General features: G+C 42.7%; 2 protein-coding genes across 6 annotated transcripts; both read right to left on the bottom strand.

Annotated features, from left to right (window-relative positions):
* Nucleotides 1–23,788: 23,788 nt before the first annotated feature.
* ZNF621 (zinc finger protein 621) lies at nt 23,789–38,271 on the bottom strand. Of its 4 annotated transcripts, none has more exons than XM_059162304.1 (5): nt 37,697–38,271; nt 37,333–37,418; nt 28,049–28,175; nt 27,376–27,480; nt 23,789–25,615 (listed from the first exon to the last, which is right to left on the bottom strand). In XM_059162304.1, the coding sequence occupies exons 1-5, from the start codon at nt 37,719–37,721 to the stop codon at nt 24,555–24,557; spliced, it is 1,404 nt and encodes a 467-aa protein (XP_059018287.1). In that variant the 5' UTR covers nt 37,722–38,271; the 3' UTR covers nt 23,789–24,554. The 4 variants fall into 4 exon arrangements, with proteins under 4 accessions (XP_059018287.1, XP_059018288.1, XP_059018290.1 ...); XM_059162305.1 differs by having other exon boundaries at nt 37,808–38,271; XM_059162307.1 differs by having other exon boundaries at nt 38,105–38,271.
* Nucleotides 38,272–43,776: 5,505 nt separating this feature from the next.
* On the bottom strand, nt 43,777–57,215 carry ZNF620 (zinc finger protein 620). 2 transcript variants are annotated; one of them, XM_059162309.1, is made up of 4 exons: nt 57,102–57,215; nt 49,210–49,336; nt 48,612–48,725; nt 43,777–46,347 (listed from the first exon to the last, which is right to left on the bottom strand). In XM_059162309.1, the coding sequence occupies exons 1-4, from the start codon at nt 57,123–57,125 to the stop codon at nt 45,353–45,355; spliced, it is 1,260 nt and encodes a 419-aa protein (XP_059018292.1). In that variant the 5' UTR covers nt 57,126–57,215; the 3' UTR covers nt 43,777–45,352. The 2 variants fall into 2 exon arrangements, with proteins under 2 accessions (XP_059018292.1, XP_059018293.1); XM_059162310.1 differs by lacking the exon at nt 57,102–57,215 and having other exon boundaries at nt 48,612–48,690.
* Between the last annotated feature and the right edge of the window lie 14,874 nt (nt 57,216–72,089).

Raw genomic sequence — 72,089 nt, 5'->3', positions numbered from 1 at the left:
TGGCTTGGGTCATGATCCCAGTGTCCTGGGATCGAGCCCCACGTCAGGCTTCCTGCTCCACAGGAAGCCTACTTCTTCCTCTCCCACTCCCTCTGCTGGTGTTCCCTCTCTCACTGTGTCTCTCTCTGTAAAATAAATATATAAAATCTTAAAAAAAAAAATTAAAACCCTAGAAAGTGTGATCCTGGGTTAGAAATAAAAATATCTGCAAACAACTCTAATGAAATAACTGGTGAAATTGGAAAGTAGAAAACAAATTAGAAAATAGTATTGGCTCAATGTTCGATTTCCTGAATTTGACAGCTATGTTGAGATTACATAAGAAAGTGTTTTTGTTCTTGGATATACCCATGCAAGTATTGAAGGGTGAAGGGATGTAATGTCTGCAACTTACTCTCAAATGTTTCAAGGAGAAAAAAAAACACTGTGGTTGTATATATGTATATATGTCTCTCTATTTAGAAAGAGAATAATCAAATATGGAAGCTGTTAACTGTTGAATCTGTATGCAACTCATTTCAAGCAGGGTAAAAATGAGGATGGAGATCTGAGCGAGAGTCAATCCCCTTTCTGAATGCTCACATACCAGAAAAGTCAGAGGACCTCACAGTTGATCCTGGAACAAACTGAACTATTTTGTGGTCTGTGTGTGTCCAGCGGGATGAACTGAGATGACTCAAATCATCTTTACTTTTTTCCCCTTTATTTCTATAACTAATGTTGTGCCCACTCACATGCCAATACCACTTTTTCTTAGAAATGTTGCTTGCTTAAAATCTGGGTGCAGATAAAATAAAGTTGTACAATGCCTAATATTGCCCTTGTTCCCACCAATAAAGAAAGAATAAACTCGGGGCACCTGGGTGACTCAGTTGGTTAAGATCAGACTCAGTCATGGCCTCAGGGTGATGAGATCGAGCCCCACATCAGGCTCTACACTGGGCATGGAGCCCGCTTAAAATGATTCTCTCTTTCCCTCTTCCCCTCCCCCCAATTCATGCCTTTGAACTCCCTCTCTTTCTCTCTCTCTCTCAAATAAATAAATAAATCTTTAAAAAAGTAAACCTGCTGCTTCTCACCCTGTTTATTTCCCCTGTGCTAATGACATTTGTCTACCAATATACATTTCCTTGATGCTTTAAGATAATTTTTACTCCATTTTCTGAAAGTAATCCTATCATTATGAGAATAGTTCATTCAATTTTAAAACAACTAGGCTCTGTAGATGTCATTTATTTGTATTTTAATATGTCGTGAGGCCTGTTTTATAATTTATAGCTCATGAATCTCTGTATATTTACTGCTTAGCCTTCTGGTGACATTAAGTTACAGCATGAATTATGATGAAGGCAATAACTATTTGTACAATGATGCTTTCATAATTTATTTATTCAAAAAGTACTTATTGAAAGCCTTCAACACGTCAGGCACTGTGTTATTTGGAATGAGAGAGCTGTATGAATTAGATATGTCAGATAATCATAGATTGTTTACTCTTTTCTTACACTAAAAACAGCAGTAACAAATACAAAAAAACATCATGATGACTACAAGTTCAAATGAAAACCAACAGTCAATGCCTCTTGGCCACTATCTTTTAGCACTAAAATCACAGGATCACTTACTCAGTTTAGGTTTCCACTCGAAGAGAGAGTTGGAAAGGCAGGTAAAAAGTCCAATAGCCCCACACCCATGAACTGGACTAAACGTATCAAAGCCCAACTTTGCACAATCCATGTTCAAGATAACACAAGACATCTAGTTCCCAGCTCTTGGTTTTTAAATACCTTTTCCCATACCAGGACTGCTTGGAAAAATAGTTGATGTCTGGGCTGGAACTGGAAAGATAAAGCATCTCCATGAAGTTTTTTGTTTTGTTGTTTTAAGTAAACTCTACACTACACACGGCGCTCAAGAGTCACATTCCCTACCAACTGAGACAGACATGTGCCCAGCATGAAGTGTTTTTATCAGAGATGTTACCAGAACCTAAGCAAACCTCTAGACAAACTTTAAGGATACAGGAAATACCGAGAAGGAAGGAAAAAGTTACCGTACAAATCAACACTGGGGGACAACCACCTTTTGGAGGGGAGCCATTAACTAAAATTTTATTAGCACAAAACAACATCTTTTGTGTTTTCACAATATATGTAAATAAAATCATCACACTGTACACCTTAAACTTATACAGTGATCTATCTCAATTTCTTCTTAAAACTGGAAAAAAATAAATTAAGTTTAAAAAATTAACAATAACAACAATTAAAAAAAAAAACACTAACCCAGCAACCTGAGGGCCTGAGAATAAATTAAGGCACTGTGCAGATAAGGGGTGATTTTCCAAGGCCCAGGTAATGAGTCAAGGGCCCATGTGCCCCAAATTTCCTGAGCAAACTTCCAAGGGGACTGGGGAATCAAAGGTCCTGGAAGATTTTCTAAGGATGAGGGAAATGGAGTGTGGTATGGTTCCTAGGAGCAACCCCTGCAGACACAAGTAGGCCACACTGTTTCAAGATGTTAATTGTAAAACCTAGGACAACCATATAAAAAAAAAATTCCAAAAAATCTGTTTTAAAAAACAAAGAAATGTAAACAGTACACTAAAAATATTTAAGTGACATAAAAGAAGTCAGAAAGGGAGGAACACATGAACAAAAAAGACATAAGACATATGGAAAACCAAGAGCAAATTAGCAGATATAAATTGTACCCATAACAGTAATTACACCAAATGAAAATAAACATTCCTATCATAAGGCAGAGTTAGCAGAATGGATTTTTTTAAATGACCAAACTACATGCTGCTTTAAGAGACACAATTTAGGTCCAGCGACACAAATGGACAGAAAGTAAAAGGATTGTAAGATGTGCTGTGGCAAACAGTAACCATACAGAGTTGAAGTAGCTATTGAATGTCAAAGAGGCTTCAAGATTTTAAAAAATGTAATTTGTGACAAAAAGATGTTTTATAATGATAAAAAGCTCAATTTAGCAGAAAAACAACAATTATACATAGATATGTACCTAACAACAGAGTCCCAAAATAAAAACTGACAGAATCAAAAGAGAAAGAGACAATTCAATCATTGGAAACTTCAATATTCCACCCTCAATAATCGATAGAAAACCAGAGAAAAAATAAGCAAGGACACAGAAGAACTGAACAACACTATGAACCAACTTGACCTAAAGACATCTATCCAACACTCCACTCAACAAGAGCATAATGCACATTCTTTTAAAGCACATATGGAATATTTAGTATGATAGGCCATATGCTAAGCCAATGTTTTACGATTATCTTAATGAATTTAAAGTATTTTAAATTATGCAGAGTTTGTTCTCCAACCATAATGGAGCTCAATGAGAAATCAATGACAAAAGAATTTTGGAAAAACAAAAATAGTTTGGAAATTAATGAACACATATTCTAACCCATGGTTTAAAGAAGAAATCACAAGTGAAATAAAAACACAACACATGGGGCGTCTAGGTGGCTCAGTGGGTTAAAGCCCCTGCTTTCAGCTCAGGTCATGATCCCAGGGTCCTAAGATCAAGCCCCACACTGGGCTCTCTGCTCCGCAGGGAGTCTGCTTCCCCCTCTCTCTCTGCCTGCCTCTCTGCCTACTTGTGATCTCTCTCTGTCAAATGAATAAATAAAATCTTTAAACACACACACACACAACATATAAAAATGTATGGGATCCAGCTAAAGTGGTGCTTAGAAAGAAATAGTTCTAAATGCCCATATTAGAAAAGAAAGAAAATGCCTGTATTAGAAAAGATCTCAAATCATTAATCTAATCTTTCATTTTAAAAATAAAGAAAAAAAGACACCTGGGTAGCTCAGTCAGTTGGGTGTCTCACTCTTGATTTTGGCTCTAGCTGTGATCTCGATGTTCTGGGATGGAGCTCTGTGTAAGGCTCCGCGCTCAGAGGGGAGTCTGCTTCTCCCTTTCCCTCTGCTCCTCCCTGTGCTCAAGCACATGCATGTTCTCATTCTGTCTCAAATAAATAAATAAATCTTTAAAATTAATTAATTGGTTAATTAATTAAACATCTAGAAAAAGAGCAAAAGAATGGAAGGTAAGCATAAGGAAGAAAGCAATAAATATTAGAGCAGAAATTAATTAAATAGAAAACAAAAAATAGAGAAAATTAATGAAACCAACACTGATTCTTTGAAAAGATCAATGAAATCAGAAATCTTTACCAATCTTTACCTGCATCGAGAAACTGAGATGATACAGATAACAAAAATTAGTAATGAAAGAGGGGGCATTTCTGCTGACCCCTCAGAAGTTAAAGGGAATACTACAAATGACTTAGTTAACTTAGGAGAAATTTGTCCGAATACCTAAGAAATTACAAAATACAAAAACTGACTCATGAAAAAAATAAAACATCTGAATAGTAAAGACAATGAATTAGCCACTCAAAATCTTTCCATGCACACAAAAAATTCCAAATGGCTTTCACTGATGAAATTCATACTTATATTCTACAAATTCAGAAAATAAAAGACAAGGGAACTTCCTAATTCATTCTATTGAGGCTAAGATCATTTTATACCAAAATCAAAGACATCACTAGAAAAGAAAACTATAAACCAGTGTCCCTCATGAATATGGGTGAATATGGATGTAAGTCAACAAAGATTAATAAGCTGAATCTAACAACATATGTGAAAATATATACCATGACCAAGTGGGATTTATCCCACAAATACAGGGTCCATTAGCATCCAAAAATCAATACTAATAACACCATATTATATGTCTTAATATTACATGTTATAATTAACACAATATTAATAAAACAAAAGACAAAAAAATAAGACATCTCAATAGACACAGAAAAAAATATTTGAAAAAATCAACCACCTATTCTCGATAAAAACTCTTAACAACCTAGGAAAGGAAAGGAACTTCCTCAACCTGATATAGAATATCTACGCAAAGCCTACATGGATTTCACTCAAATTAACTAAAACTGGACCAGTTACTTAAATGTAAGAGCTAGAGCAATAAAGCTTATAGAAGGAAACATAGTAGTAAATTTTCAAGATTAGGAAAAAATTAAGAATTAGGAAAAGATTTCATAGATAACAACACCAAAATCATAATCATATAGGAAAAAATGATAAATGTTTTAAAAGATTTTATTTATTTATTTGACAGACAAAGATCACAAATAGAGAGGCAGGCAAAAAGAGAGAGGGGGAAGCAGGCTCCCTGCTGTGCAGAGAACCTGATGTGGGGCTCGATTCCAGGACCCCAAGATCATGACCTGAGCCCAAGGCGAGGCTTAACCCACTGAGCCACCCACATGCCCCCCAAAATGATAAATTAAACCTCACCAAAATTCAAGGCTTTTGTACTTGAAAGGACACCATTAAGAAAGTGAAAGGACAAGCAACAAACAGGGAGAAAAAGATTTGCAAAACATGTATCCAATAAAAGACTTGTACCCAGAATACACAAAGAACTCCTATAACTCAATCAGACAAATGACCCAGTCCAAAAATGGGCAAAAAATATGAACAGACATTTCACCAAAATAGATATACATATGACCAATGAACACATGATAAGATGTTTAGCATCAGTCACTAGAGAAATAGAAATTAAACTCATATGAGATACCCTTCCCCACCTGCTACAATAACTAGAATGAAAAAGACAAATAACAGAAGTTGTCAAGCATATGGCAAAACAGGAGCCCCCAGACATTAGTGGTAGAAATGTTAGTTGGTGCAGCCACTTTGGGAAAGATCTTGGCAGCCTCTCAAAAATGTAAGTCTAAAACTAGCATCAGAACTAGCAATTCTACTCCTAGGGATTTATCCAAGAAAAATGTAAACATACATCCAAAGACTTACATATGAATATTCATAGCAGTTTTATTCATAATAGCCAAAAACTGGAAAGAACTCAAATGTCCATCAGCTAGCGAGTGGATAAAATTTGGTATATTCATACAATGGAATATTAATCCAACAATAAGAATGAATGAACTACTGACACATGCTGCATCATGGATAACGTTATGCTCAGTGGAAGTAGCCCAATATACAGGAAGTGTTCATAAAAAGCAAATTTACAGAGACAGAAAGTAGATTAGTGGTTGCTTGGGCATGAGGGGTCTTTTTGGCAGGAGGAAAGCATCGTCAAACTGATTAAAGTTCACGTTTTCAGCTCTCAGTGAAGTTTTGCAAAATCATTGAGCTGTAGAGTGAAATTGGTGAATTATGTAATGTGAAATAGACCTCAGTAAAGCAGTGTTTAAAAATCAGTATTTGTTGAATCACTGTATTGTACACCTGGAAATAATACAACATCGCATGTTAAATATACTGAAATCTAAAATAAAGTAAAAATTTAAAAAAAGTCAGTATCACTTTTTTTTTTTTTTTTAAGGAGAAGACAGTTCCAGAAGAGATATAGCCACCAAATCCATGCAAAAACCTAACTGGGTCCTGGATTGGAGGAAAAAAGAAAAAAAATCTTCAAAAACACATTTGGGAGAGGGGTGCCTGGCTGGCTTTGTCACTAGAGTGTGTGACTCTTGATCTCAGTGTTGTGAGTTCAAGCCCCATGTTGGCTATAGAGATTACTTAAAAGTTTTTTAAAAAAATTAAATTGTTTAAAGACAAACACACACTTGGGGGAAATTTTTCAATAGACTATAAAGTAGATGATACTACCAAATTGTTGGTAGATTTTGTTGGGTGTGAGAATGATATTGTGGTTTGGTAGAATGTCCTTAAATTCTAGGGAGATAAGCTGAAGAAGTCAGGAGTGAAACATGATGTCTACAACTTACTTTCAAATGACTTAGGAAAATAGATACATAGATATGTATGAAGATAGACAATATGAATGTGAAAAAAATGTTAACAATTATTGACTAGATGGATGGTATACAAGTATTCATTGTACCATTCTCTCAAATTTTCTAGAGCTTTAACAATTTTCAAAATAAAATGTGTGAGTAAAAATAATCCAGGCACCACACTTGTCTGCTTTAGGGTAGACCTTCAAAAAATATTTACTTAATAAGCAAGTTGGACTAGTAAAATGACTCTATAATTTGTGCTTCCTCCATCCCTCATGTATTACCCCAGTCACACTAGATTTCCTTCAGTATTTCAAATGAATTTGAATTTTTTTTAAGTTTTATATATTTAAGTAATCTTTGAACCCATCATGGGGCTCTAACTCACAACCCCAAGATCAAGTTCATGTTCTCTGACTAAGCCAGCCAGGGACCTCTCAAATGAATTTGAATTTCATGTGCCTTCCTAGCTCAGGTTCTCCTCTCCCCTGGCTTCTCTCACAATACCATGTACCTTTCCTTCAAATGCTTATCAAAATTATAATAATTTGTTCAATTATTTGTCCCATGATCTGTCTCCCACAAAGGATTATAACATTCAGGAGGGTGAGTACTTGTCCACATCATGTCTCCAGTCCTGTGCAGGGCTTTGTACATAGTAAGGACCCAAAAAATATTTTTAAGAGAATGTATGAATGAATTTAATAAATCTCCCAATGTGTCATTTCCTGTCAGGAATCTCACTAGTGTTAGGGAAGCAACACTGTATCTTAAAACAGGTCCGTCTCTCAGGAACCGTTATCGTTTTAGATCCAGTTCGGTTGTTATTCCCTGGAGGTCTCTGCCAACCTGTTTCTCACTATCTCGATAATGGACCTCCATTTGGGAGTAGGTAGAAAATCAAACAGACCAAGCGTACAGTCATTTGGGGGGGAAGTATGTTGTAAAGAACATGATAAATCAGTCAAGGACAAGGCAGGAAACATTACTCAAAGGCTCCTCCGATGACATATCAGAGTTTACTGCAGCATCTGGCGTGTCGCGGATGTGGCGGGCTGATTAAAAAAGTGGCTTGTGGGGGGAGGAGTCAAGATGGCGGAGAAGTAGCAAGCTGAGACTGCTTCAGCTAGCCGGAGATCAGCTAGATAGCTTATCTAAAGATTGCAAACACCTGAAAATCCATCGGCAGATTGAAGAGAAGAAGAACAGCAATTCTGGAAACAGAAAAACAACCACTTTCTGAAAGGTAGGACCGGCGGAGAAGTGAATCCAAAGCGACGGGAAGATAGACCCCGGGGGGAGGGGCCGGCTCCCGGCAAGCGGAGGAGCAACCGCGCACAAAATCAGGACTTTTAAAAGTCTGTTCCGCTGAGGGACATCGCTCCAGAGGCTAAACCGGGGCGAAGCCCACGCGGGGTCAGCGTGGCCTCAGGTCCCGCAGGGTCACAGAAGGATCGGGGGTGTCTGAGTGTCGCAGAGCTTGCGGGTATTGGAACGGGAAAGCCGGCTACAGAGACAGAGCCGACAGTAAGCTCGCAGCTCCGTGTTACCTTGAACCGGTCGCAGGCTCGGTGAGCTTGGAGCGCGGCCGGAGGTCAGGCAGACGGGAGTAACTGGGCGCTGTTCTCTGAGGGCGCACTGAGGAGTGGGGCCCTGGGCTCTCGGCTCCTCCGGGCCGGAGACCAGGAGGCCGCCATTTGTATTCCCGTCCTCTGGAACTCTACGGAAAGCGCTCAGGGAACAAAAGCTCCTGAAAGCAAACCCGAGCGGATTACTCACCCCGGCCCCGGGTAAGGGCGGTGTAATTCCGCCTGGGGCAAAGACACTTGAGAATCACTACACCAGGCCCCTCCCCCAGAAGATCAACAAGAAATCCAGCCGAGACCAAGTTCACCTACCAAGGAGTGCGGTTTCAATACCAAGGAGAGCAGCAGAATTCCAGAGGAGGAGAAAGCCAAGCACGGAACTCATGGCTTTTTTCCTGTGATTTTTGTTAGTCTTGCAGTTAATTTAATTTTTTCTTTTTCCTTTTTCATTTTTTTTTTTTTCTCGCCTTCGGGTAAAATTTTTTTTTTTAACTGTTACCTTTTTCTTTTTTAACGATTTTTTACTAGTTTATCTAATATATATATATATTTTTTTTTACATTTTTCTTAGGTGTTTTCTTTTTTTAAAAAAATTCTTTTCTTTTCTTTTCTTTTTTTTCTTTTTTTTTTTTTCTTTTTTCTTTCTTCCTTTTTGAACCTCTTTTTATCCCCTTTCTCCCCACTCACGATTTTGGATCTCTTCTAATTTGGCTAAAGCATATTTTCCTGGGGTTGTTGCCACCCTTTTAGTATTTTACTTGCCCCTTCATTTACTCTTATCTGGACAAAATGACAAGACGTAAAAATTCGCCACAAAAAAAAGAACAAGAGGCAGTACCGAAGGCTAGGGACCTAATCAATACAGACATCGGTAATATGTCAGATCTAGAGTTCAGAATGACAATTCTCAAGGTTCTAGCCGGGCTCGAAAAAGGCATGGAAGATATTAGAGAAACCCTCTCGAGAGATATAAAAGCCCTTTCTGGAGAAATAAAAGAACTAAAATCTAACCAAGTTGAAATCAAAAAAGCTATTAATGAGGTGCAATCAAAAATGGAGGCTCTCACTGCTAGGATAAATGAGGCAGAAGAAAGAATTAGTGATATAGAAGACCAAATGACAGAGAATAAAGAAGCTGATCAAAAGAGGGACAAACAGCTACTGGACCACGAGGGGAGAATTCGAGAAATAAGTGACACCATAAGACGAAACAACATTAGAATAATTGGGATTCCAGAAGAAGAAGAAAGTGAGAGGGGAGCAGAAGGTATACTGGAGAGAATTATTGGGGAGAATTTCCCCAATATGGCAAAGGGAACGAACATCAAAATTCAGGAGGTTCAGAGAATGCCCCTCAAAATCAATAAGAATAGGCCCACACCCCATCACCTAATAGTAAAATTTACAAGTCTCAATGACAAAGAGAAAATCCTGAAAGCAGCCCGGGAAAAGAAGTCTGTAACATACAATGGTAAAAATATTAGATTGGCAGCTGACTTATCCACAGAGACCTGGCAGGCCAGAAAGAGCTGGCATGATATTTTCAGAGCACTAAACGAGAAAAACATGCAGCCAAGAATACTATATCCAGCTAGGCTATCATTGAAAATAGAAGGAGAGATTAAAAGCTTCCAGGACAAACAACAACTGAAAGAATTTGCAAATACCAAACCAGCTCTACAGGAAATATTGAAAGGGGTCCTCTAAGCAAAGAGAGAGCCTACAAGTGGTAGATCAGAAAGGAACAGAGACCATATACAGTAACAGTCACCTTACAGGCAATACAATGGCACTAAATTCATATCTCTCAATAGTTACCCTGAATGTGAATGGGCTAAATGCCCCTGTCAAAAGACACAGGGTATCAGAATGGATAAAAAAACAAAACCCATCTATATGTTGCCTCCAAGAAACACATTTTAAGCCCGAAGACACCTCCAGATTTAAAGTGAGGGGGTGGAAAAGAATTTACCATGCTAATGGACATCAGAAGAAAGCAGGAGTGGCAATCCTTATATCAGATCAATTAGATTTTAAGCCAAAGACTATAATAAGAGATGAGGAAGGACACTATATCATACTCAAAGGGTCTGTCCAACAAGAAGATCTAACAATTTTAAATATCTATGCCCCCAACGTGGGAGCAGCCAACTATATAAACCAATTAATAACAAAATCAAAGAAACACATCAACAATAATACAATAATAGTAGGGGACTTTAACACTCCCCTCACTGAAATGGACAGGTCATCCAAGCAAAAGATCAGCAAGGAAATAAAGGCCTTAAACGACACACTGGACCAGATGGACATCACAGATATATTCAGAATATTTCATCCCAAAGCAACAGAATACACATTCTTCTCTAGTGCACATGGAACATTCTCCAGAATAGATCACATCCTCGGTCCTAAATCAGGACTCAACCGGTATCAAAAGATTGGGATCATTCCCTGCATATTTTCAGACCACAATGCTCTAAAGCTAGAACTCAACCACAAAAGGAAGTTTGGAAAGAACCCAAATACATGGAGACTAAACAGTATCCTTCTAAAGAATGAATGGGTCAACCGGGAAATTAAAGAAGAATTGAAAAAAATCATGGAAACAAATGATAATGAAAATACAACGGTTCAAAATCTGTGGGACACAACAAAGGCAGTCTTGAGAGGAAAATATATAGCGGTACAAGCCTTTCTCAAGAAACAAGAAAGGTCTCAGGTACACAACCTAACCCTACACCTAAAGGAGCTGGAGAAAGAACAAGAAAGAAACCCTAAGCCCAGCAGGAGAAGAGAAATCATAAAGATCAGAGCAGAAATCAATGAAATAGAAACCAAAAAAACAATAGAACAAATCAACGAAACTAGGAGCTGGTTCTTTGAAAGAATTAATAAAATTGATAAACCCCTGGCCCGACTTATCAAAAAGAAAAGAGAAAGGACCCAAATAAATAAAATCATGAATGAAAGAGGAGAGATCACAACTAACACCAAAGAAATACAAACTATTATAAGAACATACTATGAGCAACTCTACGCCAACAAATTTGACAATCTGGAAGAAATGGATGCATTCCTAGAAACATATAAACTACCACAACTGAGCCAGGAAGAAATAGAAAGCCTGAACAGACCCATAACCAGTAAGGAGATTGAAACAGTCATTAAAAATCTCCAAACAAACAAAAGCCCAGGGCCAGACGGCTTCCCGGGGGAATTCTACCAAACATTTAAAGAAGAACTAATTCCTATTCTCCTGAAACTGTTCCAAAAAATAGAAATGGAAGGAAAACTTCCAAACTCATTTTATGAGGCCAGCATCACCTTGATCCCAAAACCAGACAAGGATCCCACCAAAAAAGAGAGCTATAGACCGATATCCTTGATGAACACAGATGCGAAAATACTCAACAAAATACTAGCCAATAGGATTCAACAGTACATTAAAAGGATTATTCACCACGACCAAGTGGGATTTATTCCAGGGCTGCAAGGTTGGTTCAACATCCGCAAATCAGTCAATGTGATACAACACATCAATAAAAGTAAGAACAAGAACCATATGATACTCTCAATAGATGCTGAAAAAGCATTTGACAAAGTACAACATCCCTTCCTGATCAAAACTCTTCAAAGTGTAGGGATAGAGGGCACATACCTCAATATCATCAAAGCCATCTATGAAAAACCCACCGCAAATATCATTCTCAATGGAGAAAAACTGAAAGCTTTTCCGCTAAGGTCAGGAACACGGCAGGGATGTCCATTATCACCACTGCTATTCAACATCGTACTAGAGGTCCTAGCCTCAGCAATCAGACAACAAAAGGAAATTAAAGGCATCCAAATCGGCAAAGAAGAAGTCAAATTATCACTCTTCGCAGATGATATGATACTATATGTGGAAAACCCAAAAGACTCCACTCCAAAACTGCTAGAACTTATACAGGAATTCAGTAAAGTGTCAGGATATAAAATCAATGCACAGAAATCAGTTGCATTTCTCTACACCAACAGCAAGACAGAAGAAAGAGATATTAAGGAGTCAATCCCATTTACAATTGCATCCAAAACCATAAGATACCTAGGAATAAACCTAACCAAAGAGACACAGAATCTATACTCAGAAAACTATAACGTACTCATGAAAGAAATTGAGGAAGACACAAAGAAATGGAAAAATGTTCCATGCTCCTGGATTGGAAGAATAAATATTGTGAAAATGTCTATGCTACCTAAAGCAATCTACACATTTAATGCAATTCCTATCAAAGTACCATCCATCTTTTTCAAAGAAATGGAACAAATAATTCTAAAATTTATATGGAACCAGAAAAGACCTCGAATAGCCAAAGGGATATTGAAAAAGAAAGCCAACGTTGGTGGCATCACAATTCCGGACTTCAAGCTCTATTACAAAGCTGTCATCATCAAGACAGCATGGTACTGGCACAAAAACAGACACATAGATCAATGGAACAGAATAGAGAGCCCAGAAATAGACCCTCAACTCTATGGTCAACTAATCTTCGACAAAGCAGGAAAGAATGTCCAATGGAAAAAAGACAGCCTTTTCAATAAATGGTGCTGGGAAAATTGGACAGCCACATGCAGAAAAATGAAATTGGACCATTTCCTTACACCACACACAAAAATAGACTCAAAATGGATGAAGGACCTCAATGTACGAAAGGAATCCATCAAAATCCTTGAGGAGAACACGGGCAGCAACCTCTTCGACCTCTGCCGCAGCAACATCTTCCTAGGAACAACGCAAAAGGCAAGGGAAGCAAGGGAAAAAATGAACTACTGGGATTTCATCAAGATCAAAAGCTTTTGCACAGCAAAGGAAACAGTTAACAAAATCAAAAGACAACTGACAGAATGGGAGAAGATATTTGCAAACGACATATCAGATAAAGGACTAGTGTCCAGAATCTATAAAGAACTTAGCAAACTCAACACCCAAAGAACAAATAATCCAATCAAGAAATGGGCAGAAGACATGAACAGACATTTCTGCAAAGAAGACATCCAGATGGCGAACAGACACATGAAAAAGTGCTCCATATCACTCGGCATCAGGGAAATACAAATCAAAACCACAATGAGATATCACCTCACACCAGTCAGAATGGCTAAAATCAACAAGTCAGGAAATGACAGATGCTGGCGAGGATGCGGAGAAAGGGGAACCCTCCTACACTGTTGGTGGGAATGCAAGCTGGTGCAGCCACTCTGGAAAACAGCATGGAGGTTCCTCAAAATGTTGAAAATAGAACTGCCCTATGACCCAGCAATTGCACTATTGGGTATTTACCCTAAAGATACAAATGTAGTGATCCAAAGGGACACATGCACCCAAATGTTTATAGCAGCAATGTCCACAATAGCCAAACTATGGAAAGAACCTAGATGTCCATCAACAGATGAATGGATTAAGAAGATGTGGTATATATACACAATGGAATACTATGCAGCCATCAAAAGAAATGAAATCTTGCCATTTGCAACAACGTGGATGGAACTAGAGCGTATCATGCTTAGCGAAATAAGTCAAGCAGAGAAAGACAACTATCATATGATCTCCCTGATATGAGGAAGTGGTGATGCAACATGGAGGCTTAAATGGGTAGAAGAATAAATGAAACAAGATGGGATTGGGAGGGAGACAAACCATAAGTGACTCTTAATCTCACAAAACAAACTGAGGGTTGCCGGGGGGAGGGGGTTGGGGAGAAGGGGGTGGGATTATGGACATTGGGGAGGGTATGTGATTTGGTGAGTGCTGTGAAGTGTGTAAACCTGGTGATTCACAGACCTGGGGATAAAAATATATGTTTATAAAAAATATATGTTTATAAAAAATAAAAAATCAAAAAAAAAAAAAAAAGTGGCTTGTGATTTGTTTTCTCGGTTTTGCTGCTGTCAATCATCAAGGAGTCAACATTTTTTTCCTCTCCCAAGAGAGTAGCTAGGTATCTTGGTTACTAAAATCTGAATTTCCTCTCCCTGTAGGGGCAGTTAATAAGTGCTTATTTCTTTCAAAAAAAAGAAAAAAAAGATGCAGCAAATTGGAGTCTACTGCCACAGAAAACAATATCTTTGTTTAGCAGCAGGGATTTGCTATTAATTTTTTTAAAGATTTTCTCTATTTTTTTTGAGAGGAGAGCACAAGAAGAGGAGGGAAGAGAAGCAGATAGGGCTGAGCAGGGAGCCCTATGTGGGACTCAGTCCCAGGATGCTGGGATCATGACCCAAGATGAAGGCAGGCGCTTAACCAACTGAGCTATGCAGGCACCCAGAGATTTGCTATCAAAAGTATAAATATATTGATATAATTAACTAAACTGGGGAGAGGATGCAATGCAGGCTTTTTGTTTTTCTGGATGAAAGGGAAGGTTCTAGAATGAAGACAGCTGTTCCCCTATGAACAGGAAGAGAAGTGGGAGGGATAGGGATGTGAGTCATGCATATTCAGAGTGTCTGAGGTGACAGAACTCCAGATAACTTGTCCACCAGTGCTTTGGGAGACTGAGGCTTAACCCACTGAGCCACACAGGCACCTCTATGGGGTTGATTTTATATATTACATCTTGCCATTTCTAAGGACAGCACCTAATAATCTGTGTTTAAAAAGTCCTCCAGAGGGGCGCCTGGGGTGCTAGTGGGTTAAAGCCTCTGCCTTCAGCTCAGGTCATGATCCCAGGGTCCTGGGATCGAGCCCTGCATTGGGCTTCTGCTCAGCAGGGAACCTGCTCCCTCCACCCAACTCTCTGCCTGCCTCTCTGCCTACTTGTGATCTTTGTCTGTCAAATAAATAAATAAATCTTTAAAAAAAAAAAAAAAAGTCCTCCAGACCCAAAAATCAAATAATCCAATTAAAAAAGGGGCAGATGACCTGAGCAGACATCTCTCCAAAGAAGACATCTATATGGCCAACAGACATATAAAAAGATGCTCAACGTCACTCATTATTGGGGAAATGCAAATCAGAGCTACATTGAGGTATCACCTCATTTCTGTCAGAATGGCTGAAATCAACAACATAAGAAACAGCAGGTGAGGGGCACCTGAGTAGCTCAGTTAGTTGAGCGTCTTCCTTCGGCTCAGGTCATGATCTCAGGGTCCTGGGATGGAGCCCATCCTCAGTCTCCCTGCTCAGCACAGAGTCTGCTTCTCCCTCTGCTCCTCTTATCTTCCCCACTGCTCATTCTCTCTCTCAAATAACTAAATAAAATCTTAAACATACACACAGCTGGCATTAGCAAAGATGTGGAGAAAAAGGAAGTTCACGCACTCTTGGGAATGCAAGCTGGTACAGTCACTGTGGAAAACAGTATGGAGGTTCCTCAGAAAGTTAAGAATAGAACTACCTTATGATCTAGTAATCATACCACTGGGTATTTACTCAAAGAATACAAAAATACTAATTCAAAGGGATATATGTACCTCAATGCTTATAGCAGCAGCATCAACAATAGCCAAACTATGGAAAGAGCCCAAATGTTGCCCATTGATGGGTGAATGAATAAAGATGTGCACACACACACACACACACACACACACGCATGCCATGGAATATTATTCAGCCATAAAAACAATGAAATCTTGCCATTTTCAACAACATGGATGGAGCTAGAGTATAATGCTAAGTGAAATAAGTCAGAGAAAGATGAATAAATACCATATGATTTCACTCATATGTGCAGTTTAAGAACAAAACAAATGAGCAAAGTGGAAAAAAGAGAGAGATGAACCAAGAAACAGACTCTTAACTATAGACTGGTGGTTACCAGAGGGCAGCTGGGTGGGAGGATGGGTGAAATAGGTGATGGGAATGAAGGAGAGTGCTTAAAATAAGCACCAGGGGATTTTAAAAAGCCCTCCAGATAGGGGTGCCTGGGTGGCTCAGTGGGTTAAGCCTCTGCCTTCTGCTCAGGTCCTGATCTCAGGGTCTTGGGTTGGGAACTCTGCTCGGCAGGGAGCCTGCTTCCTCCTCTCTCTCTACCTGCCTCTCTGCTTATTTGTGATCTCTGTCAAATAAAAAAAAAAAGTCCTCCAGATAATTCTTAAGCACATTCGAGATTGGAGAAGTGCTGAGCTATAGTATGATTCCACTAGGAATTATAAAAAATTGTATATGTGTATGTGTACATACACATGCGTGCATATATTTTAAAATTATATACACAGAGAGAGACCTGAATAATGTACACTCTGTTCACAGTAATGTCTGGATGAAGAATTCAGATGTCAATGAGTAGTTTTCTATTTTTTAACCTTATATTATGTTAATTTTAACTTTAAAAATATTTCCAAAAGAAATATAAAGTGTAGTGTGGTCAGGACTCTACTTCTCTAGGACTCTCTGAGCTCAGCCCTGTCACCTTATCTGAATTCCCACTGGCTCAGGAGATGGCTATGGGAGTTCTGAATACCACAGCCAGACATGACAATACTTAAAGGCCACTTAGCTGTGTCTCTTTTCTAAGAGTAAAACTCCTTTTTGAATAGAATGTACTCTCAGCTTTAACTCATGCTTCCTTGTGGATTCAGCATATTCAATCCATGATAGAATACTCATAACAGAGAACATAATTTCCATTGACCCCTCATTAGTGGTGGTATTTTTTAAAAGATTTTATTTATTCATTTATGTATTTGAGAGAAAGAAAAAGAGAGAGCATGAGGTGGGGGGCAGGGGAGAGGGAGAAGTAGACTCTCTGCTGAGCAAGGAGCCAGCCAAAACACAGGGCTCATCCCAGGACCCTGGGATCATGACCTGAGCCAAAAGCAGACACCTAACCAACTGAGTCCCCAGGCACCCTTGTTGGTAGTAATTTTGATCATCCAGTCAAGGTGTTGTACAGTTTCTAGACTCTTCTGTGCTTTCTCTTGCAACTTATATTTCCATGGTTAAACATCTTAAGACTATACAAACATTCTAATCTCCATTATATCTCCCCACTGAAGATTCTTAACTGAACCTATCTTTATTATAATGATTGTAATAGGATTTTCCAACTTCACTTATTTTTTTAAGTAAGCTCTACACCCAACAAGTGGCTTAAACTTATGACTCCACGATCAAGAATTGCATGCTCTACCAACTGAGCCAGCCAGGTGCCCCCTATTAATTTACTTTTGATGAATAGTTTTGCTAAGAATGGAATTCTAGGTTGAACATAATTTTCTTCAAATTTAAACGAATTGCTCCACTATCTTGGATCGTCCCATATTGCTAATGCAGAATCTGATGTCCTCCTGATTCCAGTTCCTTGATGTATGGCATATTCCCCATCACTTCCCACCCCCAGAAGTCCAAAGGATCTTTTCTTTATCCTTGGCATTCTAACAGTGTATAAAGATGGGACTGGAATAAAGATTTTTTTTTTCCTTTTTTCCTGGAGGCCTCACAATTTTTCATCATCCTATTCAAATTTGAACTGGTTGGTGCCTAAGACCAATGTCTTCCCAGCCCTTCACTACTTTATGAATGTTGGCTCCTCCATTCCCTAGACTCTAAATATTTTTTTAGATTTTATGTATGTATGTATGTATTTAAAAAGAGAGAGGACACACAAGTGAGGAGAGAGACAGAGGGGAAGGGAGAGGGAGAGAAAGAATCTGAAGCAGACTTGTGCTAAGCAGGGAACCTGACATGGGGCTCAAATTCATGACGATGATATTATGACCTGAGCTGAAACCACAACTCAGATATTTAACTGACTGAGCCCCCATGGTGCCTCTAAATATTTCTTTCGGTTCACTCCCTCATTTTGCTGAACCACAGTCTTCTAGCAGTATCACTGAAGCATAATGTGAAGAGAAAAAAGGCAAGTTGCTGAGAGACTAACAACCCACCAAGACAAACAGAGGAGCATGTATGTAGTTGTACATTGCATAACTCTCTCTAGTGCCCCTGGGACACTGACACCTACATCAACTTTTTTAAATGTGTGAAAGATTGCCATTCATTATTCCTAGTTTAACTCTGGAGAAATAATAGAAGAGGCAAATAAGAAAGAGAAGAACAAAAGGGAGACCTACTTTATTGAAAATATTGCATTTATTGTCAAAAAGTCTGCAGAAATAAAAAGATAATGACTATAGCAACTATGTACGTACTAGATGTTCATCAAAGTATTTAAGAAATTCAAAATGGAATTATCTTACATGGTCAATAATAATAGGTTATGTAAAGAATACAAACCCATGTAATGGAATATTATGCAGCTAATACATATAATATTAATTGTTGACTAGGACAGCACATGATATTCTGCTAACTGAAAAAAGGAGTCTACGATAGAATGTGCATACTATAATTATGTATGCATACACGTGTGTGGGCATGATTGTGTAATCAGGTGCATATTTGTACGTATACCAAAGTATTAAAAGTGATGAAATTCAGGACGAGTTGCTTTTCTAGGTAAGATTTTGGCTTTAGTATGTACTTCTTCTATAACTAGAAAAACGGTGATTTTATTTTTAAGGACTGCTTTACATGCAGGGCACCTTGCTGGCTCAGTCAATGAGCACAGCATGTTACACTTGACCTCAGAGTCGTGAGTTCAAGCCTTATGTTGGATACAAGGCTTGCTTTTTAAAAAAAAAAAAGTGTTAAAAAAGGAGCTGCTTTACGTGATCAAGAAGTTAAAAGTGGACAATTTATACAAATGATGGAAACCCTCAGTGTTTGTAAAACAACTAGCCATCCTGTTAATGGAAAATAAGAAACCTAAGAAGTACAGGAAAACTGACCTGTTCCCAGATCATCACACCTGTAAAGAGAACCTCTCTTCTCAAGAACAGGTGCAATGTAGCTTCATATTTCTGCTGCCACAATGGCTGCAATTCATTATTTACACTTTGACAGTCTAATGGACATTGCTTCTGCAATTAATTAAGCGATCTGCTAGTAGTCACTGACAACAAACAAAAACTGAACTGAACTGCTGAGATGGCCCTACAAAACAAGGGCAAGAAAAAAACCTCTGCCCTGTAACAATCTCTCAGTAGACATAAAATCGCTATACTTGTGACGTTTCCTTCAAAAGTTAACATCAAGAACTGAAAGTGGGCATCAAAATATTTCACGTCTGTCCCCAACAACTATGACCTTGAGAAAGGTCCTTTACCATCTCTGGAGCTTCTTTTTATACAAACCTAAGACAGGAAATCTCACATGCAATGTACTGTGCTTAAATATTAAACAGTAAACCAGGAAAGTATCTATTTTTATCATTATTAAAATCCAAGGTGTCCTTGTAAAGGTAGCAAAAAGGAGTAGATTCGAACTTTTGGGCCAATTAAAATTTCCTCTAACATCATAAATTCACTGTAATTAGCAAGTAGATCAGCAGAAATAAAGTTATAACATTATTACCGATTCTGGGCCCAATTTGGCTCTACCTATCTTCTCCATGTGTCCCTCAGGCTTTCTGAAGCCTAACTGCTCTCCCAGCAGAGGGCAGAAATGATCATCTGCTGAGCCCGAGGACTGAGAAGGAGATGCCACAGAGTTGAGAAGAAAGAAGCTAGGAAACAGCAGTCTACGGGAGTGGGGGAGTGACATGGACCCTAGAAATGTAGTATGACTGTCGGGAAGCATCAAGGGCCCACTTGCAGTTACTAGTCATGAACACAATTGAGCACAGTAGTGTGTTTTCCTGATTGCTTTCGGTAGTGAAGGTGCAGGTCCTGAGAAGGCAAAGAACTGCGTTTAATCTGAGGTGGGGTTTTGCCAAGTCAACATGATGACAAAGGAGTTGAGGAAGACCTAAGGGGCTGTTACAGTAATTGAGCATGGAATTCGTGCTGGGCGAAGGAGAAGGGCACGCATGAAGGAAGTGAAGGACGGTTAGCTCAGGATTCTAAAGAGAATGAAAAGAGCTAAGAGGGCAGGATATGTAAAGTGCTGAGTCACAGAGGAGATGAGGTGCTTGGTAGCAACAAGATCTAGGGTCTGATCAGAGGAGAGGCTGGGGTAAGATGGAGGACCAGGAAGGAAACGAGAGGGCAAGGTACTGAAAGGATCAGGTATTGAAATTACCAAGAATCCTAACAAGAATAATGTTGAAGACAATGACAGCAGGCCAGGAACTAAAAGCTTCCAGAAATAGAGGGGTATGGCCCTGAAGCCCAGCAGTACAGCCTGATGACTTGAGATTCAAAGGTTGTTTTTTGGAAAAGGGAAGAGGGAGCAGAATGGTCTGGAAATGGCAACAAGAAACAAAGAGGACCCACGCTGTATGATATCCGCACTGTGTGAGAGAGGGGACTACCCTGTCAGAGGGCTCTAGGGTAGCAGTATCTTCAAGGGACAGACAGGTTCTGATTAGAGCACAAAGATAAAGGCAATGCTGAGAGGTTCGGCACACAGGCGACTTGCTACCAGTGGACTGGCCATTTCAGAGAGCAGAGGGAAGAAAAGCTTTCAGGAGCTGAAGAGGTAATAGATGAAGACAAAGGGGGAAAGCAGAGATGTGGAGGATTCAGTTGATTCAATCTGCAGGAGACGGGGACTATCCTGGGAGGTCAAGGCCCGGTGCATGCAGAGGCTGCCCTGAGGCTCCAGAGTAGAAGGCTGGGCAGGCTAAGTTTCAAGCACAGTAGGTTGGGGAATGGATCTGGAGTTCCTCTTTATTCCTGCCAGGAGGGACACAGAGGCCTGAAGTGGGGTAACTTTACTCCAAGTACTTAACACGTGCTCATGAAGGCCAAGAACCCTAGGCTTCCATTCTGGGAAATCGCCTGGCAGCATTTCTTTTGATGATTTGTTTCTCTGTTCCCCTCTAACGTCGGTTAGGTCACCTACACTACATCTCTTTTTGCTTTCACCTCTTTTTGCTATGCTTTCTAGGTGATTCCCTTGCTCACTCTAAGTCTCATTTCTGATACCAACTTTAAGTTTTCAAGAGTTTTTTTTTTTTTTTTTTTTTTTTTTTTTTTATTGTTGTTCTCTGAATTTTCCTTTTTTGGATCAGCCTTTGTTTCATAAATGTGAACCTCTTCTCTAACCTCAAAATAAATTCTTCCTGCCATAGTTTCTTTCAAGTGGGCTTTCTTTTTTCTTGTTCCAGCCTCCTGCGTATCCTTGGCTATTTGTTTATATCTCAGAATGGAGCATTAAAAGGCTGGCTAAGGGAGGGGCACCTGAGTGGCTCAGCCATCTGAAAATCCAACTCTTGATTTTGGGTCAGATGATGGTGTCCAGCCCCACATAGGGCCTGGCACTCAGCAGGGAATCTGCTTTGGATTCTCTCTCTCCCTCTTCCTCTGTCCCTCCCCCATCATTCACATGTTCTCACAAAATAAAAATCTTTTTAAAAAAAATTTTTAATTACAATAATAAAAGGCTGGCTAAAGTGAGGGGGGTGGTGGGGTGTGGCCTGGCTAAGAAGCTCTCTGTGCATAGTTGGAAGATTCCTGGAGAGCCATTTCACTGAGGAATCTGAGATGTATTATCTTTCTTTTCTCTTGATTCACCTGATCTCCCAAAGAAGTTCTTCTGACTTCTAGCTGAGAAGGCACACAAGTCTAGCTGGCAGCATTGTGGAACAGAAGTAGGGGCAGAAGGGTGAGAGAGAAGGACCTGATGTTCAGCATGGTACCCCTGACCTCCAAAACTTTTGTTTTACTACTCCAGTGAACAGAGTGCTAGGGGAGATGAACTGAGACTCTAAATGCTTTGAAAAAAACTAGCAAATTCTCTTATTTTAGCTCCACCAGCATCCTCTACATCCTCCACAGAAACCTACATCTTCAACTCCTAAGCCTCTGTGGGAAATCTGCCACATAGGCAGCTCAGCTTCCCCCAGGAGCTATTCAAAGTACTAACTCTTCACCCATCTTCCAGCTTCCAAGCTCTTCCCATCATATTTTCCTTGTCCTTGTAAATTGGTGCCTTTTAATTTTTAATCTTTTGCTGTTTTAGTGGGGTTTCAGGAGGGCATGAGTGCTAACATGTCCAACCACCATTTTCCCCAAACACTCCGTGGCAGTATCTTGTTTTTGCCAACTGTGTTTTCAATTTTTTCTGATGTTTGTTTTCTTTAGTTTGTGGTTAATTTGTTTCCCACAACTAGACACCATCCCTGACTTGCTGAACTGCAACGGTTAAGCTCATTTTTCTAAAGGATGCATCCAAGTTTGTCAATATTGCTCTGAGTACAGCATTTTGCCATTTTCCAGCCCATGCTGCATCCTGTTCTTACCGTTGTTCAGTTCTCGATCACCCACAGCATCCAAGCACCATATGTACTCACTTTAATCAAAGAGTTCCTTGGAGGGGTATTAACTAATACGAATATGTTTCTTCATTATTTTAGCCAGCAACCAAATAGCAAAAGGTAGCCAATGTCAACCCCCAAGCCACTGGCAGTGGAGAACTTTAGAACACCTCATGGCTACCTCAGACCTCTTTGCCCCTTTCTTTTGTTCTCTACTGCTATGTTTTCATTGCTTTTCTCTCTTCTTCGAAACCAACAGGATCCACCCTGCTCTTAGAGGTCTCTGCCTTGAAGACCCACCCTGCAGGAAGGCAGTCCCTCCCAAACCCTTATCAACACACATCTCCAACGGCCAACAGCACTTTGTGCTCAGGGCTGCTCTCTCACTGTATGTCTAGCCATCACCACAGATATCCAAAAACAGAAGTTCTGGGAGTTAGGCCAGAAAATTACTCTTCTCAGACCAGGTTATTCAGACCACACGGGAAAGTGTAAGAAAAGAACCACTAATTTAAAGGTTTTTCTGTGAACTGCCGTGGAGAAACATCGAGGTAGCAAAAGCAACTTAGGGGGCTCAGTGCCTTCGGCTTGGGTCATCATCCCAGGGTCCTGGGATTGAGCCCCGCATTGGGCTCTCTGCCCAGTGGAGAGCCTACTTCCTCCTCTCTCTGCCTGCCTCTCTGCCTGCTTGTGATCTCTGTCAAATAAATAAATAAAATCTTAAAAAAATAAAAAAGCAAGTTAGAAGAATAAAACGTATGGCCCCTTTCATCAATGTTTAAGGAGTTAATTTATATTAATGCCAATAATTCTTTTTCCAGAAATTGCTTCACATAGTCCTCCACGGAGCTGTAAAAGATCCCCATCAAGGTCAAAACCAAGAGAAATCCAAAATTCCACTTCACTGACCTAGCACAGAAGTTTAGCCACTCGCCCACCAGACAGCTCCCTCTGTTCCTAAAAAATACTTTAGGAGACTTATTCATATTTCCCCCAAGCTGGCTTAACACTGATGCTATTTCTTTCATAATTCACCAAATTCATGTTTGTAGTTCATGCTATCTGGAGAACATAAAACGCAGAAGCCAATGCTTGCCAAAAGAACGCCATGGAGAAAAATGTATACAACAGTGGAACAAAGATGAGTACTTTGGTGTGTATTTACTTAGAAAACCAAAGTTAAAGAGAAGTATCTAGACATTAAGAGCAAAACTAAAGAAAAAAAACACAAAACACACTTTGTGTTTACAGACATGATTGCTATCACTCACATAAATGACTGTGATCACTGCACACATTAGGTTTTCACTGGTCATTTCACATGATCTTTTGCATAGACATAGGAGATCCCTAGTGATCATGCCAAGGGCAACATGATTTCAATTGTGTTGACGGACCGACCGCCTTAGCCCACTGAACAAGCTGCATTAATTTCTGAGTCTGTGGCTTGAAGGGGATTTCAGTGCTTCCCCGCTCCCCCCATCCTGCCCTCAGTTCCTGTGCCCTCATCTGCTTCCCCCAAGCCAACTGGCTCTAACCACAATGGCCCAGCACAGGGGCGGCCTCACTCCCAGACACTCGAATGCAACCAAGTGTCCTGCCAGCACTTCCAACATCCCCGCCCCCACAGGGCAGATACAGCCTTTACTGTTCAAGCCTGAAAGAGACCAGTGCAAAAGTCAGGTAGTTTCACTTTCTACCTGGAAGAAAATACAGAAACACAGTCTTCCCATATAATACAGATTAAAATGGAGTTTATGCTGAAACAATTGTAATGCATGTAAAGTTAAAAAAAAAAAACACACACGCACACACATACAAATAAAACTCAAGTGAAGCTGAGGGTCTGCTGGGCCCAAGAGCCAGAAGAATGCTGAGATAAAGTTCATGAGGTGTGAGGGGAAGGGGCCAGAATAACTGGCAATGGCTTCACAGTGGAAGGAAGGCCCTGGAAGACATGCACTATTTGGACAGGTGAAGAAGGCATTCCAGGTGCAGGCAGTAGCATGAACAAAGGCCCGGAGGTAGGAATGAGCATAGCACATGGAAAGGTCAGTGAAGGCACGGCCACCATGGCAGCAGAGCATGGGCCCTGGACAGGAACAGCAGAGAAGGCTGAAGAGGCGCACGGGGGACTCATCAGGGATGGCCCAAGGACCTTGACAGGCTTCTTTTCCATAGGGTGCAATTTCTGGTGCTGAACGAAGCTGCCATACCATTTGAATGCTTTGCCACACACCTTGCACTCATAGGGCTTCTCGCCGGTGTGCACTCTCTGATGCTGGATGGAAGCTATCTTCTGAGTGAAGGCTTTGCCACACTCCTTGCACTGGTAGGGCTTCTCCCCTGTATGAATCCTCTGATGGACAATAAAAAGTGACCTACACCCAAAAGCTTTCCGACATTCCTTGCATTTATAGAGCTTCTCTCCCGTGTGCAGTCTCTGATGCTGAAGATAAGCTGCACTCCTTCGGAAGGCCTTCCCACACTCCTTACACTCGTATGGCTTCTCTCCAGTGTGGATCCTCTGGTGCTGAGTCAAGGCCGTGTTGGAACTCAAACCTTTGCCGCACTCCTTACATTCGTAGGGCCCTTCTCCAATGTGGTTCTTCTCGTGTACGATGCAGTCATAGCTGGACTTAAAAGCTTTACCACACTCCTTACATTTGAAGGGCTTCTCCCCAGTGTGACTCATCTGGTGCCGAAGCAGCTTTGAGTTGTATCTGAAGATTTTCCCACATTCTTTACATTCGTAAAACTTCATTCCACCCCGAAGTATCAGATTCGGATTCAGACTGAAAGTCTGCCATGTCGCCTTGCTTTTAAAGTCAAAGTGCTGGGAGACGTTTCTGAGCAGTCCTCCTCTGGGCATTCTGGACAATTCTGGCTGCTCAGAGGCTTCCTGCTTTACAGCTGGCTCCTCCTCCTTCATCCAGGACTCACCACCTGTCCAAAGAAACCAAAAGTGTTCGGAGTTACTGAGCTGGGAGGGCAAAAGGATCCAGGGCTCCTGTTTTCTCTTACAGAATCTGATTTTGAAAAACACACTCAGAAAGTGGCTACAGACATCCCTACAGGAGGGTAAGAGAGAGAAAGAAAAATGATAATCTACTATCTGGAGGGCAGATGGCACTGGAAACAGCGGGAAGTGCCTCCTATGAGGAAGGCTGGGAAGTGGACTAAGACAAGTGAAAGGAGCACAGTGAGACCTTCCAGAATGAAAAGGGGAAAAGGCAGGCAGGAAGGAAAAGACAAAAAAAGATGTGAGACCTAAGAGGATCAGCAAGAAATGGAAAATTTTTGAGAAAGAGAGAAAGAGACCCCAAAAAGGGAAGGAAATTCACGCTCTTGGGGAGAGTCGGAAAGCTCTCACATTAGCAGGGATCTTGCAAGCTGCAAACCAAACTCAAAAACACTTTATTTCAATGTCCCCACCTGCAAGCCAGAAAACCATCCTAAATTCCAAATAATGGCCCAATGATTTTATTCTTAAATATTCCACATGGGGCGCCTGGGTGGCACAGTCGGTTAAAAGTGTCCAACTCTTGATTTCTGCTCAGGTCTGATCTCTGGGTTGTGGGATCAAACACTGCCTCAGGCTCTGTGCTCATCATGGAGTCTGCTTAAGGATTGTCTCCCCATCTCATTCTCTCTCTCTCTCTAAAATAAATAAATCTTATTATTGTTTTTTTAAAGATTTTATTAATGACAGACACAATGAGAGAGGGAACACAACTATGGGGGAGCTGGATAGGGAGAAGCACGCTTCCCGCCGAGCAGGGAGCCCAATATTGGGCTCAATCCCAGGACGCTGGGATAATGACCTGAGCTGAAGGCAGATGCTCAACGACTGAAGCCACCCAGGCACCCCTCTAAAATAAACAAATCCTAAAATAAATAAATAAGTAACATTCCACATAATCTTCTAGGATAAAAGATTCAGGAAATCAGCTAGAATACAAATTGAACTGGAGAGCTGTAGACCACAGGCATATTTCTGCTAAAAGAACTAAAATTTACAAAATCACAGCATATATGGAAACTTTCTCCAAAAGGAAGAAAACCCAGGGAATCAAGAGCTCCGAGGACTGGTGAGCAGTCTCAGGGAAATTTTACGCTGTGTGCATGTGTGTTCATGTGTGCACGTGTGTGTGTGTGCATGCACATGTGTGTGTATGTGTTGGGGTCTGTGTGTGTGTGTTGGGCGCAGTGGTGGGACAACAGCCCCTGCCTCCCCTTCTACAACTGTATATAAGACAAATATAATATAGACCTAAGGATTCTGGCATATAGAACCTGTCGGTGACTTAAATAGTAAAAAGGCAAATTAAAGGCATTTATTTCATTGCTAAAGACCTAAAAACAACATTCATAGCTGTGGCACAAATAACTCAGTCTGACCCACGGAATCATACTTTCCTCAAAGTACAGCTGAAACCCACCCCTTTGCATAAAGCTGGTTTAAAATTAAGTATTTCCACTGTTGAGAAAAGAAGTGGTTTAAGAGCTACTGGGTCAGAGCTTTTCTGTGGGAGTTGAGTGGCCACACACTACTGGGGACTGGTCTTCCAAGGCACAGGGCTGAACTGGGCAGAGGTCAGAGAGTGTACTGAGTATTGCCTTATAAATGTCTTCTCTGCTGCAAAAGAAACACTTCTAATAAACTGGGAAGGCAAAACCAGAAACCACTAGGTTCTCTTACTCACCTGGACAGATGCCTCTCAAAAGTTCTGCTTCCCAGGGATCTGGGCCCCATGGTGCTTCACCGCTCTCCAGCTGGGAGATCAGATCAGGTTTGGGGAATGGAAATGCTACTCAAACAAGAAAAAGGAAAAACAAGTTGAGGGAGGACTTCCAGAGCTTTCCTGAGATCTCGCTAGGCCCACCTCACAACAGGCTGACACAGGGAGGGAGGAAGGGATGGGATGAAATGCCCAAGAGAATAAGTGAGCTATCAAGGGGTTCTGAGGAAGAACTTCAAACCATGCTCCAAGGCAAGGCCAAGGAGATAGCCATTGTCCTCAGGAAGAAACTGCAGTCTCACCCTGACCTAAAGGAAGAGATCCCCTCAGGAAGAACATAGGTATTGATTCCCATGGGGGGAGGACCCACATCTCCAGAACACTGGCAGCATGGAGGAACCTAGTGCATCAGGAAGCGGCCTCTCCCTCAGGGCCCAGAACCAGCCCCTTCCCAGGATATAGGGAAGTCTGATTTCAAAACCAGAGAGAATCAGGGATTTCCTCAGCCAGCATCTCCAGAGACTGGCAACTACAGAACTAACCTCTGGGGCCATCTAACCTAATGACTTCTAGAAGCCCCAAAAACGTCTTAGGAAGATGTCAAACTATCACAAAGGACCAGGGCGAGAGTCCTTACCCAGCGAAGCCACATTCGCATAATTCTCCAGCATCACCTCCCGGTACAAAGCCCTCTGTGTGGGGTCCAGGTTGGCCCACTGATTCTGGGTGAAGTGCACGGCCACGTCCTCAAAGGTCACTGGCTCCTGAAAAAACAGGCTCCTGCTAAGGCTCTCAGTGAAGGCAGAAGAGAGGGCTGACTGCAGAGAAGAGGTTGCCAGGGTCTGCAACTCTGAGCCTCCTGGAAGATCTGCTCTAGTGAGAAGAACACTTAGCACCCCAAAGGGGCAAGCCCTCAGCCAATGCTCCAAATGGAGAACCCCAAAACACTCCCGTGCACACAGCTTTGAGGCCACAAACTGTCATCTCCCTCTCACAGCCTGGCAGCCAGGGCTCTCTGCCTGGTCACTATATCAATCCCCATGTTCCTGACTCTGTCCCTCCTGCACCACAATCCTGTCACCCTGTTTTCTAAACACCAGCCACTGCAGGCTACTGCCACTCACTATGTCTCTGCCCATCCAGAGTATACACGCACACCCCGTTTGTTCCCTGCACCCAGCATCTCCTCGGTCTTCCCCAACATTCCACCAGTGCAGAGGACCCACTCCTTAAAGGTATTTCCATCCAGCATTCTTTAAATTTCTTTTCATTCTTTCTTACCTTATCAGAATGCTCCCTTGAAGGAAACCTGCAGCCTGCCTGTTCTGGTCTTTTCTCTGCCTCACCCACCTTCAAAGAAAGTTAGCAGTGCCTTGTCTCTGGACACAGATCCATCCCCCAGTCTTGAGCTCCATCCCACCTGCCAAGGTGGGCCCCTCTCTGCCTCCCCCTGGAGCTATCCATGTTCCCACACATGAAGGGAATTCATACTTGTTAATTAAGACCCTAGGCACCAAGCTCTTAGGAGGGTGTACCTTTAGGACATGTATTTCATTTAATCTTTTTTTAAAGATTTATTTATTTGAGAGAGAAAGAGAGAAACAGAGAGCATTCGAGCACAAACATCAGGAGGGCAGAGGGAGAGGAAGAGAATCTTAAGCTGAGTCTCTGCTAAGCACAGAGCCCAACACAGATCTCAATCTCAAGACCCTGAGATCATGATGTGAGCTAAAATCAGGAGTCAGACGCTTAACTGATTGAGCCACCCAGGCACCCCGTATTTCCTTTAATCTTAAAAACATATATATGGGGGCACCTGGATGGCTCAGTGGGTTAAGCCACTGCCTTCAACTCAGGTCATTATCTCAGGGTCCTGGGATCAAGCCCCGCATTGGCCTCTCTGCTCAGCAGGGAGCCTGCTTCCTCCTCTCTCTCTGCCTCCCTCTCTGCCTGCTTGTCATCTCTCTCTCTGTCAAATAAATAAATAAAATCTTTTTTAAAAAACATATATATGACATAGAAATTATTACTCCCATTTTCACCTGATGAAACTAAGATTCAGAAAAATTAATTACTTTGCCCAAGACCATACAGACAGGAACTGGTTGAGCTGGGATTTCAGCCCATATCCATCAAAGAGCAAACCTGGGCTCTTCCCACACACCAAGCTACCTCCCATACCAGGCTTACGAGCTTCCCCTAAAACATGGCTCACCCCTGATCCTCATCATTACCTGGTGCTGTCCCATCTTTGAAACTCCTAATCCCCAACAGCACCCATCAATCCGTCTTTACCATGCTCCCTCCAAGCCACAGGGACTCCCTCTCTGAGTGTAGACTGGTGTGTGTGTGGGGGGGGGGGGGGGTTCAGCTCTTTCAAAGCCTCACACACCACCCTGGGAGCCACAGACTCTGAATTGCCCAAAAGCAATCCCTAATGGTGTCACTGGCTACCTTCTCTGCTTCTACAGTCGGGACAGTACAAACCACAGAAACTAGATTCTCACATGGGAGGTTTCATGATTTTTGTACCTTCTCACCTTGATGCCCCGGCCCCCAGAGTCTATATCCTAGGAGATATTCAGTACCCTATGCAGTCAGTTTTGTTCTTCCAGTCACCAAAAACGAAAACACTTACCAAGAGGGGTTCATTCAGCTAAGCCCCTAACTCTATGTGCCCGTCTCTTGGGGTAGCAGCCTTGTGCTGAGGACAGCACCAGGGCCAGGGAGAAGGGAAGGCTACTGCAACCACTCTTGGAGGAAGCCCAGAAGAAATGTATCCCAAGGATAAATGCTGGCATTCACAATGTTCATGGCCGCTCTACACTAAGGTCCTTGTGAGGGTGCCCTCTTATTTTATTTTTTTAGAGAGAGAGAGCAAGAGTGTGAGTGGGGATTGGGGCTGGGGAGGGGAAAACAGAAGAGAGAGAATCCTAAGCAGGCTCCACACTCACTGTGGTACCCAACGATGGGCTTGATCTCATAACCCTGAGATCATGACCTCCAAAATCACGACCTGAGCTGAAACCAGACGCTTAACCCACTGAGCCACCCAGGCACCCTAAGGGTGTCCTTTTTAAACAACAATTAGGGAACCCAGTTCAAAAGGAGACAGTGAAAGAAAAAGAACAAATGTGGAAACTACTCAAGGCAAGAGTTGGCCTTTAAACTGGGCAATGACAAGGTCTAAAGGGCCCCGAAAATAACCTGAGCCAAAAAAAATATCCTAACAGCAGACAGAACCGCAAAGCAATAAGGCCTCTGAGGACACCAACCACAGGCTCACAGGCGAACCAAAGTTCACCTCCACTCAGAGCAAGTCAGACCTCACTTCCTCTCATCTTCAGGGCTGCTCTCACAATCTCCTACTCCTCATCCCAGTCTGCCACCCCAATCTCTTTCTCCCCCACAGTCCCTCCCACCTGCCACCAAATATCACCATGATTCTGGAGTCTGGAAAAAGGAAAACTTACTGCAAGATAACTAGCTGGGTTGTGGATATACCTTTTTTTCTGCCATGATGGTCCCTATGTACCTCACCTTATTTTTCTCCACCACCTTTCTCATCATCCAACAAATTAGATTGTTCATTAACGATCTGCCTCCAACAGAACACAGGTAGATAAGACAAGGACCCCGTTTTGTTCATAACCAGTTCACTACCACACAGTCCAGTGCCTGACAGATCTAGATGCTTAATATAAATTTGCTAAATGAATGTCAAAAATCATTTGACCATAAATCTTTTTAAAACTTATGAAGAAGGTCAGAAAACAGCAGCATATACCTCCCTGAGTAAAATGCCAGAGCATATGCACTCAAACTAATGGCTGGTGCTTTACCAAGAGCAGAGATCCTCCTTTCTGCAAGACTAAAAAAGGAGCATAAATGCAGGAAATGAGCCTAAACATCTTTGCTTGCAGATGAAGTAACTATCTGCCTAAAAATACTCAAGAGCCAAGGAAATAAATGGGAAATAGTTAGAACCGACAAAAATAACTCATTAAATTGGCTATATATAGTGTAAGGAAACCAGAATCACTAGCTTTCCTAATACTGTAACAATTAGAAGATAAAATGTGTGTGTGGGGGATGGCTGGCTCAGTTGGTAGAGTATGTGACTCTCAGGGTTGTAAGTTCTGGGCCCCTGATGAGTGTGGAAATTAGATAAAAATAAAATCTTTTAAAAAAAAAAAAGATAAAATGGGAGAAAATAGATGCCATTTATATACAAATAGTTAAGACTAGACCTAACAAAAATATGCAAGACCAAGATGAAGACAACGGAAATAAAGGAGAAACAGTGTTTCTAAGTGGGAAGAATCAAATTTGTAAACAATTATAGCCAATTGTGCCTAAGAATTCAATAAAACCCACACTCCCATCTAAAAAGTCAATGACATCTGTGCAGAAAAAAGATATCATTTAAAGTCATCTAAGGGGCACCTCGCTGGCTCAGTCCATACAGCATGGGACTTTTGATCTCAGGATTATGAGTTCAAGCCCCACACTGGATGTGGAGGTTACTTCTAAAAATAATAATAGGGACTCCTGGGTGACTCAGTCGGTTAAGCATCTCCTTTCAATCAGGTCATGATCCCAGGGTCCTGGGATTGAGTCCCACATCGAGCTCCTTGCTCATCAGAGAGCCTGCTTCTCCCTCTCTGCCTGCCATTCCCCCTGCTTGTGCTCTCTCTCTGACAAATAGGTAAAATCTTAAAAATAAATAATAATAGTAGTAATATAATAATAACTAATAATAACAGTGTCACCTGAAAAGTAAGTACGGAGGACTACCTAAAATGTTTTGAAGAAAAGAAGTTATGGAAGAAAAGAAGTTATGAAAGAAAAGATGAGCAGGAATTAAACCCTACACTGAAAGGCCAATACTTCAGGGGTGAATGGGTGGGTCAGTCAGTTAAGCATCCGCCTTCAGCTCAGGTCATGATCCCAGGGTCCTAGCCCCACATCAGGTTCCCCACATCAGGTTCCCTGCTCAGTGGCGAGTCTGCTTCTCCCTCTCCCTCTGTGATCTCTCTCGCTCCCACTCTCTCTCAAATGAAGAAATAAAAATCTTTAAAAATAACAATAATAAAATAAAGTTAATGGGGAAAATTGGAGATACTTTAGGATTTTGGTGTCAGGTGTCTGTATGAAATTCTGAGGCCTTCATTTAAATCTTTCACTGTATTGTGATTTCCTTTTAGGTGTATTGCACTAAATGAAACTTGTCAAATACATCTTCCTTTTAAAAACTGAAAGAGGGTAGCTGGGTGGCTCAGTCGATTAAGCATATGCCTTCGGCTTGGCTTGGGTCATGGTCCCAGGGTACTGGGGATGGAGCCCACATCTGGCCCCCTGCTCAGCAAGGAGCCTGCTTCTCCCTCTCCCTCTGCTCCCACTGCTTGTACTCTCTCTCTCTGTCAACCAAATAAATAAAATCTTTAAAATAAATAAATAAAACTGGAAAAAAATAGGATATAAGAAAATGAGAAGGGGAGCCTGGGTGGCTTAGTCAGTTAAGCATCTGCTTGTGGCTCAGGTCATGATCCCAGGGTTCTGGGATCAAGTCCCACATTGGGCTCCCTGCTCAGCCAAGAGTCTGCTTCTCCCTCAGCCTGCCATTTCCCTTGCTTGTGCATAAGCACGTGCTCTCTCTCACTCTCTGACAAATAAATAACATCTTTTTTAATCTTTTTTTTAAAATGAGAAAACAAGCCACCACAGGGAAAAAATAGTTGAAAAGGCCTATTTGATAAATGACTTAACCAAAGTATACAAAGAACTCTTTAATCTCAAAAGTAAGAATCCTATTAAAACATGTACAAAAGACCAAAAGCGACACCTCACGAAGCAGATGTACAGATGGCATACAGGTATATGAAAATACATCATACATCAATAGGAAAAGATAAATTAAAACACTGAGGTACCACTAGAATGGCCAAAACTAGAACGCTGAAAACACCTAATGCCGGTGAGGATTTGGAGCAACAGGAAATCTCATTTATTGCAGACAGGAATGCAAAATGGCACAGCCACTCTGGAAGGCAGTTTGGTAGTTTCTTACAAAACTAAACATACTCCTACCATATGATCCAACAATCATGCTCCTTGGTATCTTCCCAAACAAGCTGAAAACTTATATACATATAAAAATCTGCACACACATGTTTCTAACTACTTTATTCATAATTGCCAAAACATAGAAGCAACCAAGATACCCTTCAATAGAGGGGAATGAATAAACTGTGGTACATCCAGACTATGGAATGTTATTCACCACTAAAAAGAATTCACTCTCAAGCCAAGAGAAGTCATAGAGGAAACTTAAACACATATAATCAAGTGAAAGAAACCAATCTGAAAAATCCACATACTGTATGATTCTAACTACATAACAAAACTATGAAGATAGGGATGTACAGGTACAACACAGAGGATTTTTATGACCATGAAAATACCCTGTATGATACTATAATAATACTCTGTATGATACTGTAATGATGGATACATGTCCTTATACATTTGTAACCCACAGAAAGCTCAACACCAAGAGTGAACCCTACTGTAAACCACGAACTTTGGGTGATTGTCATTTGTCACTGTAGGTTCATCAACTGTAACAAAAGTAGCACTCTGGTGAGGGATGTTGATTATAGGGAAGGCTAAAAATAGCCAAAGCAATCTTGAGAAGGAAAAACAAAGCTGGAGGTATCACAAATCCAGATCTCAAGGTAGACTACTAAATTGTAGTATCAAAACAGTATGGTACTGGCACAAAATAGACACACAAATCAGTGCAATAAATAGAGTCCAGAAATAAATCCACACTTATATGGCCGATTAATCTGTGGCAAAGGAGGCAAGAATATACACTGGGGAAAAGACAGTCACTTCAATAAATGGTGCTGGACAGCTACATGCAAAAGACTGAAACTGGACCACTTCCTTACACCACACACAAAAACAAACTCAAAGTGGATTAAATACTTAAAAGTGAGACCTTGGGGGCACCTGGGTGGCTCAAGCTTTAAGCTTCAGCCTTCAGCTCAGGTCATGATCCCAGGATCCTGGGATCAAGCCCTACATCAGGCTCCCTGCTCAGTAGGAAGCTTGCTTCTCTCTCCTCCACTCTCCCTGCTTGTGTTCCCTCTCTCACTGTCTCTCTCTGTTAAATAAATAAATAAAATATCTAAATAAATAAATAAATAATAAAGGTGAGACCTGAAACCATATAAATCTTTAGAGAGAACACAGACAGTAATTTCTCTGACATTAGCCACCGCAACATTTTTCTAGATGTGTCATCTAAGGCCATTTCTCCAAAGACCTACAGTGATCAACATCACTCACCGTCAGGGAAATGCAAAACCACAATGAGGTATCACCTCACACCTGTCAGAAGAGCTAAAATCAAAAAGACAATAACAAGTGTGGGTGACGATGTGGAAAAAAGGGAACACATGCCCACCGTGTGAGGGAATGTAAACTGGTGCAGCCACTGTGTAAAACGTCACAGAAGTTCCTCAAAATATTAAAGACAAGAGTACCATGTGATCCAGTAATTCCACTACTGGGGTAATTTAAAAAGATACATGTGTCCTTATGTTTAATGCAGCATTATTTAAATAGCCGCAATATGGATTCAACCTAAGTGTCCATCAATAGACAAACGGATAAGGAAGATGTGAGATACACACACATACACACACACAGACACTGAAATATTTTGCAGCCATAAAAAAGGATGAGATTATGTCATTTGTTTTTTGTTTTTTTAAGATTTTATTTGAGAGAGAGTGAGAGAACCCAAAATTTCCCTGAAAATAAAGACTATATATATATATTTTTTTTTAATATTTTTTTTATTTATTTGACAGAGAGAAATCACAACTAGGCAGAGAGGCAGGAGGAAGCAGGCTCCCTGTGGAGCAGAGAGCCTGATGCGGGGCTCCATCCCGGACCCTGGGATCACAACCTGAGCCGAAGGCAGAGGCCCTAACCCACTGAGCCACCCAGGTGCCCCAAGCCTGTATTTTTTTAAGAAAAAAAAAAGGACAATATTTATCTCTTATCTGGACTACAATATGCTTCTTACTGACTCAAACCCTTCTACAACTAACATACCACCAGGGCTGGAAAAATCATTTTTTAAAAAGAAATCTTTTTTTTTTTTTTTTTAATCTCTACACTCAACATGGGGCCATGGGACTTGAGCTCATGATGCTGAGATCAACAGTCACATGCTCCACCAACTAAGTCAGACAAAGTCTGCTGGAAAATCTTTTTAATACCCAACAAGGTGCCTGGGTGTCTCAGTTGGTTAAGTGGCTGCCTTCAGCCCAGGTCATGATCCCAGTATCCTGGGATCAAGCCCTGCATCTGGCTCCCTGCTCAGCAGGAGCCTGCTTCTCCCTCTCCAAGTGCTTGCCATTCCTCCTGCTTATGCTATCTCTCTCTGTCAGATAAATAAATAAAAATCTTTAAAAAAAAATACATATATCCAACCATGTCACCTACCATGCTTAATAATCCTTCAGTGCCTTCCCAATGAACTCAGAATAGAAATCAAAGTCTTGACAGTGTCTGTCCTACAAGACATGTGCCTACTTCTCCCACCACACAGTGAACTACTTTCCCTGACCTCGCCCTATTTCCAGAGCACACCCAGCTTTCTCCCCAACTGTAGGGCCTCTGCATTTGACATTCTTCTCTTCAGAAAGCTCTTTTTTAGCTCTCTCTTCAGCGATCCCCAAAACTGTTTCTAGCTCATTCTTGGGATCTCAACCCCATGCTACTACCTCTATGAGGGCTTTCCTGACCACTACCTTGAGAGGGAGCTTCAAGGCTTCTCAGATTTGCAAAGGTACAGGCATTAAGAATCATCTGAACAGCAGCACCTGGGTAGCTCAGTCAGTTAGGGATCTACCTTCCAGCTCAAGTCATGGTTCTGGGCTCCTGGGATCGAGGCCCTGGCAGGCTCCCTGCTCACCGGGGAGGTCTGCTTCTCCCTCTGCCCTTCCCCCTGCTCATGCTCGCGCTCTCTCTCTCTCTCAAATAAATTTTTTTTTTTTAAAAAATCACCTGAAGAGCTTGTTACAACAAATTCCTGGACTCCTCAGTCTGATTCTGGGTCTAGGGTGGAACCCAAGAATTTGCAATTCTAATGACCTGCCAGGTGATGTGGATGCTGCCCACATGGGGACCACATTTCTGACCACACTTTAGCAACATGTAATTAACTTACTAGTTGGTTTATAAACTATCTACTTTGCTAAAGGTGCCTTTCATGAGAAAAGGAGACTTATCTACATTACCAGTACTGTATACCCATCACTTACAAAGTGCATAGGGAAAGAACAATGCTGGTCTCCCTGCAATACATCTGCAATTTGAGGAACAATGTCTTCAATACAGAATTTCTCTGATCTTGGGGCGCCTAGGTGGCTCAGTGAGTTAAGCCTCTGCCTTCAGCTCAGGTCATGATCCCAGGGTCCTGGTATCTCGAGCCCTGCATCAGGCTCTCTGCTCAGCAGGGAGCCTGCTTCCCCCCTCTCTCTCTCTGTCTGCCTCTCTGCCTACTTGTGATCTTTCTCTCTCTGTCAAATAAATAAAATCTTTAAAAAAAAAATTTCTCTGACCTCAGTAGGCAAATTTTATATGAAGAACATGATTTGGATTTCCACATTCAGGGAGAATTTCTTAGCTTGGGTGTCTCTTTTCCCACTTAACCCTACACATCCACACTCATCACTCTCATACACACAACTTATCTCCTCCACCATTATTTAGAGCCCTGGCTGTGGGGATAAACTTAAGGGGGAAATGGGAGCATGGCCAAGTCAGGCCTTCTTGGTCTTTTCCTGATTACCTGATAGCTAACGTAATTTTAAAAGACTGAAAGGAAGCTCAGCTCACCTGAGGCCAAGATGTTTGGAGCATGGCTGATGTCCCCTGGCTTCGTGCACTGTCTTCTTGATTTGGAAAAGCAAAAACCTTAGGAGCTAAGAGAAGAAGAGCCGTGAGTGCAATGCACCCTGACCTCCAACACTCACAGCCGCCCATAGCCTTCCCAGTCTCCTCGTTTCCAGCACTGGGAAGAGACTCTCTCAGACCCACCCTGCAGCTGATGGCCCTAACAACCTCATGAACTGCTCTGCCTGGTCCTCAGGACAATCCCCATCACCTGCTCAGTCCAAGAGTGTTCCTGAGCCCATTCACACGCAGCGGACTGAGAGATCCAAGACAAATCCTATCCCTACAATGTTGGGTCTGAACACACCTAAAAACGCGCTTACAGGAACCATGACGTTGACCCAAAAGCGTTGTCAATGGAAAGGAGGCACAGAGATGGCAAAATGCGTATTAACAGTAAAATACTCATGATGCTGACCAGAGACCCGACCGGGATCTCCACCCAGGGACTCCGAGACCCCAAATAGAAACGTCAGTCGTGGGCGCGGGAAGCTGCTGAGCCAAGTTCCTGAGGGCAGAAAAGAGGATCACGCCTCGGCGGAGGGCAAGGGGTAGGACCAGGCTGCAGAAGGCCGCTCGGCCACCTCGGGCGGCTTCCGCGAGGCCCAAGCGCCGGGAGTCAGGGGAGGGGGTGAGTCCGCACTGGGCCCGAGCTCAGGAGAGGGGGGCGCTGACGAGCCGCTAGGGAAAACGAGGAAGCCGACGCCGGGCAGACCTTACACGTAGAACTCGCTGGAACCCACGCTCTCCCTCTCAGAACACCAAAAAGCTGAGAGAGGCAAGCCGACGCGGAAGCAAGCGCGAGCCCCCCAATGCCCCTCTAGGCCGCACGGAGGCGGCTCATCTCTGTGGTCCCCGCGGTGCGGCCCACGTGACTCGGCCAGCCGCTCGGAAGAGGAGGGGTTGCGGGCGGGCCGCGGCAGGCGTGGTCATTAACTGGTGCCTCCCCCGGCTGCGGCGGCTGCCTCCTGGTGGGGTCCGGGACGAATAGGCTCAGGTACCCCGTCTAGACCCATGTGGGGTCCAGGTTAACTCGATGCCGGTCAGCGGTCGGTCGCCTTTACTCGGAGCGTCACTCGGGCTGTGCTAGTGTGAGGAGAAAGGCTCCCGGTGCTTCACATCTTGGAGGCCCAAACCAAGGACACTCCTTGGGTCCCCAGCATTTACTTAAATGTCTTCTGTTTAGATTTTCCCGAAAATTTTACCAACAAATCAGTAGTTTAGAGCTATTTTTCCACCGAGTAACTGCTACTAAAATACAATGTCAACACTGGCTGGGGAAAAAAAAAATCATACCTTCCATAAATAAAGATCTGGATAATCCCTTAAGTCTCTCCTGCCGGTTTGCTGTGTGAAGTTAAAACAATTAACATTAAAACTACGTTTTTCGGGGCGCCTGGGTGGCTCAGTGGGTTAAGCCGCTGCCTTTGGCTCAGGTCATGATCTCAGGGTCCTGGGATCAAGTCCCACATCGGGCTCTCTGCTCAGCGGGGAGCCTGTTTCTCTCTCTCTCTCTCTGCCAGTCTCTCTGCCTACCTGTGATCTCTCTCTGTCAAATAAATAAATAAATAAAATCTTAAAAAAAAAAAAAAAAAAAAAAAACTACGTTTTTCAGGGCACCTGGGTGGTTCAGTTGGTTAGGCAACTTCCAGCTGGAGTCATGATCCCGGGGTACCAGGATGGAGTCCCACATCGGGGGACTTCTCCCTCTGACCTTCTCCCCTCTCATGCTCTCTCTCACTCTCTCTCAAATAAATAAAATATATATTTTTAAATGTTTTTCATAGTCAAGTAATTGCCATTAATTTGACTCAGGTCAGTACACGTGTTCTGCAAACCAGCCAATAAAGTGATAGCCTCACTTAGGTGGTCCCAATTCTGAAAGTTAGCAAAGCAATGGCAGCCCAAGCTTCTGAATAGGAGCCAATCAGTGGCAAACACCCCTGAAAATCGGTCCCCTCAATACAGTGACCAAGACTTTGAAAGTCACTGGGTCCCCGTGTTCCAGTGACCAGAGTTGGTCAGCGTGATTGCCAGCAGGAACGAACTTTATTTCTGTTGAGTACATGTTCAGATACACGCCTCCTACTCACCAAGCACTTCGTTGCCATGGAGGGCAATGGGCCTCCCACTGCTAAAAGACAGAATGATCCTTGGTATCCGGATGTATGGATCTACCACAGGAGCTTCTATTCCTTTTGTTACCAAACCCATTTGGCTGCCTGCTAACTCAAAGATCACTCGAGAGGAGTTTTATTTGAAAAGGAATCTGAGCTTTATTCAGGAGGAAGGCAACCAAGAGAGAAGTTGGACTCTTGTCCAAAAGCCCCCTCTTGAGAGTTCTGCCTGGCCCAGTGGGGTTTAAAGCAGCTAATCAGCAAAGAGTATGCAGTGGCCCGTAGCATTTCTTCATCACATGTAGATTTGAGGCCAGCTAGAAATATTTTCAGTGCTGGGGTTTTGCATGGGGGTCCAGTTCTTGTTTCGTGATGTGCCCCAGTACTCTCTTCTTTCTGGAAAGCAGGGCAAGGTCTACAGATACAGAAAGGGAGTTAGTAAAATCATTCGTGTAACCTAAAAAAGAATATTTTGCTTAAAAAAAAAAATTGCTGGAGTGATCTGAAAGTCGAAGTAGCTTCAAACAGATTTGCTGGCCTCTGGGGGCTTCGGAAGGTTCTGGTTCTTCACTTCTCAAGGTCAATGGTCTGCAAATTTCAAAGAAAGTAAAATAGTTCTGTTACAGACTGAGGCCTTAGGTCAGGGAGTAAGGAGTGTTAATGTTCCAGACCAGCGGGAGTGCTATTCCCCTTCCACAGGAATTAGACTGTCACTAACTATAGCTTAAAGTCCTGTCATGTAAAGTACAATAGGTAGCTCTTGCTGCATAATCATCCCAAAACTTTGTGGCTGAGAACAATATATTCATTCAACGTGTTTCTTAAAGTTTCTGTAGACCAGGAATTCAGGAGTGGTTTGGCTGGAAGATCCCAGCTTGGGATCTCTCATGAAGTTCCATGCAGGAGTCACCTGGGGCTGCTTACATATAAACTTAAATTACTGGTTACTGCTGTGAAACTTCAGTCCCTTCCCACATGGGTTTCTGCACACAGTTGTGTCCTCACAATTTTCCTACAGGTTTCTACCTAAAGTAAGCAATCCAAAAGGCCAAGGCCAGTTGGTGGAGCATGTGACGCTTGATCTCAGGTCATGAGTTCAAGCCCCACATTGGGTGTACAGTTTATTTAAAAATTAGATAAAACCTTTTTTTAAATAAAAAAAAAGTCAAGGCCAACTGCAGTGTGATGACATAGCTTTAGAAGTCATGCACCATCATCACCTCAATGTACTACCAAGACAGGCCTCTCATAATACAATATTAGATGAGATACACAAGGGCATGAATCCAAGAATTAGAATCACCACGGACCAATCTCAGCCTAATGCTGAGATTTTTTCTACCACAGAAAACATATATTTTATAAAATTTCCTGTATTTTTATTGTAAAGCTTCTGTACAATTGTTTTAAGTAAATGAATTAGATTTCCAGGAACAACAGCATGATGAAGACCTCTATTTTCAAACTGCCTCTTCTCTAAGCTGATCAAAATGAACAACTAATTAATCTAGAAAGATGGGTGCACATATACACATATACATCACAAACCCTTAAGTGTTAGCCAGGGGTGCATGGGTGGCTCATTCAGTTAAGCATCTTTCTTTGGCTCAGGTCATGATCCCAGGGTCCTGGGGATGGAGCCTCACATGGGGATCGCTGCTCAGCGGAATCTGCTTCTCCCTCTCCCTCTGCTGCTTCCCCTGCTTATGATCACTTGCTCGCTTGCTCTCAAAGAAATAAAATCTTAGGGGAAAAAAAAGTATTAGCCAGTTATCACAATCAGATCTAACTTGAAGGGGGACAATACTGGGCATGGTATTCCTCTATCTGGTATTAGAGTGCAGGGAGAATAAATGAGAAAGTTTTGGTAGACCCAAACAAAAATCCCCAAGTTGTGAAAATGAGAATTGGAATCATGGGAATCAGAGGAGAAAACTGGGAGCATGCAAAAGTCCCATTCTTTCCCAGAACCGCCTCACCAGAGGGACAGAGTATATAGGCAGTGCTGATGTACAGGCAGCTAGATAGCACGGTGAACCAGGAGGTGGGAAACTTGAGTGCTTTTACAGCTATCAGGGAGCTTGCTCATATATCAGCAAAATTAAAAATCTGGAGCTGGATGTCCCTCACCTGGTCAATATCACAAGGACTGGCTCTCCCTAAAAACACACTATCCCCAAGCCACTAGTCAGTGCAATAAGGCAAGAAAAAAGATCCAGAATTGGAAAGAAGTAAAATGGTTATGAACATGATCAATGTTAAAAAATCCTACAGAATCTTAAAAATGTTATTAGAATAAGTGAGTTGTGCAATATTGCAGGATACAAGGTCAATACAAAAATCAATTGCATTTCTATATGCCATCAATGAACATTTAGAAATTTACTATTATAATAGCATCAAAAAATAGACATGATAGCATGTCTATAATAGACATACCTAGACAAATCTGACAAAAGGTGTGAAAGACCTATACATTAAAAATTACAAAACACTGCTCAAATAAAGATCCAAATGAGATATTTGCCATGTTTTTGAATTAAGACTATACATTTGAGATGTGAGTTCTCCCCAAAATTGATCTAAAGAGTCAGACAATCTCAACCGAAATCCCTGGATATGCTTTATAAAAATTTGCAAACTGATTCTAAAACTCCTATGAAGTGCAAAGGACCTAGAATGGCCAAAACAACTTTGGTAAAACACAATAGGAAAACTAACACTGTGTGACTTCAATACTTAGAAAAACTACAGTAATTAAGGCAATGGCATCAAGACAAACAGACCAATGGAACAAATAGAATCTCAAAGTAGGCCCACACCTGTATGGACAACTAATTTGCAACAATGGTGCAAAGGCAATTCAGTGGAGGAGTCATTTTCAAAACTAGGATATGCACCTAAAAAGGCATGGAGAAGAGGAGAAAGGAAGGAACTTAGAGGCATACTTCATACCCTACACAAAATTTAAGACAAAAATAGATGACATAACATAAAATCTAAAATTACAAAACTTCTAGGAAGAAAAACGGGGGGAAACAATCTTGGGTAGGGCAAGAATTTCTTAAATATGACATGAAAGGCATAATCCATAAGTGAACAAACTGTTATATTGGACCTCATTAACAAGACTTCTGCTCTTCAAAAGATTAAGAGAATGAGGGACACCGGGGGAGCTCAGTTGGTTAAGCATCTAGCTTTCACTTGGGTCATGATCTCAAGGTCCTGGAATTGAGCCCCGCACCAGGCTCCCCATTTTACCCCTCTCCCTTAGTCCCTCCCACCAAACCCTGCTCATACTCAATCTCTCTCTCAAATACATAAAATCTTAAAAAAAAAAAAAAAAAAAAATTAAGAGAATGAAAAGCCCAGCCCCATGGGAGAAAATGTTCACAAATAATGTATCTGAAAAAGGACTTGTATCCACAATATATAAAGAACTCCCCATCTCAAAAAGACCTCCCAAATATCGGGGCGCCTGGGTGGCTCAGTGGGTTAAGCCTCTGCCTTCGGCTCAGGTCATGATCTGAGGGTCCTGGGATTGAGTCCCACATTGGGCTCTCTGCTCAGCAGGGAGCCTGCTTCCCTCTGTCTCTCTCTCTCTGCCTACTTGTGATCTGTCCTTCGAATAAGTAAACAAAATCTTAAAAAAAAATTAAAAAAAAAAAGACCTCCCAAATATCAATAAAAAGAAAACCCAATAAAAACATAGGCAAAAGATATGGTCATTTAACCTAAGACATATGGAAGGCAAATAAGCACATGAAAGTGTTCAACATCATTAGTCATTACGGAAATGCAAAGTAAAATTGTAAGAAGACAGCATTACACTTATTGTAAGAGCTAAAATTTAAAACAGTATTAAGCATAGTCAAAGATGAAGACATGAGAGTATAACTCTCCTACGTGCTGGTATGGATATAAAATGGTACAACTTCTTTATAGAAGTTTTGAAGATTCTTAAAAATGTAAATATATACTGAGGCACGCACCTGGATGGCTCAGTAAGTTAAGCATCTGACTTTGGCTCAGGTAATGATCTCAGGGTTCTGGGATTGAACCCCATGTTGGGGCATCCAGGCTCCCTGATCTGCAGGGAGTCTGCTTCTCCTTCCCCAACCTCCCACCCTGCTCCTATGAGGGCACATGCTCTCTCTCCCTCTTTGAATAAAATCTTTTTTCAAAATGTAAATATGTACCTACCTTATGACACAGGCATTCCATTCCTTATTTACCCAAGAGAAACAAAAGTATACACCATTACAAAGACTTAAACACAAATATTCATAGCAGCTTTATTCGTAATAACCAAAAACTGGAAACCCAAATGGCCATCAGGAGATGAATGAACAATTTTTGTTATTTCCATAGTGGAATACTGTTCAGCCACCCCTCCCCAAAAAGAACCACTGATATATAATGAAGATGTTATATAAATATCAAAATAATTTATGCTGAAAGACACCAGACCCCCCCCCAAAAAAGTACACAAAATAGTCTTTTTGTAAAATCATAGAAAAGCAAAACTCATCCAATGTGACAGCATATCAGCACTTGCTGTGAAAAGCTATGAGAGGGATTACCAAGGGGCATAAGTAATTTTGGGGGGTGATGGCTCTGCTTATTATCTTGACTGTGGTGACTGTTTCGCTGGTATATACATAAGTCATCACTTAGCAATGGTATTATAATAAATAACACTATTGTTTACCAGGTTCTAGTCATTGTTCTAAGCACTCCTGCATGTATTAATGCAGTTAATCCTCAACACAAACATATGAGGTAGACCATCATCCAGATTTTACAGATAAGGAAATTAGTAGTGTCTGTAACTTAACCAAGGTGATACACCTGGGCTCACACCTGGCTCTGTGTTGTTATCCACTACTCTGCTTCCTGCAATGGGCAAAGTCAAGCAGCTTGCAAAAGAGGGATGCTAAAAACGGAACACATTTATATCTCCCCTCGTCTCCACTGGTAACAGATAATAACGGACGCTTCTTCTGTGATAAGATAGAACAAAGTGAAGTTGCAAGGAAATGCTTCCTGCCGTGAGGTCACTTGGAAGAGCAATGAGATGGACGAATTTTTGATAAATAGGGCCTTGCATTTGACTCAAAGGGTATATATACCTCAACTTTTGCAAAGGCACAGACTACAACCGAGCATTGAGAAGGGACTATAGAGTAGTGGTGTGGGTGGGCACTGCACCTGAGGTAGGTCTCTGAAAACCTGTAGCCTACTAGGAATATCCTCCAAAATACAGATGGCTCCACAGGGATAAAGGCCCTCTGTTTCTGAGTTTAGGAGACTCCTAATATAGACTGTGATAGGGTATTCACGTTATCTTTTTCTTTTTTGGCTGATCCCTGGTTTAGTGTTGCACACCTGAGAATGGATGCATGGGAGACAAAGGTTGAAAATCTACAAGTTTATACTCAATTCACATTTGAGGGTACTGAATAATGGGTGGAACTTATTTTCCCTTAGAATTTTGCAGGAATATACCACTGTCCTCTAACTTTCAAGACTGCTGTTATGAAATCCAGTGCATTCTTATTCCTGAACTTTTGTTTTCTCTAGAATCTTTTTAAGATCTCCTCTTAAAGCCTGGAGTTTTGGTAATTCACAGTGGTGTTCTCTGACGTAGGTCCTCCCACCCATCCCTCATCCGTCCTGAGGGGCACTCAGGGACACCACAAAATCCAGAGTCACAGCCAGTTACATTTCTTTGTACATTTGAGTTTGGGGATTTGTTTCTTCTTTTCTAACTGTAAAGAGCGCGCTAGTGAAGAACACGAAAGGGGAGAAACAAAGAGGCACAGCACGCCCAGCTGCAGACCACCTTACTCTTGCACAGGTATCTTCTGTGTGTGTAGTTTCCGATGCAGTGTAAATCGCCCACACCAGCTGAAGGTTTTCCCACACACCTCACACTCGTACGGTTTCTCACCGGTGTGAACTCGCTCATGCTGGACCAGGGTGATTTTCTGACTAAAGGCCTTCCCACACTCCTTACATTCAAAAGGTTTCTCCCCTGTGTGAATGCGCTGATGCTGAGTCAAGGCTGTGGGGGAGCTTAGCCGTTTCCCGCACTCTTTACATTCATAGTGTTTCTCCCCAGTGTGCACTCGTTGATGGACGATAAAGCTTGAGCTACAACTGAAAGTCTTCCAACATTCATTACATTCATAGAGTTTCTCCCCAGTGTGGAACCTCTGGTGCTGGAGGAAAACAGAACTGCTAATGAAGGCCTTGCCGCACTCCTTACATTCATAGGGCTTCTCTCCAGTGTGGATTCTCTGATGCTGAATCAAGGCTGTGTCTGAACTTAAACCTTTTCCACATTCTTTACATTTAAATGGTTTCTTTCCAGTGTGAATTACCTGATGTCGAATAAGTAATGAGTTGTATCTGAAGGCTTTTCCACATTCTTTGCATTTGAAAGACCTTTCACCAGTGTGACATCCCTGAAAATCTGCCATTCGACTAAAATATCTGCCACATTTTCTACATTCATATGATATCTGACCACTAGGAACTGTCTGATCCATGAGTTGTGTGCTAACATTAATGTTTTTCCCAGATTTCTCACAGTGCTCCTCACTCCCGACAGTGCAGTCGTTGAGATGGCTGGTTGGCCCAGCTGTGAAATCTCTCCTCTTTGACATGGTCTTCTTAGCTATCCAGTGACCATGCTGCTGCTCTAGGCTGCTCCCAAAGTCCAGGCGCTGGGGAACATTCCCTGGCAGCCCTCCTAATGTCAGTCTGTGGGACTCTATTTCTTTAGAAATGTGTTCCTTTGGAGTTGATTCTTCCTTCTCAGCTCTGGCCTCACCTCCTGACATCATGTGAGGAAAAAAAAAAACCAACACAAGTGTTAGCCTCTGACAGTGCTGAAGGGGAAAAGGATCAAGTTGTTCTCATCTGCTCTATGTAACTATTTTCCTACAGGTACACAAAATGGCTACCAAAGACAACCACACAGCAGAGCCCCACACGTGAAAGATACTATGGGTGGAAGGCAAACAAGGCCAGGAGAGTGGCCTTATAAGAGTGTAAAGACTGGAAAACAGCAAAGACTGTTACCTACTAGGGTGGGAAGACCGACCACTTTCTCCTGAGTGAATGGGTGGGATAAGAATGTATGGACAAGTGATGAATAGAGACCCCAGGGTCAGAGGAAGACCACCAGATTGAAGAAGGGGCAGGTCAAGCAGCTCAAACTACAAAGGGTCCCACAACTGATTCCTTAAAAGCTGATTATTTTTTACAACATTATCCATGTTATAATCTTTGAAAAGAGAATGGTCTCTGTCACCAGGCTGACACCAGTAAAGTGGCAGCCTCCTACGCAATGGCTAAGGGAACTATGGTGGGCTAACACACCATAGCTGGAAGGAAAGGGGAAGACACTGAGGCTGGCTTCTAAAATAAAAGAGCAAGGGTCCCTGGGCAGCTCAGTCGTTAAGCATCTGCCTTTGGCTCCTGGTATTGAGCCCCACATTAGGCTCCCTACTCAGCGGAGAGACTTTTTCTCCCTCTCTCCCTCACCCTCTGTCTGCCACTTCCCCTCTCTGCTTGTGCACTCCCCATCTCTCTGTCAAATAAATAAAGTCTTTAAAAAACTAAAACAAAATAGCATGCACTGCACGTGTGAGGAACCCTTCCAAGAATAGACGTAAGCCTTAGGGAGGATCTGGTAATGACTCTGGTGCTTTTCCTACAGTACTGTACAAGCTGTGTATAGTTTACTATGATAGTGAGAATGTGAAACAGAGAAAACCAAAGGCAATTTTCCCTCTCCTATTAAGGCCTTTTGCAGGCTAATATAATCTTCAGCACTGGGCCAGGGCAACCTTGTGTGTTTACAAGCGAACCGTTTAAAAATGCTTTTTACACAGATAACCTGAAGTCCTGGGTGGGAGGGAGTTGGGAATTACTTATGGACATTCTCTGTGAAGAGTCTGAAGAGCACATGAAATTTTACAGGCAGAGCAGGGGTGAAAAAGAGTAACAAAGGCAGGAAAAAGTACACCGTGTTATTTTTCATTCGCATATCAATCAAAATGAGGAAGCCATTCACCTTTCTGTTATACCAAGTTTTGTTTCAAAAGCTCAGCTGTTAAAATCAAAGTTTTTTTTAAGAGTCTGTAGGGGAAAAATGACAGGCTTCAGGTGGGTGTTGAGGCAAAGGAATCATGGGGTGTGCTGTGCTGGTGTCTGCGTATGTGGGAAAATCTCCATTGTGAAAAAGAATTTTTTATTTTTAAATAATTTTTTCAATTGTAAATTTTTTTATTTTTATTTTTATTTAAGTCAGTGTTTGGGAACTCGTAATTCAGTTTCCCAGAAAGAGGAGTTCAGCTGGCTCAGTCAGTACAATATGCAACTCTTGATCTCAGGATTGTGAGTTTGAGCCCCATACAAGGGATAGAGTTTACTTTAAAAAAAAAATGTTCCCATAGAAATAATGTACTGGGGGCACCTGGGTGGCTCACTGGGTTAAAGCCTCTGCCTTCAGCTCAGGTCATAATCCCAGGGTCCTGGGATCGTGCCCCGCATCAGGCTTTCTGCTCAGCGGGGAGCCTGCTTCCTCCTCTCTCTCTGCCTGCTTCTCTGCCTACCTGCTATCTCTGTCAATCAAATAAATAAATAAAATCTTTTAAAAAAAAAAAAAAAGAAAGAAAGAAAGGAAGAAAGAATATATGCTGTGAATATGTGGATGGCCAGATAGGCCCCAGAAGCCTATTTTCCTTCTAAGGTGGTTGACATCCTCATCTCTGTAACACAAACTGGTGGAAAAATAGACTTTCCACAAGACAGGTTTCAAAAGAGCCCTCATGCCTCAAGAGCTGCCCGCTCAGTCACATGCTGTCCCTTAACAGGTGGAGAGGTAGAAAGGCAAAGGTGAACATGCAGAGAAATCTTGCAGCCATGCCTTCCCTGGAAGAGACTGGCCCTTCCTCATTTGAGGGAGGCTACTACCATGAACACAGAATCACATATAATGATTCTAGAAGAAAGAAGTCTCACACACATTCAAATGTGAATATAGGAAAGCAGGCTAAGCAAAAAAGGCAGCTGGTAGGTTCTCGTGCTCACCTGGACAGATGCCTCTGAGAGCTTCCCTGTCCGCAGGCTCCCAGGGTTCCAGGCCCCATGGCAGCTCCCCTCGCTCTAGCTGGGAGACCAGAACAGGTCTGGTGAATAGAAAAGCTGCCCAGGAGAAAGAAACAGGAACAAAAAGTAAAGGGAATCAGGAAGCAAGGTCCCCTCTTGACTGTCTTTACTTTTCTTCACTGAGTCAGGGAGGGAAATGAAGAGAAGTTAGCCTGCGCTATCTTAGAAGAAAGAAAATTTCCACAAATGGGGGCAGAGTCCTGGAATAACCCCCATTCACACGAGTGAGTCCCAGATCTTCTTCATAGAACTTGGAAGACAGAGACAAAGGGCTCTGCTGAGCTCCCAAGAGCTCTTCCTTTCCCTCCAAGCATGGGGCAGAGTCCCTCCCAGGGCCAGGGGGACAGCAGGTTTCAAAACCAGGGAACCTGAAACTCTCCCCAACCAGTAGCCTCTGAGAAGCTCAGCCTTTGGAGCAACTGCCCATAAGGGTTATCAGAGAGGACACGATGTCTAAAAGAAGAAGCCAAGATGCACAAAAGACAGAGAAAGACAACAGAAGGGAGAAGGGAGTCCTTACCCAGGGAAGCCACATTTGCATAATTCTCCAGCATCACCTCTCGGTACAGGGCCCTCTGTGAAGGGTCCAGGATAACCCATTCATTCTGGGTGAAGTACACAGCCACGTCCTCAAAGGTCACTGGCTCCTGAAACAACAGGTTCCTGCTCAAACTCTGTGTGAAGGCAGAGGAGCCTAAGTATTGGGGCAGAGATCTACTGGATGTGGTGGTACTGCCAAGGACAGTTCTCCAGTGCCTTCTAATGCCCGTGGGGGCCAGCCCTCAGCTGGCATCACCCTCATCAACAGGAGAGTCCAAGACCCACTGTACCTCTGTGTGGTCATCCCCACAAACAGCCCCTCCTTCCCCTGCTGACCTCTGTGTTGACTCTGCCAGGCCCTGCTCTATGTGCCTGTCCCTCTGGCTCCTTTCCAAGGGTTTTGTGTGCACATGCACAGAGAACATCTGTATAAACACAGCCCACAGCACTTTTGTACTGATCTCCACTCCCACCCTAATCCCACTAAAGTGACAGTAATATAATGGCCCACGAGGAGAAGAGTCTAAGGAGACCAAGGATGTTAACAGAATTTTAGAAGACAGAAAGGATGAATGTACTAAATTAGAAGAGCAGAGAAAGCTGAATGTTAACTGCTGGCAGAGGGGGAAGCAAACAAAAAGGAGGCTGATCATCATACAAAACCAAGAATGAGCTTAGGATTTTTTTTAAGTGTGCTCTGCTTTTTTTTTTCTTTTTTAAGATTTTATTTATTTATTTGACAGAGAGATAGAGAGATCACAAGTAGGTAGAGAGGCAGGGGGAAGAGAGAAAGGGGTAAGCAGTCTCCCTGTCAAGCAGAGAGCCCAATGTAGGGCTCGATCCCACAACCCTGAGGTCATGACCTAAGTCGAAGGCAGAGCTTAACCCACTGAGCCACCCAGGCGCCCTGTGCTCTGCTTTTTAAAACTTGGTAATTCTATCTGTTTAAAAGCACCAGGGAGGAGAGAGGACCGACAAGTACTCAGAGTAGTAAATGAAAAATACCTACACAAGATCACTGAGAAGTCTCAGAAAAATGAAAACATTAAAAAAAAAAAAAATCCTGGGTGCCTGGGTGGCTCAGTTGGTTAAGCAACTGCCTTCGCTCAGGTCATGATCCCGGAGTCCTGGAATCGAGTCTGGTATGGGGCTCCCACGTCCATGGGGAGTCGGCTTCTCCCTCTGACCTTCTCCCCCTTCATGCTTCTCTCACTCTCTCTCAAAGGGATAAATAAAATCTTAAAAAAAAAAAATCCTAAAGGACTTCAGAGCAGGAAATACACATACATACACAAAGACTGTGGAGTAAAGATGGCAACAGACAATATGGCAAAAGTAAAGGGGAAATGTTTTTAAAAGTGCTGAGCGAAGGAACCCCTGGGTGGCTCAGTCAGTTAAGCCTCAGACTCTTGATTTCTGCTCAGATTGTGATCTCAGCTTCATGAGATGGGCCCTGCATCAAGTTCCACACTCGGTATGGAGTCTGCCTGGGATTCTTTCTCCCCCTCTCCCCTTCTCCCAATCTCTCTCTCAAATGAATGAATTTAAAAAAATAAAATATAAAAATGCTGAGTGAAAACCTCTGTTTTTCATTCAAATGGAGTCAAAGCGATTGGGTTTATCCTGCCTAAACCAAAACAAGACAAATTACACAAAACAAGTTATCAGATACTAGGTGACAGCAATGGAGGATAACAATCCCAGAGGGACAGGAAATGACAAGGTGAGTCCTGTGAGTTGCCATGCTTACTACTATGAGTTTCCAGGCTGCAACACAGGGAGGAGGAAATGAGGCAAAGCTGAGCAGATTCCCTGGTAGCTTCTAAGGAGACCAAGACAGTGGAGTTTAGAGACAGAATACCATAGAGAAGAGAGCTGCACAGAGAAAAAAAAACAATTATCTGCAGAGGGTTCACTCGAGTGGGCACAGGTGTGTGGAAACTACTCAAAGCCAGAGAAAGGATCATTTGAAAGGACTGAAGGACACAATGTCTGGCATTCACACAGGGCCAGAAACAGTGCCTACTTCCACTATCCACATTGGAAACTTTCATAATTCATAGGCCACTAGATAGAGTTCTCGGGAAACTCTTGCCTCAGTAGCGGAGAATAATTACTCCTAGGCTGACCAGAATTCTACTTTCCAGATTCTACTAGCAAATAATAAATATCAGAACCAGAAAGAACCAAACTGTTTCCAAGTAACTGAACCTGATTCCAGAAAAGACTGAAGAATATTTTAGGAAGGGGCGCCTGGCTGGCTCAGTGTATGCGACTCTTGATCTCAAGGTTTTAAGTTCAAGCCCCATGTTGGATATAGGTTGGATATAGGAATTACTTAAAAATAAAATCTTTAAAAAATATTTTTTTAAAGAAACTATTTTGGGGACTAAAAAACCTAGAATCAAACAAGATAAAAGTTACAATATCTGGCATTCAATCATACGTTACTAGGCATTCAAAGAGGCAGGAATAGGTGACCTAACAAGACCAGGCAATCAAAATCAACCCAGAACTGATAAATGTTAGCATTAGAGAGATGGACATTAAAGCAGTTATTATAAATGTATTCCAAATATTCAAAGTGAAATAGAAACAAGTTGTATGTATGTGTGTATGTATATCTTTACATACATATTTCTTTATAAATATGATATAAAGAAATATGTATGTAAAGATTTCTTTATTTGAGAGAGAGAGCATGCACGTGTGAGCTGGGGGAGAGGGGCAGAGGGAGAAGAGAATCTCATTCAAGCAGACTCCTCTTTGAGCATGGAGCTCTACACTTGGCTCGATCCTGATGCAGCTGGATCTCACCATCTTGAGAACACGACCTGAGCAGAAATCAAGAGTCTGACACTTAACCACCTGAGCCACACAGGCACCCCAAAGATATACTTTTATAAAGACCCAAATCAAACTTCTACATATGAAAACTGCTATGTGTGAGATGAAAAATACAATTCATGGGATTGACAGCAAATTCGACACTGAAGAAAAAAAAAAAAAAAAAACTTGTGAACTTGAAGGCATAGCAATAAAAACTAACCAAAAAGGAAACAGAAAAAGATTGAAGGCAAAAAGAACAGAGCCATCAGGGAGTAGTGAGAGAACCTCAAAAAGCCTAAAGGACAATAAATTGAAGGTAAACTGTGATAAACTAAAGATGCATACTACAAACCCTACAGCAATTTCTAATAGTAACACAGTTATAGTTTATATATAGCCAACAAAAAGGAAAACATGGAGTAAAACACACTATTAATCCTAAAGAAGGTGGAAAATCAAGAGAAAAGGGAACAAAGAACAGACAGGACAATTAGAAAACAATTAGGAAGATGACAGATTCAAATCTAACCATACCAATAATTATGCCAAATATACATAATCTAAACATCCTAACCAGTAAACACTATCAGATTAGATTTTCTAAAAAGCAAGGGCCTACTATGTGCTGCCTTCAAGAAATGCATATTACATGTAAAGACAAGAATAAGTTAAAAGCAAAAAGATGTAAAACATATATATACTAATCAAAAAAAGCTGGGAATGGCTCTATTGACTTAAGGCAATGTATTTTTCAGAGCAAATAATATTTTTTTAAAGATTAATTAATTTATTTTGGGGAGGAAAAAGGGAGAGAATCCTCAAGCAGACTCCCCTCTGAGCTCAGAGCCCAACACAGAGCTAGGTCCCAGGAACCCGAGATCATGACTTAAGCCGAAGTCAGAGGCTTACCCCATTAAGCCACCCAGATGCCCCACAGCAAAGAATATTAAGAGATAAAGAAAGTCATTTATGACCATAAAGGGATTAGGTCATCATGAAGACATAACAATTCTACATGTTTATGCAGTTAGTAACAAAGCTTCAAAATACATAAAGCAAACTGAAAAAACTGCAAGAGAAATAGAGAAATCCCTAATTATAGATGGAAATTTCAATAACCCTTCTCAACAAGGTTTTAGCAAACATAAATAATATATTACCCAACCTGACTTAATGGACATTTACAGAACACTCCACCCCAAAACAGCAGAATACTATCTTCTCAGGTATCCAAGAAACATTTTGTAAAGTAGACCATATTCTGGACCATAAAAGAAAAAGAAATCAAGTCATGCAAAGAATGTTCACTAACCACAACAGAATTAAATTAAAAGTAACAGGGGCACCTGGGTGGCTCAGTGGGTTAAGGCCTCTGCCTTTGGCTCATGTCATGGTCTCAGGGTCCTGGGATGGAGCCCTGCATCGGGCTCCTCTGCTCAGCAGGGACCTGCTTCCTCCTCTCTCTCTGCCTGCCTCTCTGACTACTTGTGATCTGTCTGTCAAATAAATAAATAATAAATAAAAATCTTTAAAAAAAAATTAGAAGTAACAGACAGACACATGGAACATTCCCAAATATTTATGAACTAAATAACACCCTTCTAAATAACACACAGATCAAAGAATAAAACATAAAAGAATGCAGAAAGTGTTTTGAACTCAAGGAAAATGAAAACACAATGTACCAAAATGAGGGATGCGCTAAAGCAGTACTTAGGAAGACATTTATAATATTAAATGCCTGTGTTACAAAATTTAAAAAGGAGAGAAGGTCTTAAATCACTGACCTCAGATTCACCTTTAGAATCTAGAAAAACAGCAAATTTAACACAAACTAAGTAGAACAAACAAAATAAAGATCCAAGTGGAGATCCAACGTAAAACTGACAAAAAACAATAAAAAAAATTAGCAAAAGCAAAAACTGGTATTTTGTGAAGATCAATGCAACTTATAAATCTCTGGTTAGATTAATCAGAAATAAAAGAGAAAAAATAAATTGGCAATATTAATTCAAAAAAACTGCAGATAATAAAAGGATAAGAAAATATTATTAACAACTTTATGCCATTAATGTCTATAGCCTATTTAAAAATTGACAAATTTCTTCAAAGAGACAAATTAACAACACTCATTAAGGAGAAGAACTGAAACTGTATTCTAAAAGTTATCACCGGGGCGCCTGGGTGTCTCCGTGGGTTAAAAAGACTCTGCCTTCGGCTCAGGTCATAATCCCAGGGTCCTGGGATCTGGCCCGGTATTGGGCTCTCTGTTAGGTGGGGAGCTTGCTTCCCCCTCCCGCTCTCTGCCTCCCTCTGCCTACTTCTGATCTATCTGTCAAATAAATAAAAATAAAATCTTAAAAAAAATAAAAATTAAAAATAAAAGTTATCATGGGTGCCTGGGTGGCTCAGTGGGTTAAGCCTCAGCTTTCGGCTCAGGTCATGATCTCAGGGTTCTGGGATCAAGTTCCACGTAAGGCTCTCTGCTCTGTTTGGCAGGGAGCCTGTTTCCTTCTCTCTCTCTCTTTGCCTGCCTCTCTACCTACTTGTGATTTTTCTCTGTCAAATAAATAAATAAAATCTTTAATAAATAAATTAATTAATTAATAAAAGTTATTAGAAAGAAAACTCTACACCTAAGTGGCTTCACTGGTGAATTCTACCAAATATTTAAGGAAGAAATATTTAAGGAAGAAATTCTACCAAATACTTCTACACAAATTCTTCCAAAATACTCAAGAGGGCAGAATACTTTCCAACTTATTTAATCAATGGACAGTCACGACAAGAAAATTGCAGATCGATACCCCTTACAAACATAGTGCAAAAGTTCTAAACAAAATTTTAACAAAAGAGAATCCAAAATACAGTAAAAGAATAATACAAATGACCAAATGGTTTTTATTTAAGGAATGCAAAGTTGGTTGAACATTTGAAAAATTAATGTAATTCACCATATTAAGAAACTAAAATAGAAAAACCATAAAGTCCTCTAAAACAACATAGAAAAAGCATTTGTCACGCAGCAAATGCACTACTGGGTATTTACCCCAAAGACACAGATACAGTGAAAAGAGCCATACGTACCCCTATGTTCATACCCCTACGTACCCACTAATGTCCACAATAGTCAAACTGTAGAAGGAGCCAAGATGCCCTTCAACAGAGTAATGGATAAAGAAAACGTGGTTGGTTCATATACACATGGAATTTTACTGTCATCAGAAAGGATGAATTTCCAAATTTTGTATCAACATGGACAGGACTGGAAGAGATTATGCTAAGCAAACTAAGTCAAGCAGAGATAGTCAATTATCATAGGGTTTCACTTGTGGAACATAAGGAATAGCATGGAGGACATTAGAAGGAAAAGAAAAATGAAGGGGGACGTGGAAATCGGAGGGGGAGATGAACCATGATATAATGTGGGCTCTGAGAAACAAACTGAGGGTTTAGGAGGGGAGGGGGGTGGGGGGAATGGGTGAGCCTGGTGGTGGGTATTAGGGAGGGCACATACTGCATGGAGCACTGGGTGTGGTGCATAAACAATCTTGAACACTGCATCAAAAACTAACGATGTATTTTATGGTAACTAACATAACACAACAGAAAAAGAAAAGGAAAGAAAGCATTTGTCAAACCCACTCTTGATAAAAATTCTCAGCAAGCATGGCACAGAACATGATCAATGTAATATGGGGCATTTACAAAACAAAACAAAACCTATGTCGGCTTTAACTGAGAAATATCGAATGCTTTCACTTGAGATCACAAATAAGACAAGGGTATCTGCCCTCACCACCTGTACTCAACATTAAGTGCCAGTGAAGTTAGGCAAGAAAAAGAAAGAAAAGGTATCCAGACAGGAAAGAAAAAAGTAAAACAGTCTTTATTTGTAGATGACATGTCTACGTAAAAATCCAATGGAAGCTATCAAAACAAAAACAAATACAACAACAACAAAAACTAGAATTACTTTGTCCAAGGGAAGAGAACACTCTTGTAAACAGAGGTGAAAAGGGTCTTCACAATATGCAATGATGCGGATTTCTACTTTTCAGCCTCCACTGCAAATCTATCCCAATCAACCCCTCACACTTGCCTTTCCATCCTAATTATGTCTTAGTTTGGGCATTCTGATCTCTCCGTCCCTCTCAACTCCACCTCCTCTGCCGGAACACGTACCTGATAGTGACAGCCGCACAATGAAAGCCACAAGCCTGTCAAACGGGAACCTCGGGAAGGAGCTCCCATGCACCTCCCCGCTGCCCGCCGGCCGTTAATGCTTTTCTAGCACAACTCCCTGCTGGCTGTGATCACTGCTTTCAGAGCAAAGCATCCGCTAAGCAGCAAGCCCCGACCGGTCCAAACCAGTCTCCTCCAAGATCCACACGAGTGCTGAACTTTCACGACTTTTCCCTCATTATAATACTAAAACTCATACCCAGGGGGTGGAGATTTAACAAGCTCATGACGCAAGCGATGCATGAAGAAACATGACCTTTAAGTGTGTAGGTGCTAATAAATGCCCGGCTCTACTTGCTTAGACGGCACAATCTTCCTACCTAAGTATCTTATTAAAAATTCTCCTTGAGGGGCTCCTGGGTGGCTCAGTGGGTTAAAGCTTCTGCCTTCGTCTCAGGTCATGGTCCCAGGATCCTGGAGTCGAGCCCCGCAACGGGCTCTCTGCTCAGCGGGGGCCTGCTTCCCACCGCCCCCCTCGCCTGCCTCTCTGCCTACTTGTGAACTCTGTCTGTCAAACAAATAAAATCTTAAAAAAAAAAAAAAATAGTGGGGTTAAAAAAAATTCTCCTTGACCTCTCCTCGGAGTCAACCTGAGGATTCTTTGTGCTACTCCCCTGTGCTCGAGCTTAAGCCCCAATAAAGCCTTTCTTGTGACTTTAAATGTGGGGTCCAGTCTCGTTTCCACCGATGCTGGACAACTCGGGCTCCGGATGCTGACTGACATCTGCTCTCACCCGACATCTAAGGGTGGGAGAGCCGGTAAGGGGGACGACGGAGGCAGAGAGGATGCTCGCTCACCTGGCGCCACGTGATCTGGAGCATGGCTGGGGTCCCCACTTCACACAGCGCCTTCGGGGTTCGAGGTGAGGCTGAAGAGAAAGTAAGAGGCACGAACGAGTAGGGCTGCTGCTGCTGCTGTCGGGCACCCCTCAAATGCCGTCTTCCGCCGGGGGCCCCCTCTGTTCCAGGATCCCCTCAGCCCAGAGCCACAGGGACTGGGGAACCCGGTGCTGGAGAACGCCGTGGGGATGCAGCCCCGTTAGCCGGACCCGGAGCCCAAGACCACTACGGCCGAACGCCGCAGATAACAGGGAACGCGTGGGAAAGCTGCGAACCTGCGCTCCCGGAAAAGCTTAGGACCCGCTCCGCCGGAAACACTTAGAGCCGTTTCCCCTCCTCTCTAGGAACGTGAAAACGTGCGCGTCTCTGTGGTTCCCCAGCCGAGCGGCTACAGCCGCTGTTCCTTCTCTCTGAGACTGCGAGCCAGAGTTGCGGGTTCCAGGCTGGGGTCCTGCAGCGCCCTCTCTCGGTAGCTCCTCCCGGGGACATGGTCTGGCCCCCTCAGACCGCGGAACGGAAAGAAAGCATTTGTCAAAATCCAGCACCCACTCTTGGTGATTCAGCCAGGCTTCGCTGGCGTTTGTCACTCCTGGCTGCTCTTCAGGTCCTGAAGCTGCCCAGCTAGGTTCTGTGGCGGCGCTGCAGTGGGCGAAGTATGCGGGGCCCACCATTTGAACAGCCAACGGTGCATTTGTGGAGAACATGGACTACATAGCTCCGGAAACCTGGCTGTAGGAGGTCTTAGCTGTGTGAGCAGCCCCTCACACAATAGTGATACCAACCGCAAAGGACTGTTGAGGTTTAATAATTAGCTAATGGATTAGCAAAGTACTTACAGTAGTGCCTGGCGCACAGTAAATGCTTGCGGGTTGTTTTCTTTTCTTTTCTTTTCTTTTCTAAGATTTTATTTATTTATTTGACAGAGAGAGAGATCACAAGCAGGCAGAGAGAGAGGAAGGGAAGCAGGTTCCCCGCCGAGCAGAGAGCCCGATGCGTGGCTCCATCCCAGAACTCTGAGACCATGACCTGAGCCGAAGGCAGAGGCTTAACCCACTGAGCCACCCAGGCGCCCCTGTTTTGTTTTCTAATTGTCTTTTTTGCTTTCGAAGATAGAAGTGCTGTTGAGACTTCCAAGATGTGGCACAGTTTAGGGAAAAGAGCTATTAACAGTTAGCTTTTCATCCGTTTCCCACCCTATATGTGGATTTGTGTTCCAGGTCCAGCCAGGAAACAGATCTCAACTAAGGGCCCAGCAGCCTTCTGAGTGAATACTGGGTCCTTCATATTGAGTCAGATATTTTATATAGCTTCTCCTCTGCCAGTTTTCAGAACCACTCCATCCTCAAAGACTTATCAGGGCACCACACTACACAGCTAGACCTGCAGATGGGATAGCCACCATGATTTGCCTTTATTACATATTTGCAAGCCAAGCAAAAGTCTCCACCCTATCCCAAAAAGCTCTTCTTGGAGGTTGCCAATGTGGGAAGGCTCTAATACTCCTGAGAATAGCATCATAGCCATGGCTTCCACTAGCCAAGCTCTACTGTTCTATATTAAGAACTGCCCACTTGAAAGAGGACTTTGGCTCCCTCCATTCTGACCTCAAAATTTTTAGGTGGATTGTTCTTTCCAGCTTGTCTCTTGGCTCAGGAAGGAGATCTACAGGGCCAAGTATCCCCTGATGAGAACCAAAACTATCCCTTCAAGCAACAAGAACTGCTCTGAGACAGGAAGACCCTACCCCTGATTGATCCCAAGACAATGATCTTTTTTTAACCTTCACTGCCTACCTGAATGTACCCACCCACTTTGTTCCACATTTTCCTTACATAAACCTGAAGTATTTTTGGCATTTTGGAGACAGTCTTTGAGACAGTAATCTGCTCACTGAAATAAATTCCTTTCTTGTTTCACCACCACTTGTTTCTCTGCCTTTGGGTTTTGTCAGTGACGAGTGGCAAAACCTAGTCTGTTTGGGAACCCAGGATCCAGGGGCTCTTCAGCCCTGACTACATGCCCTCTTCTCCAATATTAGGGAGAATGGAAGAATGTTCTAGTACATTCTAGAAGCTGAGCAAGGTGAGGAGTCTAGCAATTCAGTATGCATCCTTTGATAATTCCAGTTTTCCAGAACTGGGTGGCTCACTCCTGCCCCCTCACCTTTGCATAGTGTACCTGAAAAACATCTATGGTTCACCAGCTCAAGAAAATACACTTCCATATTTCTCCCTGGGTAGAGGACGGAGAGTCTCTAGGCAACATGGAATCAGGAAAAGGATTTGAGATCAGGCTGCGACAGGGAAACTAAAGGGATTCATGAAAAACTGCTTTTTCATTCCTTCTCCTGCTTCTGTTCCTGCTAGGACGTATGCCCCTGCTTTACACAGGTGTTATAGAACAGATGGTGTATGTCTTCCCTGTAAAGGTCAAGGATTTAATGATTTTGTTGGAGTTTTCCAATACAACAGATAATACCTTGAAGGAGCAGGAGGCTGGCTGAGGACAAAGCAAAAGCTGGCGCCTTGCACCCCCCCCCCCTTCACCCGCTCCCCTCCATATGTGTAGCATTCCTCAGGCACTCCTGACTGCCATAAAACGATAAATAGTTAACTTGCAGAGATCACAGTCCTGCAAGGTAGGAGTCTCCCCTGGTTTGCAAATATCCTTGAGATTTACAACAAAGAAGTTACCTTATCAATAACCCTAATGTCACCCTCCCCTCCATGAAAAACCGAAGGAGGCGGAGGTAGAAGGAAAAGTAAATACTTCTAAACCTAAATCTCATTAACAGGGATGCTTGATAGCAGGAATGTAACATTCCACCAGGAGACTCCCAATTGTGTTCAAACTATCAATCAATAAGCTCAGCCCTACCCGAAACTTGTTTGTACCTGTCTATAAAAACCCTGCACCAACCCAGCTCTGGACCTCTCGGCGTTATCGGCAATGAGCGGCGCAGAGGTCGAGGTTTGAACCTGCGATAAACGACCCTTGCTGATTGGCTTTGACTCACGTCTCTGGTGGTCTTTTAAGGTGGGGGTAATACTCCATTGGCATTTCAACCTAAGGACTAAATGGGGTCTTCATGAAAGTTTTCCAAGACCAGTGGCTCATCAAGACCCCTGGTCCCAGGGCATAAGAGATTTATGGAGGACACCTAACACTTTGTTTCTGGATTATTGAGAAGACAGGTACACCAGGAAATTGTCCTCAGTAAAAACCCCAGGTCCCAGGGCACCTGGGTGGCTCAGTGGGTTAAAGCCTCTGCCTTCAGCTCAGGTCGTGATCCCAGGGTCTTGGGATTGAGCCCCGCATCGGGCTCCCTGCTCACAGGAAGCCTGCCTCCCCCCTCTCTTTGCCTGCCTCTCTGCCTGCTTGTGATCTCTGTCTGTCAAGGAAATAAATAAAATCTTAAAAAAAAAAAAAAGCTCTGAGCAAAGACAACACATTTTCCTTCCCTTTCCTTTCCAAGTCTCCCAGATGCTCTGTCTGTATGTATAGTCTGCTCTTACTTCTCTCAGCTTCTGTTTGATTTCCATCCTGTGCAAAGCCAAGGACCCTCTTGGCTCGGCCTGCAGGATCCCTTCTGGGTCCTTGGACTTAGCCACCCTGCATCAAAGCTGTTTCTTTTAAAAATATATATGTATATATAGACACACACATATATAGATTTTATTTATTTGACAGAGAGAGAGACACAGTGAATGCTGGAACACAAGCAGGAGTGGGTGCTGCTGCCCCTCAGAACAATTTGTTACTTAAACTGTAACCCCTGGAGGATTTTACTAGTTGCCAAGCACATTTAGATATGGCCTTAAGAAATACATATACTGGCAACAGGTCTTTGGGGAGAAGGATGATATACGACCGTGAAGCTGGGCAGCTGAGAGTACCTGGCTCGCTCAGGGCGGAAGGCCGCCCCTTCACAGAAGCTGGGCAGCCGGGAATGCCTGGCCCACCCAGGGTGGAACGCCACCTGCTTCAGGGAAGCCGAGCACCCGGGAATGCCCGGTCAGCTCAGGGTGGAACGAAAACCGCCTGCTTCCCTTTTCCGTTATTTCTCCTTTCTCTTCCCAGAAGCGCCCGTTGTGAGTTTGAGTCCTTTGAATGTGCTTGGTTAACTATAAACTCTGTCCTCCTCCTTGCTTGTCTGCAAGACGGGATTGTTTCTATCCAATAAAAGTGAGACTGTGGAGTTGCTCGCGGCAGCGGTTCTTTTCGACTGTTGTCCCCTGCTCCCAGTCTTTTGCAGCTGACTTATTTGTGCCTAATTCTTCTCCCGTCGCTGACTGGAAGCGGCAAGTGGGAGAGGGAGAAGCAGGCTCCCTGCCAAGAGTCCAACATGGGACTTGATCTCAGGACCCCGGGACTATGACCCAAGCCAAAGGCAGACGCTTAGCAACTGAGCCACCCAGGTGTTAGGATCCATGATGAAAAGAACGAGACTGACAGAAAGCGAAAGTCAAGCAAAGCTTTATTTCACACCAAGCATCAAAAATCAAACCGACCAGTCAGGGCTGTCTCTCTTCCAAGAGGCGACGATGATGATGACCCCAACAACGCTGCTCCAGACAACTCTGCTACCCCAGCCTCACAGACTAACTTTTATAGAGGTGGTTAAGCCTGGCTTATACACAGGTGGCCAGTGAGATTGCAACACACAGAGAAAACTGCACAGTCATGCTAAGTCGGCCATACAGGTGGCCAATTGAATTTCAATTTACCATAGTAAATAGTAAATATATGCGCGTCCTACTGATTGGATGTCTCCACTGGCCTGGCCCGTCCTTGTATCTGGGCTTTGCAAGTAAGTTCCTCTGGGAGGGGCAGGGTCAATCTAAGTTTACAACCAAATGGCTCCCTATGGCTAACCAGGCCCTTACACCAGGCATCCTAAAGCTGTTTCTTCTAACCACTTTTAAACAAGAGCACCTTCCCTATATTATGAGGGCAATGTGTTTAAAAACAAAAAACATTAAGGCCATTTATTACAAGTCAATTAGACTGTTATACTATTAATCTCCACGGGAAATATATTATATATTTCCAAGCTCAAAAAATTACAAATTATTCCAGAACACAAATTTCATTAAGATAAACACAATTGGAGCAACCGGAGGCTCAGTGGTTGGGTGTCTGACTCTTAATATTGTCTCAGGTTATGATCTTAGGGTCATGGGATCAAGCCCCATGTCAGGCTCCATGCTCAGCATGGTGTCTTCTTGTCCCTCTCCCTCTCCCCACTTGCATTCTCTTTCTCTCTTTTTCTCTGTCTCTCTCTCTCTCTCTCAAACAAATAAATGAATAAAATATTTTTTAAAAAGAGAAACAATTATTTCAACATCTGACATAGCACAAAAATGTCATTTCTCCCATTAATTACAATATGGCTGTGTGACCATCTTGATTCAGCATTGTCTTAGGAAGGTATTATATACAATACACTTAAGACTTTACAAAGTACACGTATAATATCTAATGTCCATTTATCTGCATATTTATGCCAAAAAAGAAGAAATATGAAACTAATGGAAATGATGCTAAGTTATCACTGCTATAATCTAGCTAATGACAAATACCTTGGGAAAACTTCATGCACCGTTTACATATGGTTGAGAAAGATTTAATTAGCAAAGTTTTACAAAATTTTATTGAAAATGAGGTAACCACAGAAAGCAGAAGCAGGTGTGTTTAGGTGGCTCAGTTAGTTAAACATGTGATTCTTGATTTTGGCTCAGATCATGATCTCAGTGTCCTAAGATCAAGCCCCACATTGGGATACTGGAGTGGGTCCTTCTATATCAAAGAAACTCATTTTTTTTTTTGAGTCATGCTTTTATACTCAACCTAATCAGAAGAATTTATACACACACACACACAAATGTATACACTGTTGTATATACATTTTACATATGTATATACGTATAGAATGTTTATAAATTCTGGACCCTTTGGTCATCCCTACAATATAGCCAGAATCTGTCAGGTAGCAATAATGATTGCAGTGCCCAGATGTCACTCAAAATATCTCTATCTCCAGTTACTCCAGCAACTTGGAAAGTCCTTTTCCCTGTACCATGTAAATAGTGCTCACTACAGAGCCAAATGGTATGTAAAGATTATATCTCTTCTATTGCACAACTTTTTAAAAAATTCCTAGTTGCATATTTTCTACTGCTTGACTTTATGATATCCTAGTTTGGTTTGGGGGGGGTTTGTTGTTGTTGTTTTACAAACCCTTCTTGGTATTGTTGCTGGGTGAACTGGGGAGACCTCGGGCCCTGGGGCCTTGACCCAGACAGACCCAAAGGAGATGCTGAGAGTTCTTGGACTTGTCATGAGAATGAACTCAAAGACAGACACACAGCACAGTGGTTAAGTGACACAAGAGGTAAAGTTTATTAAAGTGAAAAGTACATTCTAGAGATAGGAGAGCTGGTGAGCTCGAGAGAGAGAGATGGATGCCCAGGCGTTGGGTTTCTATCTTGTATTGACAGCTGTTAACTAGAGGGAAGAATCTTCATTATCTGGGGTGTGAAGCAGGGTTTCTTCCTAATTTGGTCAGGAGTTTCCTGTTATGGCATCCACCATCTTGGACTTGTTTGGTTTGATCCGGCTTATTATGGAGTGCTGCCAGGACAGGACTCGGACCTTCCTAATAGTTGGCCATGACTTCCTTAGTGCTGCCCTCCAGGTGTCCTATTAGAACCTATCTTTCTGCCCTTAACAGTATGAACACACAAATTTCCAGCCCTGCTGCTGAGCATGGACTGTTTAGCGTGGACAATTGTCATGCTGAATCCACAATTTCCCTACAATGGACCCATGCTTTTCTGGACGTGATGTCCTCCTCATTCTTCCTTCTTTTGCTGAGCACACCCTTTAATAATGAAGATGTTTAGTCATATCTTCAAGGCCATTTATATATAGAAATGTCCTTCTCCCTTTCATATATCCCCAGCCTGGCTTTTATGGACTCAAACTTTCTTCTAAGGAAACTTTCCCTCACACTCAGTGTATCTTCTTTCATTCTGCTATCATTTGCCCAATGTTCCTGTTCTGACTACAAGCCTAAATCCTATTTCCAAAACTAATTCCATTAGTCACTGAGTATCTGAGAAAAACTTTCCTGTTAAGTGTAGGAAAAGCACTTACATTTTTTTTCTTATCTGTACAGTTTACAAAGGTTTTTCTCTCCATCAAAGATGTTATTTTTCCTGTATTGTATATAAGGCATTATTCTAGATGGGCTTTTATTGTTTTATCTTGTCATTGATTAAAAAAAAAAAAAACACTAACCCACTGCAGAATAGGTCTCTGAAATCTACTATTATGATCAACTTCTTTATAAACTATCTGCCCATGAAGGACTATTACAAACAATTTAAGACATACAGTCTCAGTCTTCTCAGTGTTCCCATCCCCATATGATGGGCTATGAATAGGACAAATTTCTGTCCATCAACTAGAGCCACAGAGATCCCATATTTTTCTCTCCTGCTCTAAACTGCTACAATGGTTTTTCAGGGTTTTCTTCATAAGTACTACTGGAAAACAGTTAATAAATATAATTTTCAGAAACCAAAATCATTGTCTTTTTTCCTACAGTTTTGTTTGTTTGTTTGTTTGTTTCTTTTTTTTCTTAAGAGATCTGGGATTGACTCAGACTGTATCTGGATACACTAATCTTGCATTTTGATTTTTTTTTTCTCCCAAATCCTACCTATTGCCTACCCATTATAAAAGAATGAAATAAAAGTTCCCTGAATCCCCCTGTGAGGGTCATTAGCAAGCTAATGAAGATAACCCATAAAGAGAATTCACAGTAGATGCAGGGAAGTTTTCTCACCAAAATAGTCTTAAGTCCTTCCTGGGGGAGAGCCCTTCCTGAGTAGGCACTGCTTCAGAGTGACAGCAAGGCTGAATTAGAAGTGGCAGTGCTACATAAAAGCTCTGTATAGTTTGAGAAATTGGGATAGGCTGAGAAGAATAGGAAAGGCCTCAATGTACTCTTCTGGATTTTTAAAAATCTTGCTTAATGGACTTCTTTCAAATGAAGAAAGCCAGTTTCCATCCCAGTTATGACCATGATTTCCTCATAGAGTTTATCATTAGGTCACTGTTTAGAAACATTACATATGGGGCGCCTGGGTGGCTCAAAGGGTTAAAGCCTCTGTCTTTGGCTCAGGTCATGATCTCAGGGTCCTGGGATTGAGCTTCGCATAGGGCTCCATGCTCAGCAGGGAGCCTGCTTCCTCCTCTCTGCCTGCTTCTCTGCCTACTTGTGATCTCTGTCTGCCAAATAAATAAATAAAATCTTAAAAAAAAAAAAAAGAAAAAGAAATATTACATATTCAGAACACGTGGGTGGCTCAGTCAGTTAAGCGTCTAACTCTTGATTTCAGCTCAGGTCATGGATCTCAGGGTTATGGAATTGAGCCCCACATGGGATTCAACAATCAGTGTGAGTCCACTTGGGATTCTTGCTCTTCTCCCTCTGTCCTTCCCAACTCATATATGCTTGGCCTCTCTCTGAAATAAATAAATAAATAAACAATACCTTAAAAAAAAAAAAAAGAAAAATTACGTTTTCTTATAGAAACAATGAATGATAATGTTCTGTATGCTCTCCCGGGCTAGTTCATGGGAGCCTAAATTCCTCTAATTGTAATTAAAATACATATCTAAATTGAAAATAGTGGAAAATTAAATTATCCCATTATATGAAATAAAAGGTGTGTGGCTGGAGGAGAGTGGTAACACAAATATGTGGCAGAATGTGCAAAACCCTTGCAGACATAGGTCCCTAGGGAATGTCCTATCTAGTTCAGGGCCGATGCTCCACTGAGCCTTCACCAAATGTCCTACAATGCTTTAATAATGACCATCTTCATCCCCCACAGCAGCCATTTGAGAAGGAAAACAAAGGGAGAGTAGAAGTAGGAAAGGAAGCTCACAGGTTCTCCTACTTACCTGTACTGACATCTCTCAGGACCTTTCTTTTTTCTGGGATTTTATTTATTTATGTGTCAGAGACTGAGAGAGTGAGCGCACAAGCAGGGAAAGCAGCAGGCAGAGGGGGAAGGAGGCTCCTTCATTGAGCTTGTTCCCAGGACCATGGGGTCACGTCCTGAGCCGAAGGCAGACACTTAACCAACTGAGCCACTCAGGCATCCTTCTCAGGACCTTTGCGCCAACCTGTGTCCAGAGATCTGGGCTCATGAGACCTCCCCTTGCTCCAGCAAAGCTATTAGAACAGGAGAGTACCGGGCATCACAGTTGATTCTGGAACTCCTTTCAGCCCATCCTCTGCTTTTAGCAGGTGGAAAGGGAAGTGAAACACCCAGGAGGACAAGGTAGGTGAATCTTAGGAGCCCTTGCACCTGTCTCACTCGGGAAGAAACTTAAGAAACTTACCTTATGAGGGCCTATCTGAATATGCGCTAAAATAGGGGTAGCAGTAGAGGACCAAGATCTCAAGAAAACAAGGGTGAGGTAGGAACCAAGGGTTTAAGGAGGACATCAGAAAACTTTTCATTTCCCATTTTGCCCAGAGCAGAGCCAGAAGAGGCTCTGCTCTGGGCAAAATGGGAATTGGGGAACCTCTGTTTTAATACTAAAGAGAACCTAGGGCTCCTCTCAACCAGGAACCTCTGAGTCTGATGACTGGGGAACTCAGCTCACAGAGTTATGAAAACTGAGCTGAGGAGAGACACCTGTGCCTGTAAGGGGAAAAGAACTAGGAAGCTCCAAGGTACAGAGGTTGAGTCCTAGAGGAAAGAGAGGACTTACCTAGAGAAGCTACAGTCCCATAAATCTCCAGCACCACATCTTGAGGCAGGTTCTTAACAGGCATTAGGCTGGCCTGGTGTTTCTGGGTGAGGTACACAACCATGTCCTTGAAGGTCACTGTGGCTGACAAAACAAAAATTTCCTACTCAAGCCCTGAGCTAGGCGCAGAAGGGGAGGCATGATCAGTCAAAAATTAGCTGATGAGATGAAGATTGTGATAGAAAAAGAAATACTATGCCCAGAAAATCAATTAAAAATTGGACATGATCTATAGTTTACACACACACACACACACACACACACACACACACACACACACTCCTTCACTGAAAAACATAAGAGCTGAACAAAAGACAACAGAACATGTTCCTGAATGAGAAGCATTCGTTTTATGAAACTGTCATTTCTCAAATTCATCTGTAGGTCAAGGCAATCCCAATGGAAATCATTTTTTAAAAGATTTTATTTATTTATTTATTTGACAGAGGTCACAAGTAGGCAGAGAGGCAGGTGCGGGGGAGGGGGGAAGCAGGCTCCCCGCTGAGCAGAGAGCTTAATGTGGGGCTTGATCCCAGGACCCTGGGATCATGACCGGAGCTGACAGCAGAGGCTTTAACCCACTGAGCCACCCAGACGCCCCGGAAATTATTTTTATTCCAAAATCCTAAAGAATCTAGATTCTAAAATTTATATGAAAGAATAGGTGAAAAGACTAGCTAAGAATATTTTGAGAAAATAAGAAAGGGAATTTGCTCGACCCAGATAGCAATGCACCCTATAGCAAGAGAGCAACAATTTCCTGGGTAGGCTCCTACAATAGTCTAACTAGCCCCTCAAACCTCAACAGACTTTCTATGCAGTAGCCCCAGTAATATCATAAAATCTGCATGAAGCACTCAGAAACCTTTCAATGGCCAATTGTTGCTCTTATGATGAAATCCAAAATCTCTTCCATGAGCTAAGGTCATACAAAGCAGGCCCCTGCATTTCTCTACAACTTCAGCCAGCGCCATACTTTCCCTGGGTTCTGTGTGGTCTGGTCACTTGACTTCCCTTTCTCTTCAACAAATCCAATCCTCTCCTACCTCTTGGTTTTTGTGTTTGTTCTCCCACCAGCCTGGCTGCCTCTCCCTGGTTCTTCCTTTTCTGTAGATCTCCAAGCAGACATTACCTGTTCAGTGAGACCTTCCTTTATAGCTCCAGGTAGAGGAGGCCATGCCCATGTACAAAATATCAAAGACACACAAGAAATGGCCCGGCTCACTCCGTCTGTCCCTCTCCCTTTCTTTTTCTCTTATGTCCTCTCTAACTACTGATTAGCTCATTGCCCTTGCCTTCTTTCTATTGCTTAAAAACCCAAGTATTTTAAGATTAGTTCACTCTTTAGGACATTAACATTTTGTCTCCCTGTTTTGCTCCCTTGCATTATTCTGCTCAAATATCACTGCCCTTAATTCAATGCAGAATTGTCACTTTCTATCTCCTTCCCCACCCTTCCATGTTAACATGTATCACTCCCTGATAGTGTATTATACACTCCCCGGTGCGCTGTCTGTGTCACTCATTAGAACCAAGAGCTCTGTGAAGGCAATTTTAGTGACCATTGGCACAAAGTAGGAACTCCATAAATATTTATTAAATTAATGAATCCATCAAAGTAAGAACTCAATACATTATGTAACATTAGTAATGTTCCCCAATACTGCCAAAGCCTATGTCATGGCATGGCACACACGGTGCTCGGTATATACCTGTTGAATGAAGACCAAAGTCCTAATCTTATGCTATTCTGCCTACACAATTTACACAGTGAACATATTTCTCTAAAAGACTTTTCTTGCCTGTTCAGAGACTTCATTTGTTTAAAGTGATATGGATTTATAATTCCCAGAAATTTTTACTGGCAGGTACTTCTACTCCATATATTTAAATGGATCTTCTGAATATCATGTCCTTTCTCTAATCCAAGATATTTCCCTGGATAACCTCATCTCACCTCAAACCATTTTTCCCAAACAAACAGACCCTCATGTGCATAGACACACATATATACCTTCTGTAACCATGTAGCACAGGGAACCATGTCATGCCTGAGTCCTTGACTGACTTCTCTGACAGCAAATCTAAGAAAGGTTTGCTGGATCAGGATCAACTAAGACCACACTTTCTGGAGAATAGCTGCTGAGTCCCAGCCTCCCGCTTGGTTCCCTGATTTTGGAAAAGGAAGAGCCTCAGATCTCTCAGACAGCAGAAGACCTCCAGGTGAGACTGCCCCTCTCTTGCAGTGCATAAGAGCATTACTCCCCCATCTCTCCCCACCATCCCTGGACTCCTGGACCCAGAACAATGACTATCCTATCACATCAGGGCAGCCTGGCCTCTACCCTCAACCACAGTTAGAATTACTCCTTCGTTTATTTTTTCACTCACTTGCTTGCTGGCAAGGCACAAGGCTTCTCAAAATAAGCCACTACACTCCATTGGCCAGAAGTGGGCTTCAGCTGGAGAGAATCCTGGCTTCGATGACTGCTTGGATTTGAGGAGAAAATAGTCTTTCCTGAATGTGTTCAGTGACTCTGACCATTGACAAAGATTCTGTCCTTGGCCAAACTCTAGCCAGGCTTTACAGAGCCCTTTTCTCTACTATGCCTTAACCTGGGCCGGTAAAGACCAACAAAACATTAACAGCTCAAGACCACATCCCAAGGATGACCCTAGCCCACTTTTAGAGTGTCTGTCTGAGAAAATTCAGGGCTGTCAAAAGAATTTACTGTTTGTTCCCACCAACACCTGAAGACAGGGCCCCTGTCTCCCAGTCTCTGGGTAGGAGCCAAACTTCCCTAACACCAGTCAGCAAACCCATATGGGTTTCACGTGACTTCCCCTAACCCTGTGGATCCTCCGCTCACCCCGCACCCTCCTCCTCCATTCTCGCTTTAAAAGGTCCAATCTCTTCTGACTGGTACAGAAGTCCAGTTCATCCTGGACTCCTGTCCCTCCTGTAATAATTATTACTGATTACACCTGCCCGGCTTTGCTCATCTTTGACAGCACGACTAAGAAAGGCTGCCTCTGGAGAAAAGGAGGGCAGAAGACGCCTGGACGGAGAAGGGCTACTGCACAAGAGGCAGGTGCCGGCCGGACCGCGGGTCAGAGCAGGAAAAAGATGCTCAAGTGCGCCGCTGGGTGGCAGGGGGCGCAGACCCGCTCGGACTTCCGGGAAACAGGCGATGCCAGGCAACACCTCCCGCCAATAGGAAGGCGGGCCCGACGCAGGTGCGCGCCAGGACCAAGGAACCCCGGAGCGCGTTGGCGCGCGGGTAAGCTGCCTCCTCGACCGGGCATTTCCGAGTCAAAGCCGGCCAGACCTTACAGGGGCGGAGCGGCCTCGCTTCAGAGCGGCAGTTCACGGGGACCAAGAGCGCCGGCGTCCGAGTTTCCTCTCCGCGGGAGCGCCAGGACTCCACCAACCAGCGACGAACGGGAAACACCGCTGGAGCCCGCCCTCCCTTCTAGGAAGCAGGAGGTTTCCCGCTCTGTGGTGCGCTGGTCCGGGACGCTCCCGCGCCGCGCTTGCGAAGCCGCGCGGTCTCAGGGCAGGTGTCAGTGTTGCGGATGTCCAGCGGCGGTATGGAGGGTCCGGTTGCAACCCTGCCTGTGCAGACCTCAACAGCTGGCTACAGACGGGGCCGCAGGAGGGCCAGGAACGAAGGAAATGTTTGGGGATCCCACGTGCAACAGTGATGGAAAAGCCAGACTTCTTGGCTTGCAGGGCGCGTCATACAGGGAAAGAGCTGTTTGCGTCTCTGAAGCCCGCACTATTCCTGGAACCCAGTCCAGGGGCTGGACTGGTAAAAATGAAATAACAGTGGTGTGGAGTCTGTGCTCTAACCTCTGAGGTCTTAGTAGGGCCAGACTTGACATACTGAGTGCTATCCTGAGGACAAGGCCGAAAACTAGAGAATTAGCCCGAACTGTAAACACTGAAGACCCCCGAGCACATTCAATTTAGACTGGACTGTAGGAGGTCTGCCCACCGTATGCCTGATCTCTGTTAAAGGATACAAGGGCTGTCCTGAATGAGAGCTCTGTGACGGTGCTACTTAGCAATCTCAGCTTCAGGGAATCAGGTCTAGGGTAGGATCAGTTAAGGGAGATGGAGGGAGTACCTGCTGGAGGCCTATTCCTTTGGGAGGCATGGCAGTGGTAGCTAGATTAAAGGAGAAATCATGCAGCCACATTTTTATCACCACCCAACTTCAGTGTTGGAGTGGCTGTGGAAACACAAGGAAAATCAAGGAGAACTATAACAAGAAATGAACCAGATGGAGAGTTCTAACCAGGGAGCCAGGCTTGCAGCTGCTAAGTGGGGTACATACACAGACCCCAAAGAAAAAGGCCCAAGAGCCACAGAGATTCACTGTCACTCAACCCGTGGCCAGAAGAGCCTGCTTACTCCAAACACAGAGCATAGGGAAATCAGAGGGGGACATAACCTCATTTCCTGTAACTCCAGCTCTTCCACCCCAAAACTAGCCAATCACAAATCATCAACAAGAGATCTGAATGCACAGACTGAAAGCTTACTCTGAACCAAGAAACATTAATGGAAGATGATCAACACTGCCCACAGAGAGCTGTCAAAGGTAAATTCCTAAAAGCTTCCAGTCACTGGGGAAAAAATACCCTGAAGCTTCTCCTCAGTTATCTTAGTTGTCAGGAGACCTGAAAAAACAAAAACAAGAGAAAAGGTGCGCTCTCAGAAGTCTGCAAGATACTTTCCCGGTGTCTGATCAGCTCAGTTAACTCTTCCCCTTACCAGAGTGGGGCCCTAGCAGCCTCACTCACACTATGTGGCATAACCCCTTGGCCAGGAAGAGTAGACCAGTGGACACCTCACCTAAATTGGGCAGATCAGATTCTCTCCCCCAGGGATGTGCCACAGTCTTGGAGATTGTTTGGGCTGCTCCCTGGAATGGGGTTGTAAACACGAAACTTGTGGCAACTTCTACTACGTGCCTAGAGACAGAGAGTGCAGCAAACAGGGAAGAAGGGATCAGAAATGAAGAAAGAGGGGTGTCTGGGTGTCTCAGCCAGTTAAGCATCTGCCTTCAGCTCAGGGTTCTGGGATGGAGCCCCACGTTGGATTCC

Source organism: Mustela lutreola, chromosome 2, assembly GCF_030435805.1.
Source record: "Mustela lutreola isolate mMusLut2 chromosome 2, mMusLut2.pri, whole genome shotgun sequence".
Taxonomy (NCBI): domain Eukaryota; kingdom Metazoa; phylum Chordata; class Mammalia; order Carnivora; family Mustelidae; genus Mustela; species Mustela lutreola.
Note: the sequence above shows the minus strand (reverse complement) of the source record. Positions and strands in the feature narration are given on the sequence as shown.

Coding starts and splice junctions, on each gene's coding strand:
- ZNF621 (XM_059162304.1), bottom strand. CDS start 37,721: ATGGTTCCTGTAAGCGCGTTTTTAG. Junction 37,419..37,696: donor TCCTGTAAGCGCGTTTTTAG/GTGTGTTCAGAC, acceptor TTCTTCTCTTAG/CTCCTAAGGTTTTTGCTTTT. Junction 25,616..27,375: donor TTTGAGAGGCATCTGTCCAG/GTGAGTAAGAGA, acceptor TTCTTTGGACAG/GTGGTGAGTCCTGGATGAAG.
- ZNF620 (XM_059162309.1), bottom strand. CDS start 57,125: ATGCTCCAGATCACGTGGCGCCAG. Junction 49,337..57,101: donor TCCAGATCACGTGGCGCCAG/GTGAGCGAGCAT, acceptor CTGTTGTTTCAG/GAGCCAGTGACCTTTGAGGA. Junction 48,726..49,209: donor TGCAAATGTGGCTTCCCTGG/GTAAGGACTCCC, acceptor TCTCCTGGGCAG/CTTTTCTATTCACCAGACCT.